At 38.5% G+C, this 72,089-nt stretch overlaps 1 protein-coding gene across 1 annotated transcript; it reads right to left on the bottom strand.

The window, feature by feature from the left end:
* Positions 1 to 32,222: 32,222 nt before the first annotated feature.
* Positions 32,223 to 71,677, bottom strand: IL17REL (interleukin 17 receptor E like). Its single transcript, XM_064656216.1, has 17 exons — positions 71,499 to 71,677; positions 55,622 to 55,649; positions 50,858 to 51,007; positions 50,170 to 50,279; positions 49,304 to 49,418; positions 47,774 to 47,818; positions 46,827 to 46,966; positions 46,588 to 46,659; positions 44,393 to 44,447; positions 43,567 to 43,730; positions 41,184 to 41,231; positions 40,453 to 40,510; positions 39,977 to 40,122; positions 37,337 to 37,396; positions 36,228 to 36,285; positions 33,714 to 33,768; positions 32,223 to 32,772 (listed from the first exon to the last, which is right to left on the bottom strand). The coding sequence occupies exons 1-17, from the start codon at positions 71,598 to 71,600 to the stop codon at positions 32,745 to 32,747; spliced, it is 1,434 nt and encodes a 477-aa protein (XP_064512286.1). The 5' UTR covers positions 71,601 to 71,677; the 3' UTR covers positions 32,223 to 32,744.
* Between the last annotated feature and the right edge of the window lie 412 nt (positions 71,678 to 72,089).

Raw genomic sequence — 72,089 nt, 5'->3', positions numbered from 1 at the left:
CTGTTTTATCCCTGTTTTCCAAGATGGGACTTAGACTTATTTTTGACAAGTGAGCTTTTCACAGCTGTGTTATTTAAAATATTGTCATCAGAGGAAACCAGCGCCTTGTGATAGCCCTGTATCAGATTTATATTTACTAGATTGCAGGTTTGCAACCTGAAATCATTAACAGCCTATACATTAATATCTTTTAGGCCTGTACAAACCACGTCAAATAGACATGGTTTGGCGATTGTGAATGTATATCTTTCAAAGAACTAAAATTGTAGTTACTGTGAATTACTATATGGAGTTGACTTCTCAAACAGCAGACTTTCTAAAAGATAAAGAAAACAAAGAGACATACAGAAAAATCTTATTGAAATTTTCACAATGGAAATATTTCCATCTAAAACAATTACAATTGTTCTTGCTTGGCTTTATTGACATGATTATCTATCTGTTTTGATTGTCTGAACTGCAAAAGAGTATTTAAAAAATATGGTTTATCTCTTGACTGCCCATTATCACAATAATGTTACTTAGTTTTTAAAATATTATTAAATAAGGAAAAGAATATATTATTTTTGTCAGTCAATCCAAAGCAGGACATTTTTGTTCAGCAGGAAAAGATATCTATGTTATTATCTTGGCTGATTTGTTCTCTGCCTTATGTTTTGAAAGGAAGGCTTGCAAACAGGCAGGGATTTAGTAAAAGCCATTTTCTAAATAAATAAAAGTTATTTATTTCTCTGTGGTAACAACCCTGGAGAATTTTACTCAATGAATCCTACCTAGTTCGATGCTTCTTTTTACATGATAAATGATGACCACCTGTCCAAGCAAGGATCAGCAGCACAGCTTTTCTTACAAAGTAAGGCAAGGTCAGAAGTTTATGCATCTATGTTTATGAGTCTGAGATGGCAAACAGCACCCTCAATGTAGTACAAGTGCATAAGTTTGCATTCCTGACCCACACTGAAAAATTTGATGCATTACTATTTAAAGTAGACTTTCAACATTGCCAACTTGTAAAAATATGAACTATTAATTTAATCAGCAAAGAATTTAAGTATTGCCCTTCTGAAGACTCCTTTGACAGATATGGCTAACTAACCAACAAATAATGATCCTTACTATTTAATAATCCCTAAAACAAGCAGCTGGCAAACAGAGGAACTGGACAGAAAAACAGAGTTTGGTGGTTGAGTAAGAGACAGACATAAAGTGACAGCCTCAGGATTAAAAGGAGTTAGAGGACCAGTCCAGGCACATGTTATTCATTCAGAAAGGGAAACAGAATGAGGAAAGGAATTTCCCATCAACCTCCCTAATCTTCCTTTCTTTGTCTGTTTTTGCATTATCATAGCAGAAAAGAGGAGATAGGGGTTAGAAGAAAAGCTAAACAGAAGAGAAAGGGGAGAATGTGTTTTTAATTTCTTCCTATCCATGACAGGCAATACCACAGGAACAGTAATTAAAACAGCAGGTGCAAAGGATCAAAGCAGTCTAGAAGGACCAAGAGGGAGGTGTCAAGGGGATATGAGGGATCACCAGATCCCTCATTATTGATAGGCCTTCAGAACTCCACAGCAATGCAGTCTGATATTAACATAGGCTCATACAGGACAATAACAGCAGCTTCACCACTTCTGCTTACTCCAGGAAATCCTAAAAGCATAGGGATTTTTTTTTTTTTTACACATAATTGGGAGTATTTTTCCCACAGCAAATTAACTTATGGTTTTCTAAACTTGCTATGTGTCTGTGGTCAGAGAAAGATGTCTTACATAATTTGGGTCAAATTCTCAACAGAAAAAAATAAAACCTGATCTTTGCTTTTAATATAGATGTAATGTTACCACCTTATGTTTTGGATCGAGTTTAAACCATTTTATTGATAAGGGCTTGAAATTATGTTTTTCTGTGCCAGAGCTGTCCATTGGTCTGATTTACCAACGTAAATCTTCACAGCAACTCTGCTGCCTCCTTGTATACTCTCTTTCCCACCATCCAAACTCCAACTCACTGTCATTACTAGATATGTTGAAGGCAGCTGGCATGTCCCCACAGAGAAAATAATTCTTTCCACCATGTTTCACCCATATCTTAAGCTCAATATTTCTATATTTCATAACTGGGCTATGGTGATCACAGCTGGAGCAGAGGGAACCAAGAGGATCTGAAAAACTATTGCTCTGCTTCTAAACAGCACTGTTCATAAAGCTCTGAACCACCAGGGTTTTGGTCTGAGCTCTCCTTGTTTTTAGTTACCACATCACATAAACAAGCATCTCTTGTCCAAGATTACTGCACAAACCTACAGCAGAAGATTAAAATGGAAGAGTCTGCCCTACACTATTTACATTCCTGACATCTAGCAAAGGTTTCTACAGAGCACTTACTCTCTATTAACTCTATCTAGATACAACTGCTATGCTACTGTACAGGAGATGTGCGAAATGCACAGCAAGCAGAAGATAATGGAATGGTCACATTAAATTTAATAACAAAAGCACCTCCTAATTATAAAGCAATAGCCTTTATCTTCAACATAATTTTATCTCTATTAAAAATAACGATCAGTCTGTGTAATCCTTATATGAGCAGTGCTGCAGATGAAGTCACACAAAGGGCTATTTTTTTCTGTATCTTAAGTAATTTATTTTGCCTACATCTAACATTTCTAGTATATTAACTTGCCAACATCTCCTGTGGTTTTGTCATCTAAAGAAATTCATGCCACCCTAGTCACCTCACCACGGAAAACATAACACAGAGAAACTGAGGGAGAAAATTCAAGGAAAATGTGACAAGAAAGAGTAGGGATATTGATAGAAATCATAAAAATATGAGGATTATTTTCCTTAGGAAGCAGGTGAATAAGAGGCTGTGGGATTAAAAAAAATACCAAGAACAAGACTGAGAGATTCATTTTCTCTGTGTCAAACCAGAGAAGTAAGGATATTCAATCAAAACAGAATATCATCTCACATAATATTTACTCAAACTCTGGAACTGCATTTCCAGATGTCACAAGCATCAGGACATCAGCAAGCTTGAGAAGAAGACTACATGTTCAGAGGTAGCAGCAGATAATACGGAACAGAGCTAACAGATTTTCAGAGGAGATTAATCTTCACGTTTCAGGGTGTAGTGAAAAAGTGTCTTAACTTTTCTGAGGTTTCTGAGCTGGCCACTTTCATAGTAAGACTGAACAGCTGATAGGACCACCTAACTAGACTGCCAGGTTAGATTGCTCCCCAGATTAGTCCTCACCTGCAAAGTAGAAATGTTTAGACTGATATAAATTGTCTTTTTCCTGTAGAAATCTAGGCAAAACCTACAAATACATTCATTTTTCCATCCCACTGTTATATCTGCCCACTCTCCAAACAGTGAGATTGCATTTTCCTTCCATTTGAATGGAACAAAAATGATTCGACAGATCAAAATCACATGTGTACACATAGGGAAGGAAGATACCTACTGTCACCTCCTAAAACTGCATTCGTAACTTTGTAGAAACCGAAGAAGAGCTACATATGCAAGATATGGGACATAAAATACAGTGCTCTTCATCTTAGATCCATTTGGTCTGAGTAAAGCAGCCCCGTGTTATCATCACAAAGAGCTGGAGGGACATCTAGTGGGCTTGTTGACAATTAGGAAGGCCTTTGTGCTATCACTTTACTGCACTGCTCCACATTTGAAGTGTTAATGTTGGTCTTCCCACTAAATGAGTATATGAAATATCAGAACAGTACTAAAATCCCTGTCATGCAAAACAGGCAGCCAGCTATAAAACTGGCTATAAAACTATATACTGTCATCAACTCTAGATCTGTAGTCCGATTCTCATATCCAAACCAAGATACAATTCAAGGCAAATCTACAACTTGTTGGCACTATAAGATCAGAAGTACTCATTTAAAATACAGATCTGAGGCATTTTAAATATAAATATGTGTAATGCACATTGCTCCAACCTTCAAAAGGGGTATGTGTTTTAACACCTACAAAAATTCCTTCACAGGCTGCAAGCAAGAGATAATTCTATTTTTTAATCTTTTTTAAGAGGGAACTATCTTCCAGCTTTACCCTAATCCTATTGGCTTCAAGAGTAATGCATTTTGGAAAGCAGAATGAGACATTCAGCAACATGTATTTTATAGAAACTTTATTCTTATTGAAGGTATGAATATTTACTTCCACTGGCCTTGCTCAATAATACACCCAAATATTTCCAATCTTCTTGGGAATGGAGTTACAAGTGTACATACATATTTAGGGAATTGGACAGAGCAGAGTTGTGGAATGCTCTGATTCTGGGGAATAATCCTACCAATTTCAAGTATTTTTGAAAAAATCCAGGAGAGGGACTATATCTGAGAGTCTAAACATTTTTGGTACCCAAGTCCAACAGATGTGTTCCAAAATAGTTCATGAGTCTGACATCTGTATGTTTAAGAATATCGTTAGACAATTTTGTAATTCCCACAAATTCTAATTTAAGCTTCTTGACCTGCAAATGTGTTTCAGACATGTGCAATCAACTTTCTGTTTAAACAAACTCTTAAAGCATTTTAGTTTAAGAAGCAACTTAGGGAGAATCAGGCAAAAGCCATTTTCACCTTTTCTCTACCTGAGTCTCAGCTCTTCTCTCCCTAGGTTTCCTTCTACAGTTCCCTACAGTTGAAAATACAGAAAAGTCAGACAAACAGTGAATTTCAGTAACATTTTCAGCTTTTTAAATTTGTAGTTATTTCATTCTATGGTCTGTTTGATTTATGGTAAGTGGTCCAATACAAAACTAGGCAAACTAAAAAAAAAAAAAAAAAAAATTGAACAGAAATTAGTTCTGTTGAAGAATCTAATAGCTGAAGGAAAAGGCCAAATTCTCTCAGACATAAAGGTCTTAATTTATTGAGCCTTCCCAATATGCAAAGTTGGACTAAAACACAGCTCCTGAAAAGCATTAAAGTCTCAGGGCAATGGAAAAAAAAAGATCATGAATAAATAAATATTTTATATATAGGGGAAGAAGAAATCTTTATTTAAAAAGCTAAAATTTAAAAAAAAAAAAATCCAAACCACATGTGTCTTTCTTATGATTTTTCTAGAACTTATCAGATGGCTCTTCAGTCAGTCCCTGACAATGAAAATCCTACAGGTGCAACCAGGAACTGTCTGGAAACCAAGTTGTCATTCATTTGAGTTCTCAGATCATATGTTTCCATCTGCAAGTTTTGTGCGGGCAGCCTGTGAGGACTTCAGGAATCTGAGTCAAATTCATGATCATTCCATTGCAACTGAACAGCTGAAACATAGTCACTCTGACAAAGATGGGATTCAGTAGATCCTACTTTTTCATGCACTTCATGCCAGTTGGTATGCCTCAGATTTGTTGTGAATGGTTTGCTCAACATCCACACCCATATTTCAGTCTGGATGATGAGATAGAAATATAGCAATCCTACACTGAATAATAAAGAGCTCTAAAAGGGCCTGCCTAAATTACAGTCCCTGTTGGGATTCATTCTTTTCTTCCAGTTCTCACAGATATAACTCTAGTGTCTCACTGCCTGCATCCAGTGATCAAAGATATTATTCTGGTCCTGGTCCTGGTCTGAGCATAAAATTCACGTCACATAGGTGAACTTCCAGCTGGCTGTCTGAACTCCGTGCTAGGAAACAAAGTTAAAAGGTTGGAGGGCCATAGAGCCTGAGCAGTCTCCAATCAGTGTCTAAAGAGACAGCATATCCTGTCATAACAGCATTATGCCACAAGAAAGAACAGATTATCTTTATCTGAATAATGGTATTTTTTCATCAAATTTGTGCAAATACAATGAAAAGTGCTACTTCTAGGAAAAAAATTATTTCTTAAACACCTGCACTTTTCACTCCACTTGTGGTCCAAAGTTCTCAGTGTTGGCTTTGTAAAAAAAAATCACTAAGTTTTCTCTCAGAAGTTTCGGATCTCACAAGGCAATTTTCTCATTTTCTAGAATCATATATTTTGTCTACAAAGTGATAAGTGAATAAAAGCAATATGACAGAAGGTAGACATGCAAACAGGAAAATCACACTTGGAAATTTTGCTACGTTGTTGGTTGTTACATGCAGAATAAATATTTTGTACCACAACATTAGTGTGCTACAAGAATAAAAATTCTGAATTCATTGCACACAAATAGGAGACTGGGAGCAATCTAATCTTCAAGCAATTGTGAATTCACATGTGAAAGAAGTTACTTGCCTTGAAGAAAGTGCACTTTTTCTGTTTGAATATGTCCCTTATGAAAAATGATAATTTCAGGTTGTTTTGCCCTACATTAATTCACCTAATACTCTTCACATCCCTTGGTTGATTCAACTTCAGGTGAACTTTCACTTTTCCTCATTTCCTGCACACCTAGGCAGTGTCTTTGCTCCTCCAAGGTTTAGAGGAATGGCCTGGCCCTCCTACCTCTTCTATGTTCCTTTATTATGTTTTTCAGCCAGGAGGCCTCATCTACTACTTCTTCCCGTCTGTAGCAGATCCCATCGTAACACTCATGTTGGTCGCCTACTCATAAGCAATCAGCTGGCTCATCATGCATCCCAGGGCAAAGTTCATCTTCAGTATGTAAACTGTCCAAGAAGACAGCAAAACCTTCAGAAGACTGGCTTTCTAAAACACAAGTCTGCACAACCCAGAAAAGAAGTATATGCTTCCTGTTGCACTGACACAGGAACATTGCAACTTCTACTGCAATGGTCTAATATGGGCCAACATTTTACAGACTACGAGAGGGTAAAAAGTATGGTTTCCTAAGTAGACAGCATCAGTCCACAGCAACTTCTGAGATGCAAACACAGATTGTTGAGCAAGACACTTTCTTTCACTGACATTTTGACTAAATTTTCCTTCGGGTTCCTAGATTTGCTTGAATCCAAATATGAAAGTAAAGGTTATGAAGTGTTTTCATGGTTAGACATAGGAATGGGGAGTAACATCAGGATTTGGCCAATGCATTTCCTAAGTAAATCATATAGACCATATATATTACAGATCATATATATGTCTTTCAGGACTTCTCCTGAAAGATAGACAGGATCAAAAGTCAAGCCTGTAGCTAGTATTTACTAGCTACACAGTACTTATGGAAAAGTTATGATGAGGATTAACAGTTACCCAAAACCTGAAGCTGAGGTTTTTCTTGGATAAGGATCTTATGCTGTGTAGTTTGACAGAGAGAGGCTGATTGCTATATTACCGTTAACTTCAGGGAGCATCCATTTAGACATTTGGACTACAGAAGCAAATTGCTGCACTCTTTATTGCTAGATGTTCTAAATCCAAGTCCATACCTACAGTTTAAGACTTAGTTTTCATTTCTGTGGCCATGAAAATACATAGTTAAATTTCTAAAAGGTTGCAGTGAACAAGCCCACACATACTATTTCAATGGTGAAGGTGGCTTATACCTGCCTGAAGATGACAAATAAAACTATTGCTAATCTCCCTGCTGAAAAAGGCAGCCAGCCAAAACACAAGGTTATTCCCAACGGATTTATAGGCCAGCAAAAAAAAAAAAAAGCCCCATTTGAGGCTTGCAATCCTTTTGACTGAGTAATAATAGAAGTATTATGTTTACCAATGCCCTTCCCATACAACTTCATGTTTTCACCTAACTCAATTCAACAACAAAAGGGAAAAAAAAAACCACCATCTTATTTGTTTCAGTCTTTAGGATCCAGGGAGCAAGGAAAATCTTCTCATCTCCCGCTATCTTTTTCTTCTTTACATTTATTTTAAAAAGAGGCTGGCAGTGACCTCTGGAGACCATGCAGTCTAACCTCTCTGCCTAAAGAACGGTCTCCTAGAGCAGGTTCCTGTGGATGGTGTCCAGCTGGGTTTTGAACATCTGCAAGGACAGAGACTTTTCAGACTGTCCCAGCAGCATGTACCTGTGTTTGACCACCCTCACAGTAGAAAAGTTTTCCTTATGTTTGAATGGGATTTCTCAATTTCAGTTTGTGCCAATTCCCTCTTGTTCTTTCACTGGATTCCACTTAGCAGAGTCTGGGTCCATCCTATTTACTGTCACCGATCAGATATTTGAACACAGTGATAATAGCCCCTTGAGCTTTCTCTTCTGCGGTCTAAACAATCCCATGTCTCTCAGCTTCTACTTGCACATCTCTAATCCTTTAATCTTCTCATCTCAGTGATCCTTTGCAGGACTCACTAGAGTATGTCCATGCCCTTCTTGCCCTGCGGAGCCCTGGCCTGGACAGAGCACTCCAGCTGTGGTCTCACCAGGGTTGAGTCAAGGAGGGGAAGAAGGATCACCTCCCTCAATCTGCCGGTGCTGCTGCCCCATGGAGTCTGGGATGTTGTGGCCCACCCTTGCAAAAGGGTCTCTATTTAATAATTTTTGTTGTATCCCAGGTCCTGTTGGCAGCACTGCCATCCAGCCTGTCAGCCCCTGGCTGTCCAAGTGCAGGGACCTGCCTGGCTCACAGTGCAGACAAAAATTCCACCACCAAAGTTTTCTCCCTCTGTCTGTCCAGGGCTTCACAAGTGTGCTCACATTGCCCTTCCTTATCACCACTGAGGCAGCCTGCTGTGGCTGATAGTTATTGGAAAGCCTAGCATGGAAACTACTTGTTTTTCTCAGGAGTCAGGCCCTGTCGTGACAGACCTCAGGGGCAGCCCCTGGGCACTGTCAGCCTGTTCTGCAGTGTTCGAACGTGCAGGGAACGCTGCCACAGTCCTTTCACACAGCTCCACTCCGTTTAACAACCCCTAGGAAGCGTAAATCCCAGCTGAACACCGAGAGACTTAGGGATACTTTCTGTTCGATCTTCTTGCCTAGTTGATGGTATAGCCGGGGAGGGAGGACACACGTTCAGCCATGCCCCATTGATGGTATGGCCTGGGAGGGAGGACACACGTTCAGTCATGCCCCATTGATGGTATGGCCTGGGAGGGAGGACACACGTTCGGCCATGCCCCATTGATGGTATGGCCTGGGAGGGAGGGCACACGTTCAGCCATGCCTCCTCGCCCCCCGCAGCTGTTCACAGGCAGGGACACAGCGGGGTGGCGACGGGGCCCGCCCGGTGCCCCGAGCGCGGCGCTGCCCCGGGCCGGGAGCAGGGGCCCCACCGGGGCGGCCGCCGCCGCCTCCCCGCAGGGGGCGGCCGAGGGCCGCGGCTCGGCAAGGCCGGGGGGCTGAGGCGGTTCCCGGCCGCGGTTCCCGGTCTCACAAACAGGCCGTTTCCTGGCTGGTTTGGTTTCCGTAACGGGAGCGGCGTCACTGGGGAAAGGGGTTGCTGTGGCTGCGCTGAGCTGCGGTGACAGCCAGAGCCCCAGTCTTTCCACAGAAAGCAGCGGCTGGCGCGCGGAGGCGGGCAGAGCAGCGAGACTTCTCGGTATCGGGACCTGCTGTTCCTTCCTAGGCGAGAGCAGCTGGAATCCCAGAAATGACATTCCACCATTGCCAAACGATGCTGAGCAAATTGAAATGAGGTAGAGAGTTGCAGGAGTCAAGGGTTGTCTCCGGGACAAAACCCCGCACGAGTTTGTGCGTTTGGGCACACGGAGTTTCTGTGGTTTGGAGGCGCGGGGGTGGGTGGCTTTGGGGAACCAGCTGGAGAGGGCATTCCACGTGAAACACGACCTCCAGGAGTGCCCTGGGTCGGGAAACTGCACTAATCATCATTTGCATAAGGGTGTGGCTTGTTTTTAAATTCCTTGGTGTACAAGCAATAAGTGAATAACAATTTGGTTTTATTTGTACACGAGGTAACAAGCAGAAGGGTTGAGTGTCCCATTCCAGACCATAAACTAAGTCATGGGCAAAGCACAGGCCAGAATTCAGATTCTGTGAAGTTCAGCCCACCTTCCTGTCGACACCAAATGCTAGTACCATATTTCTGCAGTGATTCACACCCTTCCATGTCACACAGTTTGATGCTTCTCATTGTACAACTCTAGCACGCAGCTTTCATTTCATAGCAACTCTGAAAAGCTATTAACCCTACCTTACATTGGCAGAAAGGAACCATTATTAGCTTGGGATATTAACTCTTATTTGCAATCTTAACAAATTTCCACAAATAGAGGTAGTACTATGGTTTCACTAAAGCCAATTCCTGCCATTTCAGAGGGGGCAGGAATTCTCTTTCTGAAATGCTAAGAGCATTAAAGCAGTTAGTTCAGTACCACTGGGACTAGATCTTAGTGCAGGGATTAAACCCTCTAAAGCCAGGGTTAAATTTAAACAATGGTGAAAGAGATATGGTCTCTAAAAGAGGTGTTCTCCTTGCTATCTCTACCTCTCTATCCATGAAACCCTAGTCCATCTCTAACCAAGCAGAAGACCTTTTTTTTTCTGGGTCAGTTTTCTGCCAAGTAAGGAAGCTAAATCATCTCAGAGTCTGACAAGGGCAAATTGGGGCAACATAAAGAGGGAAATAACACAACTGCGATCAAGGGGAGACAAATGTAGGATGAAGGAACTCCCTCCTTTAGCTGTGATGACTGGTCCAAGCAACCTTAAGCCATCAACTTCACCAGTAGCTGAGCATTTTTGTCCTATACCTTCACACACCTAAAGATCTTCTGCTTGCTAGAGCAGACACAATAAGCATTTATTTCATTAGAATCACATCTTGATTTTATTAAACATCCTTTGTATTGCACTTATAATTTCCATATTCCTGGCAGCATGGGCTTTGATGTGTAAATTCTTCAGACAGGTTCTTGGAATAAACAACACAGTTTTCTGAAGCCAAAAATAGCTTCAGAATAGTTCTTAGCAGAGCCCCAGAATACATGTGAGAGGCTGGGAGAAGTGTGGGAGGCAGCTCAGACTGGCCTCCAGTCAGGGATTCCCAAACCATATGTGGTGCACAAGACATTTCAAAATCTCCCCTATGCAGGAAAGTGCAGAGAGAAACTGTCACCAAAATGCAAAAGAGGAACTCCCAAGCCTACATCTGTCTAGGTTCATTATGAAGTCTGCCAGGTAATTTCTAGTCACCATGTAAACTTAAAACTCTAAAGGAGAGTTCCACTATGACTAAAATTCCTGTATGAGAACTAAGATTACCACAGTTTAAGTTAATTCCATGTTCCTGGGAACCCAAAAAAGATGTCCCATTCTGTTATCAGTCCCACTGGACAGATAACACAGCAATACTACAAAGCCTTTGCCATGGAAAAATTGCTGGTTAATAGCTCCTATGAAGGAGTGTATCTTTTCTCATTTGCAGTGGAAAAAGTTAGGTTGGGGAGATGGTTCATGCATTGAATGTATCTTTTTGCTCTTCTCATTGCATTATTTTCTTCCAAAGTCTTTGTCATATAAAATATTAATAATTTATGAAGTTACTTGCCTTCCATTCAGGTGTCATGTCACCCATCACAGCTACAGGTGAGGATGGCTTTCCTTATCCACTGGCAACTAGCTGAGAGAAAAAGAATTTCAGGCAGTTCTCCAAGAAGATTTAGACCATCATTTTCAGTCACGACCTGAAAAACAAGCTTCAAGAGCACAAAAGGACACAAGGTGATGTCTGTTGTGGTTGTCTGAGGTGAGCCACTATGTCCTGCTTCCACTCTCACAAGGGAAAAACTTGGATTTTTCCTGGCAGTGGTATATTCTGGGGTAGTAGTTTGCCTCTGGGGATAATTATGATGTATTATTTTGTTTCTTTCCCCCCGTGTTCCCTTTGTTTACACCCGTTTGTACAATGCATTGCTTATGACTGAAGGAAAACCATTTCTTCAAAGCCTAGAGAGCTTGGTTTCATTTTCTCAATTTAATATTCCCACAGTTCTGCATGCAGTGCAAAACAGTGTGTGCCTCTGCTTATTTATTAGGGACACCAGGGCCCTAGCTTGGCCCAGTGGCTGAATTGTGCCATTTTGCCAGTCAGTCCTTGGCAGAAAAGTTACCTAAGTGAAGATACCAGAGCTACCATCACCCTGGGCTGCAAGACAGCAATGTGATTGTGAGAGGAAAGCAGGTTTAGAAGTGAGAAGTCATTTTAGCTGTGAGTGTGTGGAACTGTGCAAGAGCTCTTGGCATATGCATGGCACACTCATACCTGGCCTTGCAGTCTCTTTGCTGTGTATATGTGAGACAACAGTGCGAATATTTAACTATCTATACATGCCTATAATGATACATAGTGGGCATGCATTCTGTGGGGGTTCATGCAGCACAGTGGGGTCACAAAGGACAGCCTGTGCATGTAACATAGCAGTTCCCTTGCTGAGGAAAACAAGGCAGATAAGAGTAGGCAGCACAGTCTGAAAAATTCCAGCTACTGTAACAGAAGTTACCTTGAGAAAATCCCTCAAAAGGGAAGCCCTTTGAGGGATTTTCTGGTGTGGGCAATGCCAAACTCATAATATGCAGAAGTGAAGGAGAACGGTTAAGTATGGGAGTGCTTTGCCAACTGTTCAATCCAGAGGCTTCTGTAAATTTATATGTCATCAGAGATTTAGGTTTGCTGTTTCAAATATCTTTTTTTCACTTACACTGCTGAGACATCTCTGATGCCCTGTTTTGTTGCATATGAAAAAAAGTGTAAATAGCATAAAATCAACAGAAAGTGGACCATTAAAAATGCCAGAAATACTCTTAGATTCACAACTAAGTCCATCTTGACCATCTTATAAGAGCTTTTTGTGCAACCTACCATCATTTTGGAGAGTTCCTAAATGGCTGGAAATTAGCATTGAAGCTTGGAATACCCTCCACCTGCACTAGGTCCATAGCAACACTCATGAAGACAGCCAAAATATATCATCCAAAAGTCAAAGCATGGGATACATAATTTTATGCCACTATACCTGTATGGGATTTGTGAGCTCTGGGGAAAAACATAATTGAATTTTTTTAGGTTAGCAAAGATTCTCCATTCACTTTCAACAAAGTGAATTTTTAAGAAATATCTTGTCCAGGTAGTCAGGATTTGCTATCATAGCATGATGAAATTTAGGAACAGGCTGCTTCAGTGCTTCTTATATCTCTAGACAGTAGTTGGAGGTGGAGTTACAATATGTCACACAGTGTTAGATGTCTTTCAGACATAAAAAGCTCTTCATAAATATGGGTAGTTCTGCCTTTCAAGGTTTTACTGATGGCAATTAAGGTAGAAAAGATTAGTAGGAAGGGATTTTCACTTATCATAGCAACCACCTAGCTTTAGGCTGAGACGTGATGGGATGCTTTTCCTCCCACCTCTGTTCTGTGACAGCAGAATGGGGTACAGAAAGTTTGGGTTGGGTGGAGTCGTGGGTTTACCCTCTGATTTTCGAAAGACCTGTAGCAGTCAGGAGCTGAGAGCAAGCTTACAGAAGTTCCTTCACTGTCCAGGAGACACCAGCAAGGCATTCTTAACTCTTCAGAAATGGAAACATTCACATTTCTTTTTGGTTAGTCCCACAGACAAGTCAAACCTACATCAAGTACAAAGAAAATTCTAGTTGTTCAGAATCTATGACTGTTCACTTGTGGTGTTTAAAGATGTGCCTGATTAAGTTTTTCACCAGACTGTTCTAATAAATGCAGCACGGAGTGATCTGATGCCAGATACATGAGTTCAAAAGCTTGATTACCCCCTGGCATTCAGAAAAGCTCTTACTGCTTTTCACTTCATTGTCATTGGCTGTCATTACTGACACGGATTATCCTGAGATATGCTACAGAGATCATGCTTTCTGGGCTGCTTCAGATTCCAGTGGTGGAGGAGTTTTGCAGAGAATCTCTTGGGCAATATGGGCAGTAAAATACCTGACAGAAATTTACTCAACTATGAAAAAACAGAAAATGCATGCCTCTAGGTCTTTTCTGTCTGGCTCTGAAGTTAATACTGGCAAAAGATTTCACTCCAAAAGGCCTGTTTCTACTCATTAAAATTACCTAGAATTAGATCATTAGCTCAATCTGTGTGGTTAAGTTACATTCAGAAACTGAAGCTTGTTCACTTTACAAAGAGTGCCTGTTTCTTTCCAGTGACTCTAATAAGAGAGCAGACAACCAGCTCAGCAGTAGATGTCTACACCTGATCAGATGAAACCCATGATCAGCAAAATTGTTGCCTCAGTGATTAGATTAGAGGTTCTCAATCCCTACATTTTTCATTGTCAATACATGTTTTCTTTTGATCGCTCTGCATAATCATACTACTTCATTATGCTGGGTATATGATGGGAAGTGAAGACCTGAAAATGAATCATTTAGGCTCACTTCAGTAAAACAAAGTGAATTTTTTTGATTGTGGTCCATGATAACATTTCATTTATATTTTAAAAACATCAGGAACATCTGTTCTCTAGAGAACCATATGCTCACGTTTTTTCTTCATGTGTAATAAACCCAATGTCGAAATGTTGAAACTTTGCTTGGGATTAAAACTGGACTCTGTTTAACAGCACTAAAAACATACTGAATTCAGCCAATTAGGTCACCAAGTTACAAAAGGATATTACAATGAAGAAGAACCTACCATATTTTAAACAGCTTTGTAGTGTTTTCCTTTCACATTTGCTACACAAACTATAATGCTGATTAAGATGGTCACATCTGTATCAGTAAGCTGGATGACTGGGGTATGTTTTCTGATTGTGCAAATGAATGGGACAGCCTGACTTGCTTAGAGCAGCACAGATAGATCTTTTCCACAGCATGGTCTTCACCATGTCAGGTATCGCAACCAGCCCCTGGCCTCGTGTTATCCCTCAAGTCAGTCCTGGCCATCTTCTGAGGGAATGCCAGTTAAAAGGTCATGTGGCAAAACTGAGCCAGGCAGAGAGTTGGTAAGCACCAAACAGCACAACTGATAAATGCTGCTTCTCAAGCCAATGCCTTGGCCCTGTTCAGCTTGTTTGCGGTTTGCTGTTAGTTTACTACTGCTCAGTAAAAGTCCCTAAGTAGCACAGACTGGCCCATGGCCACACCACTAAAGCTGCCTTCAGAGCAGATCTCCTCATGCCTCAGTGGTATCCTGGTGGTTTAAGATATGTTATTATTCAGTCTGTTGCTTTCAGTTCAAAGTGTTTAAAATAAGGTAAGAGGTGTTTTGCAGGGTGTTCTAACAGCCAGCGATGTAGGGTGTGTATTCCATGCCCAGGGATACACTGTAGCAAAAGCGGAGAGCACTCTGTGCTTGGACTGCAAAAGATGCAGATATATTATGGAAGACTGTAGAGAAGAGAGACAAAGCCACGATAGTCCTGTACTTATTACCTTTCAGAAAAAGAGCCTCGAGTGGACTGTCCCCAGAACTATGCCTGGGCTTTGTCCTTTGTAAAGCAGATACGAGAGAGACAAATCAGAGCCAGAGAGTGAAACTACAACTAAACAGACTGACTGATCAAAGTCTCTCTCCTTTGCCCTTGCACATTTAGCAGCAATAGCATCTTCAATGGACCAGTATTGGCTTTGGGAACTCCCCGTGGACTGGAGAACTGTAATCTAGTCAAACCATGCTTAGCTCATAGGTTTTCTAAAACCAAAACTTTCCAATGTCAGAATTGCACTTTTCATTTTTGGACAACTGTCCAAGAATATCCAAGTTCTGCACAAAGGATAACATAAACCTTTGCTGATCCAGTGCATTTTTGTATATGGAGCATTTTTTTATATGGTTTGTGGCCAGGCTTTGAAACAACACTGTTGCCTGCTAACAGTCAAAGTGACACTATCATCTGTTTTGCGGAGATATGATTTTATTACAGTGGTGCCCAGTGAAGAATCCCCTTTAATAAAAGACTCATAAATGTCTTTTTTCAAAAGACCTTATCTGAACAATAAAATCTGTCTTCAGGCATGAGTTATAAAATAAGGCCATGGCACTGAAGATGATTTTGTATTTTGGCAGCAATGCAGACAGTGCTTTTAAATTTGAGCTGGTTTGCCCTGATTCAGTCTTTTTTTGGTAACTTCAGAGATATCACCAAATGTAACACTGTTTTATAGTGTTAGGGTTTTTTTAACAGATTTCATAAAAAAAAACCAAAAGAAGGCTGGTTTTATGCCTGCAATTTTTATGGACCAATAAATCTAACAAGCACTGGGTTTCACAGCCAAATTCCAGCTTTGTGCATGTTATTTTCATTGTCTTTGTAGAAACACTAATTACTATAACTAAGACTCTGTACAAAATCTTGTAGTTACAGGTTTGTCGTCTACTGGTAAACACTCTGAGAAATCACACGGGTTTTGGGAGTTTTTTTACACACTTTTATACGGCGGATTGAGGGGGATTGGGGAGACCTCCAGGCCTTATGCTGCTTGCCCCATTACCTGCGAGGTGAATGCCCTTCCCCCCACCCCTGCACGTGGCCCGGTGACCCCGCAAGGAGCACACACAGACCACCTGGGAGGGACGGACGAAAGAGAGAGTTTATTGTGGGGTTGGGGTTTATAAGGCTTTTAGGAGAGTCAAAGGGAGCCAATCACAAGTTCAGGGTCACACAAAAGAAACCATCAGGTAAGGGGTCAACAGCCAATAGGAAGGGGTTAACAAAAGGACCAATGGGACACCTCAGGACACCTTTCCCAGGACATTCCTGCATGGGAGATAACAGTTGCTGTGGGGGGTGTTGGGAAGAAGAAACACGTGTTTGCAAAGAGACCACAAAGAGCCAGTTTAAGACATGTTTAAACAAGTTTTCCCATATAATGCAGCTTTAGTGCCACACTTTTATGTTTAAAGCTTAGCCTGACTGACTGGTGACTGCTTGCGGAGAACTATGGTTCAGAGCAATAGCAATAAACAAAGTAATACATGTGAAATCATTTCAGAACTGGGTGATAGCATCTTCGGTCAATTCAAGCCAACTGTATGCCCAGAAAGCCATTTGTATCCTGGGCTGGATCAAAAGCAGTGGGGCCAGCAGGTCAAGGGAAGTGATTCTGTCCATCTACAGATGGACAGGTGAGATCCCACCAAGAGTACTGCATCCAGATCTGGGGTCCCCAGCACAGGACGGATATCAACCTTTGGGAACAAGTCCAGAGGAGGGCTATCAAGATGATTAGAGGGATAGAGTACCTGTCCTAGGAGGAAATGTTGGGAGAATTAGAATAGTTAAGCCTGGAAAAGAGAGTGACCTAACTGCAGCCTTCCAGTACCTGGAGGGGCCTACAAGAAAGATGGGGAGGGACTTTTTACAAGAGCATACAGTGATAGGGCAAGGGGGAATGGCTTCAAACTGAAGGAGAGTAGGTTCAGAATAGATATTAGGAAAGAATTCTTTACTGTGAGGGTGGTGAGGCTCTGGACCAGTTTGCCCAGAGAAGTTGTGGATACTCCATCCCTGGAACTGTTCAGGACCAGGCTGGATGTAGCTCTGAGCAACCTGGTCTAGTGAAAGGTGTCCTCCCCCCTGGCAGTGGGGTTGGAACTAGATGAGTTCCCTTCCAACCCAAGCCATTCTATGATTCTATGAAGAGTCCTTTTTTTCATGCACAGTGGGACCTAGCCTGGTTTCCTGGGCTGGGAGGTGATGGGGCAGGGCCTCTACCTGCCTGGCCAGACACAGGTAGATGTTCACATCCAGGAACACCTGTGTTTCCCCAGACTGCTTCAATACCCAACAGCTGCACATGCAGCCTACCTCCAAAATTCCCTGTGTACTAGTGCATCACCCAAAAAACCTATTAATCCTGGGCCCTCCTATCACCAGCTCCACTCAGCACCACAGGCAGTGCCTCCCACCTGTTGTCAGCTGTTTCAATGCCTAGTCCCATGTAGTCCTTCACTGCAAATCCCTTACCTGCTGACAGGTCCATGGTGCTTGTCTGCAAAGCCATATGATTGCCAGCTACAGAGCCACAGGGCTGCAGAGCCATGAGCAGCTGTGCAGCAAGGCACAGCCAGGACAAGGCCAGGACACCCACTGGCTGTGTGTTGGCCACGGTTGCTACAGTCTGTAGGTTGAGGTCTCCTTTTCAGTTGGTGTGGTGAAGCGAGCGACCCCCAGATCATCGCCACTACTGAGAAGGAATTACATCTAGGCATTTTTAAAAAGCTCGTAAGAAAGGAAAGCGACTGATTTGAATGTAGCTCTGCTGGCATGGGAACAACCATGAGCTGCAGAAAACCAAATATGAGAGGCATATGGCTAAAAACAAGTTGTAATATTTGTTCTTTATATTGTATAGGTGACAAGCATGCTGACAAATTACTTGTCTTCACTTCTCCCTCATCCCCATAATCTGCATACAGGCAAACATAATAGCGATCCCACAAGACTGTGTGTCTGTAATTCAGTTTTATCACCCCTGAGTCCACATTAGAAAAAAAATTACAATTCTTTGGTCTTGCCAGATGGCAAAAATTAACCATCTTTCATAGAATCATAGATTCAAGATTGGAAAAAACCTGTAAGATCATCGTGTCCAACTGTTAACCCAACATTGCCATGTTACCACTAAATCATGTCTGTGGAAGGGAAAGGAGTATAAGTAAACAAGGAAGTGGATATATTGGGCTCCTGAGAGAGAAGGAGGAATTTCTATAAATAACTGTGTCATGTTGTAAGAAGATGCCAGCTGCAGGAGGTTGCTCCTTACTGGAATTAGCTACAGAAAGAGAGAGAGGAACAGGGCTCACATATACAGTGTGCCAAAAAAGTGAGCGGCTGCCTGAGGCTACCCCTTAAAAAAGCATTTGGACAGCTTCCGGTGTTGCCAGAAGGGAATGTTCCCAGGGTGACAGACAGGTCATACCCACACTCCAATTCCCAAGCCTGTCCCTGAACTATAATCCTGCGTGCTTCAACGGCACTTCTATCGATATTACAATACCATCACGTTGTATGTAGAATTTAAAGATCCTGATAACTTGTATGAATATGGCCTTATCCTCTACTTTTATTTCACAGTCCCCTGAGGACTTTTCACTGCCTGTATTACAACAGAAGTTGTAAAGTTTCTTCTGCTGCTGAGTTGTGTTTGCTCCTGCTTGAAAAAGCAGCTCACAAGACACTTACTCCTTCCTACATAACACTGTATAACAAATTAAGAGTCACAGTCGTTTATCAAAATACCTACTAGAAATCTTTTTGGTTTAAAGTACTCTTAACCAAAAAACTGACCAGAAAATACACCCCAAATGACTTTTTAGATAGGAAAAAGATCAATTTTCCCATTCCATACCAGATTTGAAATGTATGTTGTAACCATGATCAACAGTATCATGATTTAAAAGCTGGAAATAAATTACTGTCCTTTCCTGTTTAGCATAAATTTGTCACTGATATTTCAGGTAGATCTAATCAGAGTTGATTTAGTCATAGGTAATTATTTTCCCAAAAAGTCATTACACGGTACATTAGCCAAGGAACAACATTTTAATGCCTGCAACTGCATAATTAATTCAGCCTACACGTGAAAGCTGAGAAGTTCACCCAGAAGAGGAGGTAGACATTTCTTATCACCTTTGATTTGCTTACATTCCTGTGGCTTACTGCATATCAGCAATAAATTCCTGCTAAGTATTTCCATAATTCAGATCGCTGTGTCATCACCCAAAAACCTGGCAGGAGCTAGCCTGCAAAAGAGCAAACGTCTACAGCAAACGGAGCACATCCAGTCTGTGATTGATCGCTCTCTCAACTTGCATACTTAATATGCCTCATTAAAAGTGAAAATGCTGGTTCATTCCCTCAACACAAAGTGGAAAAGACTGATAATAAACCACACAGCTTGGAGTATGTTCATCATGAGTGTCCTCAGCTGCCCAGATCTCTGAGAGTCGCTGGAGTTCTATGGAAAATGAAAGTCTTACAGTATCTTCTGACTGCTGCAGCTTTAGAGGAGGAATTCCATATGTGATCCCCTGGCAAACTCCAAGTTTCTATTTCAAAATCCCACCAGTGTAAAACGCGAGTAGGTAGCCATCAGCTGAACCACTACAAAGCCTTCCACCTACCTTCTGCAGAAAGCAGGGGTAGTTTTCAACAACAAAATATAGTCTAGATGATACTACACTTAAAGCCTCCTCCTCTCCTTACAGATGTCCCAAATATCCAGGGAGTTGGTGTACCATATCCTTGTTCTCCTCCAGAAGTTCCTTATCTTGCTCCCTTCATGAGATAGCATTAAGAAAAATAAAATCTGTAGAGGTCCTTAATGTTTGGAGGTTTGCCAGCGGCTAACTGCCTGAGAACATGATTGGTTAGCATGGCAAAAAACAGTGACTTAGACCTTCCCAACTGACCTCTGTCCCCCACAGAAGCAGTTCTACAACAAACTTCTTAAGATCATTCAAAGGAGCACAACCTGAGCAGTGCAGTCCCTCAGGGAGCCCAGAAAGATCCCAGCCTGCAAAGGCCAGGGTTTGCTTGGCGTTATCTATGCAAATTCCAAGGGGTTTTCTCATCTGAAAGAACCCGGGCAAAGAAGAGGAAGTCACACTTCCTCGCACACCCACATGAAAGATGATTGACAATAAAGGCATTTGCTGCATTGCAGTAGTTTCTCCCTTTGTCACTCAGTGTTGCTCTGTAGTTCTGTCAGGGGTTCCCAGCACTGGCTGGCTTGGTCTTATCGTGATAGCCTTACTGGAAACTTGTTCCTGTTGTTATTCTTCTCAGGATTCATCATTCATTATTTTTGCACCAGTTTTCAGAAGTGCTTCTCAAGTGGAAATTCCCAACTCTGAATTTAAGCAGATTACTTGTCTAGTTACCTTATAGGAAACCAGGAACAGGTTGTGCTTTTAGAATTATCTGGTTTACCTACCTGAGTTACTTTCCTTTGAAAATGAAAAAAGGCTGTGTTGTAACTGGAAAGGATAACCAGTTTTATAATGGGTTGTGTGTCAGATGATAACCTTGGTTATTATTGTTTCTGCACCAAGGCTCAGCTCTCCAATATAAGATGCAGCTGTCAGAGCCAAGGAAGTAACCTAATCACCTGGACACAGCAATCAGCTGTTCCCTGCAGTGGCACAGCCACCATGGCACAGGCATTCTATGATTCTATGATTCAATGAATTTTCCCTCTGAATTCTCTGACATAATTCTATTGCTCATATAACTTGCTTGAAGGAGCACCTGGAATTCACCCTAAAGCATCCTCTTGTGCAATTGGCTAAAGATAAAAATAAAATTCTGGAATGAGAATTTACATTGAAATGGTTTTCATTTATGGTGGAGCTTCAATTAAAAATCAGTCCATGAATTCAGCCTGAAAACAACACAATTTGAGGACTGGGACAATTTTCAGGGAGGTCTAGAAAAAAAAATGAGGAAGGAGACAGTGAAAGAGATAAAAAAAGATGACTGATTTCAGCTTTTAGGTTCCTGCCTGATAGTGAAGCGATTCTGAAAGACAACTTTGAATAAATTAAAACTCACCTGAAAGACAAACACTGGTACTATGCCCTTTTTCCTACACAATGACAGATTATGTCTTTCCACATAAACAGTTGGAGGATGCAAATGACTGAAGCAAAAAGGATAACAAATTATTAAAATAAAGGAGATAACTGATAAGAAGAAAATACTGAAACTACTTCTGAAGCCATTTTCTCAGCAATAGGAATATGTAGGGCAAAAAAAACATTTTAATATCTCTGGCAAAATAAAGTGGGAAAGAGAGTGTGTCCTCATGATGCAATAGAGCTATATTATGTCTATGGGCTTTTTTTATTTTTTCTAAATGAAAATTAAGAGGAAAGAAGGGCTAGAAAAGATGTGGAGATGGAAGTCAATCTTTGGTCTGCATGACTGGTTCCAAGGATGCTATTAACAGACGGAGATAATTCTTTGTGCAATAGTAGGAGAAGTATTAATAAAAACTAATAAGTAATAATTCTAATTAGGAGTCAGGAGTCACAATCAAGCAATTCCCTCTCCTTAGAAACTACCCCTTCTTATGTGCATGTGTGGTCCCCGAAGACTTGCCTCTGCAATTCATATCTCAGTCATTACCTCATAAGAAGGGATAATTTGACAGCATATATATGCTTTGTATTTTGTTTCAAATGGGACCACATTAGTCATAGGTTGCACACTCCTCTTATGCACATTCCTCTCTTTTATATTTCATTTTAACATTCTTTTTTTGTTCCCCTTGCATCTAATTGGAATTGAGATTTTTGTACGGGAAAAAAAAGCATTTGAAACTTGCATTCACTTCCCATTCCTGCCTTTGCAAAGTGGAAGGACCTCCTGCAAGGTCTGATGTTGTCACATTAATAAACAAAGTTAGTCAGAAATTAAGAGTTAGAGATCAGTGAGGTAAAAATGGCAGTACTTTCTATTTTAACTGCAGTTACTCGTTCAGCTTGGAAGAATGTTTTAGGAGCTCTGGAGCTGAAACAGAAGCATCATGAAAAGGAATTCTGAGTGTAGATAGAGGTTGGGTAGGAAGTGAGTGTCTGATAAGAGTTGAGAAATAAAAAGGATCTGAAAAAGTTACTTAGATACCTTGTCAGAAAAAAAAAAAGGGAACTGTGGATTTCAAACTTTGAAAAAACTTTTATGGCCCTGTGCCCATTTTTACCTCTGAAAGCTATATGTGAAGTAACTCTAGGGAAATCAGAAGAGCCGTATCTCTGGAAAGTGTCACCAAGCCCTGCAGCCATCATGGCAAAGTCACCGTTGGTTTTCATGAAGAAAATAATTCTCAGTAACAAATATCATGAAGCAATACAATATAATGGATTAATCTGTAATTGGCTTTCATTTGCTTTTATGAATCCACATTTCTTTCCCTGTGAAGCAGCAGGGAAGTAACTCCCAGAGTAATCCCTTCACCTCAGGATGAACAGCTCTTCTCTGGAATGAGCAGCAGCCAAAAAAGCCTCACCTAAGCCTGCTTCCTGTACCTAATCTGTTAATCGACATTGCATGTGCATGTGTTTACTTTATGAAATGCATGTTAGAACAGGAAGGTAGAGCATTTCATGTACCTATTATATATTCTTTTTACCAAATAAATGCTTTGGAGATGTTTTCCTGGCACGCAGTTGGTTCTTTCAGTCTACAAGCTGGCCCAGACACCAAGTTTTGATGTCTATTTTCAACACAGTCAGCCATAATGTTGCACTCCCCACCTGCCCCAGAGTCACTGCCACCAAAGCTGCAGTGCTGCCTTTGCAGGTATCGTAGCACAGCCATATGCTCCAGGGCCAGTTTTTGGGCTCTGACCAAGGAATCCCGCCTCTTCCCACGAGTTACTGAGATTCCAGACAAAGGCAGCTCAGAGACACAGCAGTGTCAGGGTGTTGGTCATCACAAGTTTGCATTAAATTTCAGTCTCACCAGTCCCCTGATGGAGGACTTCGTTTTCCTCAGTGTATCTCAACCTCCTGCTTTGCATTTATTAGTGCACAGATGGATAGGAGTCCCTCCTCCCCTTCCTCTTTTCTCTCAGACCCAAAAGGTGATTTGTGCAATTTCCAAATTATGGATACTGGGCAATACAAAAAGCCAGTATCAGAACTCATACGCACATGGCGTTAGCAGTCCCCTGGCTTCACCTCCTTCTGCATAAGCTACCAGATAAAATAACTTCCAAACCATCATACTGTAGCCTTCAGTGTTCCATCAAGAGAGGGAAGGCCTCCATTTCTTCTTCTCTTTGTCCTTCTTAAGAGAAAAGATAAGCTACGTTGCTGCCGAGGAGTCCTTCTGAGCTTTGATAAATGGTGTCCAGAAAGTTTTCCAGATGATCTGTCTTGAAAATCAATGAGATATCAAGGATGCCAAGGAATGAATAAACAAATTAATGGAAAAACAAACTAGCAGATAACTAAGTGTCCTGCCTATTGCATGGAGATTTTTGTGGTGCAGTTTCAGAGAAATCATGCAATTGTGGAAGTACGTTTCAACACAGGTTGAAATTCCCTCATCAGACTCCCAAATTCTGCAAGACTTGATTCTAGGCCCAACAGGTAGTCTATTATTTCCCTGCCAGTCATTATGGTTTGAAAGCTGTGTTCACTTTTTTACAATTAATCAAATGAATGCTAAACCTACATAGATGTTAAGAAACTCTTCATAAAAATCACAGCTGAGAAGGTGAAGGAGAATGACTAATCCAAAGCAAACACTACTTTGCATAAATTAAGAAATAAATATAGGGAGACATATCATTCACTGCAGAGCACTTCCCTTTGGAGAACTCCATGGCTAATTGCAAGTCAATGCAATGCCATTCCACAGGTTTCAGTTTTGGCCCCAACTCTGCTATTAACAATCTGTCTGAAGACAATGGTGTCTCAAGTGAGAAAAAAAATGAGCATGAGATAGAAGGCATGGAAAAAGTATTTAACAATTAAAGAAGAAATATTGATGTAAATTTTTGCTGCTGTAGAGGGAGCACATGTTGGTTTCTCAACTGTTCAACATGCTCATAAATTATCCATCTACTAATATAAAACATACACCAATGCACCTGTTGTATTCAAGCTGAATACGACAAATTACAAATGGATTTTGCAACCGTGAGCAGCTGATGGTAAAATGGTAGGTGATACTCAGTGGTCATAAATAATGTGTGGGGGAAAAAACAATCCTAACTTCACAGCTAAGGAAAGCACCATTGACACCACCATCAGCATCACTGCTCCTACCATGAAGCTTAACTACATGCAGAGTATACTGTCTCTCAGTGCCTTGGCAGACTCCTGGGAAAAAAGGCTACCATAATGAGTAGGTTGCAAAACATTTCTAAAGCTACTGATCTTGCAGAAAAATATTATAGTCCATATATGATACAGACAGGTACAGCCTGCACTAGAGAGAAGTGATTTAGACTAGAGGATGAGGACTCTTTTCCCTTAAAACTGACTATGTAAAGACTGCGTGGCTGCCACCATATATATACCAAGCCACTTACTGTACAAACAGCTCAGTAAAGAGAGAACATCCTTTGTCTGGGTCTACCCTGCAGATTGGCATAGAGGCATATTAATATTCATGTGTTACCAAAAACTGTCTAATACAAAGGAAAGTGCCAGCAGTTGTCTTTTTCTTTCTTCTGATTTTGCTTAGTTGAAGGTGTATCAGTGAAGCATCTGTCACTTCTGTCCAGGCTACAAGAAGCAGGGTCTGCACGGAGCATAATGCTGCATTTTTTGTGGTAATATAGTGCTAAAATTTTATTTAGCCATAACAATTAAGGTTTGAGATCTCAGATTTCTAACAGTTCCGTGTTGTCAACAGTTCAGTGCTTAGTAGTACTGGTTAAAAACAGACATGTAGTTGTCAGCAGTATTAGGTAAGGAAGAAAGAACATCACTATGCCAACTATACAAATTCATGAAGCACTCGTATTTTGAATACTGCATACAGTTCAAGTGATTTCCATAGAAAGAAAGATTAAATAGACCTGAATTCCTCAAACTGACCAACAGATCAAGAGGAGATAACGTAGAAGTTGATAAAGCATAAGGAATGTGAGAAAATAACTACAGAGGAACTGTTCATTGTCCCTTTTGGCATAAGAGCTAGAGGACAGCTAGAGCTCACTGAATAGCATAGTGGCTGGTGACAGGTTTAAAGCAGAGACAGATATTTCACATTTCACCTGCTTAAACTGTGGAGTCCCTTGCTACAATGAATAGAAAATTTGAGAAGTTTACATGAGCTCAAAAAAATACTTAGGTAAATTTGTATAAGAAAAACCCTTCCAGAGACACTAAACACAAAAATAATTCATTCATCTGGTTCTTAAGAAATGCAGATGTACCTGTTGAAGATAGAGTACAAACTAGATGAAACTTTGATTTGACTCAGCAGAAACTCTGATATGTCCTTACATAAAGTAGAGAAGACTGTTGTGACTGGACAGAAATGTGAAAAAGGTAATGAATGGTTCAGAGAAGCTCTGCTCCTGGCTAACTCATCAAGACTGGTTTTAGAGTGCTCTGCAACAGGTAAGGACAAATGGGATTTACAGAGGAAAAGATTTAACTTTTCCTACCTGTCTGTTATTCCCTACATTTCCTAGATAGTACTTTTTGTTTCTTCCATCTCCTCACTCCCAGTTTTCCCAGATGCCAACCCGCTGGGCTCCAACAAGCGGAGAGATAATGCAGTGTTGTATGGCTAAAGGGGAATGTGTGCCTCTAGCTCCAGCCTCACAATCCTCCCCAGGATGGATTTGATTTGGAAATGGTATAAAGGGAAGCAGCTTGTCTCATCATGTGATGCAACGTGGTTGAAGCAGAAGTATCTTTGTCACAGGACACAGTCCTGGCAACTGTGAAAAAGTAGCTACCTCCAAAAATATAAGGACAGCATTCTGATCTGACTTGTATCAGTGGAGAAATAAAGTTAAATCTTTAGGGAAACAAGCAAGGATGACAGCAAAAGCAAGGATGCTTATAATGTCCTGACCCAGAGTCCATCAATATTTGCTAATGAGGACTTTGATTTGTCATATATATGATTTGGACTCTCTGAACTAAACCTATAATTACCCACATTTCAAAAGCTGTTCCATATGCCTCGCAGTCTAAAAACTTGTTTTCCAGTTACCTGGAAATGAATCACTGGACTTCACAGAAGAATTAAGAGCTTTTGTGCTTCTGGGAAATGAAACTCAGTATTGTGCACATATTGCCAAGCAAAAATAGCACAGAAGAAAAATGGAATCCATATTTGACTCAGATTTACTACTAATTACTACTGATGACTTGCAGATCAGAGGCATACTTCCTTGGGAGGGACAAAGTCTGTTTTCTTCGTGACAATACTAAGTGGGCGGGCAGTGAATAATGTTGTTTCTGGCAGGCATAGAGATTGTTGCTGTCAAACGGAGGTTCACAGGGCAGATGATATGCAAGAGAAAGTTCCTTGCAATGTTCATTCTTTGTCTCCATTTTTCTCACATTTCACACACATGAACAGCACACACCCTTCACAAAAATTCACAACTGTCAGATTAGACACAGGGAATTGTGGTTGTGAACTGTATTACAATGAACATTCTTTATGTGACACTCCCACTTTGCTGGAGTTTTCTGTAAATTTGCCTATTATATTTAAAGGCAATTTCTTTAGAGATCTTAAAATTTAGGTAAGAGCTGCTACCATGTATGCTGAGTTGTACACAAATTGTCTACAGGAAAGACTTGATACAATGGTTCTTCATTTCTGTTAACTGGAATGAAAATATTGGAGTATTTTATGGAGAAAGAGAATGAAACCTTGTGAGAATCTAAACCAAATTATCTTGTAGTGTTTGAGCCTTATAAAATAGCAGAAACGTAGTTGGTGTTTTACATTCTTCAAACACAGTTACTACTTTGCTCGTGTATTCACGACAGAGAATTGCACAATTAGAAGCTGAGCTGTAAGATGACTTGCTGAGGACCCGACAAACTGTGAAATCCCACAGGTAAGAAACCCAAAGGCACACTGTAAAGGACTCACTGTGATACAAGGAGTTTCTGGGTCAGTTTGCCTCCCACTTACATGACACTGTGCCCCCTGAAGAAGGGAACAAGATAGCATACAACAGGGATGAAGGTGAGAAGCAACCAGGTACTCACGTTCCCATTTTACCTGGAGGTTCTGAGTGAGAAATAGGTCTGAGCCAGCAATGTGAATCACACCCAGGTTGGCCGACTTCACCTCCACCTTCCCTCGCCTGCATCACAGTCTTTGACCATCCAGTCCATCTCCTCTGCCCCACCTCCATTCATCCCTGCCTCCACTTCTGCATATCCATGTCATCCTTCACCCTTTACAGGCTCCCTTCTGCAGTCTCCAAAATACACTGTTTTCTCCTGAGTCCATCTCCCTACCTGCCCCCATAGTTGACTCAAAGCACATTGTCCCCATCTTTTATTTAGTCATCCTATCTCTGGGCATTCTTTTGGCTTTCTTCTTCCAGACATATCCCAGCAAACACTCTCATGCCAAACACAAACCCAGCTCCATAATGCATATCAGTAATGTAAGCAAAGCTTGAAAATCTCTGCAGTGTGTGGTCAGCCACTGAGCATGTACTAGAAGCTGTGAAATATATGAGAATAATGGCCATTGGCTCAAAGTCAAGAGTTTTTTGATTCTATTGGCTACAATATGAAAAGGTGTAAAACCTTACAGCACTCACATAGAGACAGCAATGGGGAACATGACCCCCCCCCCAAGCTGATTTTGAAAATTGACCATTAGAAGTTATATAGGAATTTACACAGCTTTAAAAGGAGGTGGTTTAGATTTAATTTGTTAGAATGTAGTCAATGGCAGGAAATATATCTGACAAATTCCACCTGTTGAAAGAAGCAGTCTAGAGAAATTATCTGCTTTTCAGTAGATAAGTTGTCCTGGTTTTATTGTATCAGCTATATATTAAGGAGTCATTTAGTCTTATATAATATGGAGAGTAGATTAGATCTGTCTGATGGTTCCTAAGAAATCATAATTTCTAAGGTAGTTGTGAATCCAATGTAGGAACTGACCCTTGCTCATTTATTTAAAGCTTTTCAAAAGTGGCACTTAGTGGAACTTAGGGGAATTGAGATATAAAGTCACAATTTTTTGAGGCCAGCTGTTACAGGATATGAGCAAGGGGAATTTACTCATTGCAACTTTTCACAGTAAATTGAAGCAAGTTTTTTTTTTCCCTTTGTTAAGCACAGGTATGTGGACAAGTTGCAGCATCACAGGACAATTCAGTCGATTGCTAGCTAAGGAACTAACAGAAGCAGAACTGTTTCCACTCCCCTAGAGCTGGGCTGCTTCCCTTCTGCTGGCTCATATAGGCCTGACTTTGTAGTCCAGGAAGCAAAGTCAGCAGTAAACTAAACCTACAAAAGTAGTCATTATTTCTCTTCCCATTTATTTCTTTGGAGTTGTTTATCAGAAGTCCAGAAGAGAGATGGGTCAGGAACACAGAACACTGGACTAGATCTGCTGTGGCTGTTGTTACGGCTTGGTGAATACACAGTTACTCTAGTGAGGGATGTGGGAATTCAAGCATGGCACTGTAACTTGCTATTAAGGAAATGTATCCACTACTGCAAATAAAGACATCTAAAATACTGCAGCAACACCAGACTGGTTTCCCTCACCAGACTCCATGTAGGCATGGCAAGAAAATAAGTCCCTAAGTAAGTGGAGCAAAACTGCTTTAATTTATGTGTTAACTTTAAATGTTAGTTTCAGGTTTGTGCAATGCATTATTCATAACTAAAAGTCTTTAAAAGAGATTACTACAAAGCATCTCTCAGTGCTTTTGCTATACCTCAATGATATTCTGATACATGCTAATATTTCTCAAGAACTGGGACATTGATGCTCTGTGATAATAGTAAGAATGTACATATGAAATGAAAAACAAATAACTGCAGGTTGTCTCAAAATAGGGTGATTGAACTAGGTCCACAATAAGCAAGAAGGGAATTTCCTTCATCCAAAGATTGGAGGCTCTAGAGAATTAGTCAAATCTAGAGGCAACACACAGGGGATTTTTGCAACTGTTGTTACAACACGTTTACTTGTGCTTTGGTCAATATTGCAAAACCATTGCATAGTTTGGGTGAGAAAAAGAAAACATTTCAGTGGTCAGCAGAGTGAAATTAATAGTTGGGAAAGGTTCTCATACCTTCTTCCTTCAGGATTGACCTACCAATGTTTAAAATGTCTTATGAAAAAAAAGATTAAAAAATACCTTTACTTTTGCAGCTGTAATATCACAAGGACAGTATTGTCTGTAACTTCTCTAGAAAATATAGTACCCAAGTGGAACTCCTTCTGAATATGTTGCATATTTGGGAGAGCAGGAAGAGCTGGTCTCAGGGGGAGTAGGAATTCTGTAATTGGAAAAGACAGTGTTTGCCTGAAGTAGAGTATTAGAAAAGGACTCTTACAGATCTGCTTGAGAGTCAAACACAAAAGCTACTAGCAATTTTCTCACCACACAAATGCAAACAAGCAGACCTGAGCCAAAGTATGGAAATACTGTTACGGATTATTTGCAAACATTGCCATAAGCACAAATATTGTAATGGTAAGCATCTAGGTTAAAATCCCTTTAAAACAAGTATTCAAGCAGAATGAAATATGCCTGAAAACTACCTGTCTCTGCAGTGGCCACTGTGGGAGGCTAGACTAGTACCTTTGAATGAACACTTTACCTTCACATAGTTAATTTAAGTGACATGTCTGCTATGCCCACCATCCAAGCTTTCCTGTAAAACAGCACCAAAATGATCAGGACTGTCAGTGTAGAGTCATGACGGTCGATAAAGACAGAGTCTAGTTGTGTGCAGAAAAGATGTCTCACTTTATTTTCTCATCTGCCTTTTTAAATTCCTTGCTAGCAGCAAGCGGTAACCTTATTTTAAGTAAACAAGCAACAGCATTTTCATTGGCTAGGATCTATTGGTGATGCATTTGGCAAAGCTCGAGGCCTTATTACAGTTCCCACATCCTATGCCTACCAACTTTACAGTCTGCATTTGTTTCTTCATTAGGGCTGTGTACTGACTTCCTTATCATCAATGATACACCCAAAAGCTTGCCCAGTCAATATCTTCATCCTGGGAGCTAACAGACCCACTATTAACCCCTTCACAGGACAATGCCTGGTCACATTCTCTTTGGTATTTCCATTGCTGCAGCCAAAGAGAGAAGATATACTGCAAGAGTTTCAGTGTCTGTGTAGCTGAAACAGGACCTTCTCATTGAAAGCACCCATCATATTACAGCTACTGTTACCTCATATGACCTTGTCATTGGAGGTGGTGTTTTGCCTTAGCCCTAGATACACCTGTATCATTTTAATTCATTTTCAGTCCGAGGACATATTCAAAAAGTTGATCTTAAGACATTGCTGCAATAAAAATTCCACTGTATAAATCAACCTTTCTTGCAGAAAAGACTTTTCCATTGGAGGAAACTGAAGAGAGTAATATTATTATGCTCTCTCAGTTGAATGGGCGAGTGTCTTGTTTCTGGCTGCAGTCTGGAAGGTATTAAATGAAAAGCAGGTGTCTGGATAGATCAGTGCTTCAACTTCACAGCCAAAGAAAGTAACTAAGTCCTTTAGGAAAGCTGTCCTGCCACCTCTGCTGTATTGTGTCTGGCTGAGCTGGAGTTCATTTCCCCATAGAAGCCCTCACAGTGCTGTGCTCTGCACTGGCAGCTAGAAGGGTGTTGATAACTCACCCATGTTTTGGCTACGGCTGAGCACAACATCAGCACTGTAACATTCCTTTCTCACTCAAGGGCAAGATCCTGGGAGGGGACCCAAGTAGGCCAGCTGACCCAAACTGACCAAAGGGATATTCCATGCCATATGATGTCATCTCAGATATAAAAGCTGAGGCAAGGAGCAGGAAGGCAGGCATTCCTTGTCTCCAAGGGCTGCCTGCTGAGGAAGCATTACACGTACCAAAGCCCTGCTTCTCGGGCATGGCCGACCATTGCTGCTGATGGGAAGTAGAGAATAAACCCTGCTATCTTCCGCTTCGCTTTTGCTTTAAATAAACTGCCTTATCCCAACCCACAAGGTGTTTGTCCACGTTACTCTCTCCCCTGTCCAGCTGGGAAGGGGAGTGATAGAGTGGGTGGGTGGACACCTGGCATCCAGCCAAGGTCAACCCACCACATCTGCTTATGGAGCTGTAGCACTGCTTGGAGTAAGAATATATCTAATAGATTTGCAGTTCAAACAATGAAGCTTTGATATCAAAGGAGCCAAGCAGAACTTGTTCTCTCCAAGGCACCTCAAAAAGTCTTGTGTCTCAACACAGTGGATATGTCTCTTATATTATACTCCTGTAAAGCACTCTTTGAAGGTCTCGAACCAAAACAAAACACAATAAAACACATTCAGATGGAAAATATTTTTTATTGATCAACTTCTTGTTCCAGGCCCTCACTCCCCACCCATTCCTGATCTCACATCATCAATTCCACATGATTTCAAGATATGCTATTAATCATTTTTTTGTTGACTTTATTCCCTTGTTTCACAACAGGAAATAAGAATGTTTGACAGGACTATTCAGTGAAACAAAGGCCAAATGTTTGATAATCAGTGTTTAATATTATTCTGAACAATTTAATATAATTACTCATATAATGGGAGAAAAATATTCCAATTCTTTCCATTGGACTATTTCCTTCTAGGCTGAATTTCCACAAGACAATTTTAAATAAGATGTCTTGGTACAAACCAAAGACATGTACCATCTCAGACAAATATGAAGGTTATCTCCAAGTCAAACACAAATACAAGCACAGAAAGCAGCTGTTAGATATATATAAACAATATAATCTGTCGTGGTGAGTTCATCAAAATGGCATCAGAAAACGAAGGAAATTACAAAGAAAAATAATGTAACTAAGCTGAGAAAACTTCCTCCATTCTTCATTTCTCAAAAACTTTTGCATATGGTTAAAAAATTAAGGTTACAAATAAGAAAATCTTGAATACTTGTTCTATAGGTACACAAAGTACTATGAAAGTACTCATTTATAGCATATTTTATATGAAATGCTACTTTAGATGGGAAGTGTAAACTTGATTCTCTAAGCGATCTAAGACATTCTTTGTTTTGAAATACTGGGAAATAAGGAATCATAATCTAGCTTCTTTTGGTCATCTTAAAATAGGCTCAACTTGTTAAATTCTTCATTCATGAGAATAATCTCACAGTAACTAGCAGAAACTGCTAACATGACAGATGACCAGTTAGATAAGACTTGCAAGTTGCTCCAAAATACAACTTGACGTTAAGAAGATACTGATGACCTTGAAAACATGTTGTTAAATTCAGTGCAAGGACTGCACACTCTTCATCCTAGGGGAAAAACAGAAAAGGAAAGAAGATTGTTTGGGGGGGTTTTCTCAAAAGTGTGAAAAAGTTCACTGCATTCATATTTAGTTGGATTAAATAACAAATCTAATCATTTTTCTACAGCTTGTGGACTTGACTGTCACATTTCAAACAGTGCTCAGATGAACAAATGAACAAAACCAAGCTACTTTATTCTTAATGCTATCTTCTGACAAGGGAATAGCCAAAGACTGGCTCAAAGCAAGGACAGTAGCCCCTTCTCAACCACACGATTTGCACAGATTTTGCAAGGCTGCATCTTTTCCCCATGTTTGTACAAGGGTTTTTCAGAGCATCTCTGCTCTCTCTGGATTTCAAGTTTGCTCCCACTCTTCTAGGTTGGCTCTGAAAGGATGTGCACGGGCTGCATTAATTACTGATTTGTCTATAGCTTAGGATAGGTGTTTTGCAAAGGGCTGTGGGAATGACAAGAGGCATTGGAACAGCTGAGCAGACATGTCTAATGAGTGAGAGCATGGAGGGAACAGATCTGCCTGAAAACATCAGTGAGAAAGCAGGGGACAGGTGCTAATAATGTTCATGATATGCTCAGCAAATCTGAGCTTGTTCCAGAACTCTTGAAGGTTGTCTTGTTAGTTTACAAACTTCTCACTTCCACTGGTTATTTGTCTCCCTTTATCCTCTCTTTCACAGCAAGGCATCTACCTCTAATGCCAAACTACACTGCAATCGAGAGAGAGAAAGAGGAGAGAGTCACAGGAGCAAGGAATGTTTTCAGTGGGGACAAGGAAAAGGGAGAGATAAGAACCTGATGTTCTTTCTAGCTAATACAAAGTTCACTCAGATATTGCTTCTGTTCCTATAGAGAGGCCAATGATATTGTTTCAAGATTAACAACTCTATCCACTCTCACAGATGTTTTAAACTATACATTGGATGGATACCTGTGTGTCATGGCCTTTGCTGGATTTCCATCACCATAAGACTGATTGTGAAAACCTGAAGAAACAAATTCAAATGTAGCTTACCCTTTTGTTTTCATTATGATTCATATATTTATTCTCACAGGAACTGATCTGGGTTATTGTTTCATTCAGAATAGATAAGGGTTGTGTTTTGGCTTTTTTTAATAGGTGAAATACTGTCTCAAAATGCTCTATTAAACAGAGTCCAGAAAAGTGGTCAAAGGAAACATAACATTTAAAAAGGACACAAAGTTTTGTCTCTACATCATTATTAAATGCAAAACAAACAAAAAAACTCATTATTTTCCCATTTTCATCCATTGCAGAGCAAATAAGAGTAAGTCATTCTAATTCCCAACGTACAGCTACATATATATAAAAATGCAATCCATGCAGAATAATGCATTCTACATGCCAGAAAGCTCTCCTTGAAGCTGGGAAGAGAGCACTCTTCACGATGGTTAGCTACACTGACCATTTTTTATAATAGATACTATTATCACTGCAATCTTTGTTTTCAATAACAAAATACATTTTAATAACAACATGCCTCTTTTGGACACACTGACACTGCTTAGTATCTCTAACAGTAATACTTAGCAATGTACATTTCTATTTTACAGAGATGTATGCAGTAAATATTTTCAGTATTTCACTATGACGTTATAAGATTATTTGTCATTTGCCTTGACATTTTGTATAACCCATATTGTCACAGATTATGGACAGATCTTAATTTTAATATTCTCTTCACCTTTATGTGAATGGTTTTTCTTAACATTTTAGGTCCAAATGCAACAGCATCCCAGTGTAACAATTATCACCCTCAGTGATGTCTTTAAGAAAATTTCATCTCTTGGTTTTAACAGGCTAGTGCTTAAGAAATAACTTTACTACAGAAAGTAAGCATTTTAAGAATACAAAGGTCCTTACTAGTAATGCTGTTACTGTTACATTAAAAATCTTACATCTGACAAGCAGATGATGACTTCTGATAAGTCTTTAAGAATGTAGTAATTACAGCAGTGAGACAGACTGACCTACTACAGTGACCCTACCCCTGACACTGACTTATACCATCTGCCTTAGAGAGAAGTTTTGGGAACCCTGGTCAGCTGATAGAGATAGATTTATCCACTGACTAATGTGGACCATGTTCTCCCAAAACCAAATTATGGTAGAATCCATGAACTATGAGGTTTATGTACAATAAACATAGTGATCACATATTACATTTCTGATATTCTTGGTAAGTGCAGTTTCTTATATACTTTTTCTGAATCTCCACAAACTGTTCATCAGGAAAAAAAACTTGTAATAAAAAGTTCAACATTTAAATCAAACACTGTGTCCAAAAAGTTTTTTAGTCAGTTTTCAGTATTCCACTACTTTCATTTACTATGCAGACCCAGTCTCTCCTACTATAAGGTGTAGGGGAATTCCCAGACTGCCATCTCTGGAGTCTTTTTACATGTTTTTGTCATACTCTTTGCATTTGTTAAATGGAAAATATGAATAATGAAAATGAGTTCAGACTACATGAACCACAACACTGATTATTTAATTGATTCACCTTGAGTGGGCTGGTTATGAGTTTTTCAGTGGAGAAGAAACTTGAACTAACATTATACAAATGTTTACACAGGGAACTACAGTTAGACTACAAAGTTAAGCCTGCTCCTTTTTAGTATCAGGCTTCCAAATCTGAAACTGTAGTTAACTGACAATTGCTTTTAGACAACGGAGAAAATCTGTCATAGGAATTACTGTGTTTACAATGAACTAGGAAGGGAGGTTGGCTGTTCGTGTGGGTTTGGGGAGAGGTGTTTTTGGCAATGCTCAGACTGAGCCTTCTCTCTGCTTGACTCCTTTCAGACTTTTTAGTTCTAAACTAGTCAATCCACTCCTGCGCTCCTCACTGTGAACCCCGCAGCCTTAGTTTGCTCTGAACTCACTAACTTCTACAATGCCTTACTTTCAGGGCTTGGAGATTTTGGAATATTCTGACTCCATAGGTGTATCTGAGTGTACCTCAAATCATAATAATATACTCAGGGTACTTCTGCAAGGAGGCAAGTGCTACTGTCCCATTTGCAGAGGTGGGGAACTCACAAGTAGGGCTGTGCTGCAATCACTGCAATGCCAGCACTGTGTGCCTACTTGCCAAAGAGTGTTTTTAACTAGTTACCTCATGTACTGACAGCAAGGTAAATATAGGTGTGGCACGTAGAACTTGGCATAGGATGGAAAATTCTCCCAGGAAGCAGAGACAGTAACCAGCCACACAAGTTGCCCTTGCAGTAGCTAATTAAAGATAGTTGAGGTGTATGAGTCCATTGTCTATAAAGCTGAGCATATCTAGCTCTCAGGCAGACATCTGCATTTAGTCAAGTGAATCCTACCTCAGTTTCCCAGTGAAAACACACTTCACTTGAGATATTCTCTTCTACAGAATCAAGACCTAATGCTTCTTGTGTTATCATGCATACTTACCACAGTAGGTATCACAGATTTGCAGTGGCACTGAATAATCTACATCTGTTCTCCAGCCCTTTTAAAAGAAAGAATTGAGGCTTTATTCCCCCTTCAGCAGAACTGTTACTAAGCACTTGTGCTGACAAAATGAGATTGCTTTATTAGTTTACTCAAGTGACTGCATTTTTAATCTGGTTTTAAATAAACACATATGGATATTGCTGGTCTAGTGTATATTAAGAGAGTTGCAATCATTTTTACGTCTGTAAATGAAAGAACTAATCTTTTTTTTTTTTTGAGGGGGGAGAACTGTATGCTGACAGATGTCTGATTTACAAAATAAATAATTTATGGAGGAAAATATCAGTCTTACTACCAAATTTGATTTCTCACTAGGGAAAGAAGAACAACATCTCTCATTACTCAGAAGGCTCTTGCCAGTCTCGCTTTCATCTTGCCTCTTTCTTCTTAGCAAAAGAAAGTGAAGCTGACAAGGGCCTTCCAGGGCAGCTGCTGGAACCTCGCAGCTCCAGCTGTCAGTCTCTTTTCTCTTGGTGTCTGCTGAGAACCAGAACTCCAGAGAGGAATAAACCTATCAGCTTCATGCTCATCTTCTATTAATGTTTTCTGACTAAAGTTCAGCTATAGAAATAGTGTGCAAAAATGTCAGAAATAATTTGCTCAGCTCTGCTTTCAGGAGTGCTAATTCTAGCACACTGTGCACTTGCTGTGCTGTTTGCTATATGCCTCACCTTTTCTAGTTAATGTCAATTTTTGAAAAATTCATCTATGGTTTACTTGGATCTTTTGGTAGCTTGGAATTTTTTATTACAAAGAAACGTATAAAGAGAGAATTAGCAATATCCTGATGATATCCCTTTATCTGCCACTGACAAAGGAGCAAGATCATGGAGAGCAACTTCTCTGTTAATGTCATCTCAATGAGAGGTGGTGGCAGCACATCAAGCTATAAATAATGCTCTTTGCCAACTCCATTTGCACAGTAATCAGATTTGGCTGGAAGGAGAAAGCAGAGAGAGTACCTGCTGGTTTTCTTTTCTTTTCTTTTTTAGATTTGTTTTTTTGTTTATTTTGTACAGAGTACCTGGAAAAATCAAGACACTTACCTGAATACAAATTGTTGACCCATACATTTCCTGTGGCATAGTTATTGATACAGGATCTCCCTAATGAAGAAAAAAAGAAATTGAAAAATACAATTTTCCATACCATGAAAATATATTGTGTCTCTCCAGCTATTTGCTTTGTTTGTCAATAATGCTACATGTTCTACTGTGACACAAAAATTAATGAAATATTATTTATTTTCAGACATAGCCCCAGATCTCAGTGACCATAAGCAGCTAGTGTAGTTTTGCCAAGCACAGTGTGGGAGCACAGGGAGAAAGCTAATGTTCCTACATTTCATGGAGCATCATAAGGTGGACACCCTCCCTGCCGTGGCTGCTCATGCCGTGTTCACTTCACACCATCTTCACTTCTTTTCTCTGGTGTACATGAGTTAAAGGAACGACCCTTTCTTTACAGTTCTTCTGTACTTCCCGTCCCATTGTATGCAGAGAACAAGTTGAGCCTTAGGGTAAAAGTGTCCTAAGTTAACTGGTCTGACACTTCATATTTGATTGATTATGGTTTGTCCTCAAAATAATGTTAGTTACTCCACCAATAGTTATGAATCCTACACTACTCTCTTCAGTGTGGCAAACTCCTAAATTAATTGGGGAGAAATTAGGTGAATATGTTCTTTTTTGAGTATGACTGAAAAAGGATTACTAGATAGAGAATGAACATTGGTTTCTGGGAACACAGAGATAGGTCTTGATGAAAACTTTGTATATACTGCTCATGGTGTTGAGATAGGAACAGTATGCAATTTATGTGGGGTCCCTTTCTGTCACAGTAGCAGAGGACATAACAGCTTTGTGCCAGAGGGAAGAAAACAGTATTTTTAAATCACAGAATCAAAGAATATGCTGAGCTGGAAGGGACATCAGTGCCCTTCATGAAACACACAATTCAATACCTAACTGTGATTTATTGGTGCTCCATCATTACCCCCTCACTTAGCAATTCACATAGGGAAGTATAAACTCCACAGATTTAATGTGAAATAAGACAGTTGAAGGAAAGTGCTGCTATGTGTTCCCTGAACATAGTGTTGACAACTCTTTTACTGTCCAGATCACCATCTCTACCAGTAATACATAATTTCCCAAGATACCTTTTCCCATTAGGACAGACTCTTGATATCACCACTGATACCCTCTCTGGTCTGTGTTGATTAGGATAGCTGATTTTTCCCAGGCCTTTCCCCATGATTATTCAGTTCTGGGATCTCCTAGAGGAGCAAGTTGTCATCTTCCACTTTAGCATGTCCTAAGCTTGAACAGCAAAGCTGAGTTGGAAAACTCTCTTTTAACAGCTGCTCTGTTACATTCAGCACTGGAGGTGCAATAAAGACCTAAACTGATTCATTAGAAAATAAATTCACCATTCAGTGTCCAACTCTTCGAGTCTAAGTCTTTATTCACAGATGCCTAGTTCTCAGCTAACCCCTGGTATGTGCACCCTGCTCACTAAAAGCATCAGAAGCACTTGAAAAAGGCACAGTTGCAGTGTGTCCCTGCATATAGTGGCAAAGAAATACCGCTGGAATATATCTTAAAGAGAGGACAGGTGTAGGAGCTATGGCATGCTTGTGTTTTCTAAAGCACATCCCCCTATAGTGGAGTGAAGTCAATGGGCACAGTCAGGAGGAACAATTGAAATCGCAACATCTGGATTTCTCAAATTTCTCAAAATCCATTATATGACATCTCATATACCTGGTCAGGGGAGCAGACAGCAGGAGTACACATTTAGGGGTGGACATAAGACTGCTGAGGAGCTGGCTGCTGAACCAGCAGGATGTCTTTCAGCATGGTAGCCCTAGTAGCTACTAGGATCTATCCTGCTAATATTCTCCTATTTGAAAAATAATGCTATGGCTGCCCTTCTGCTCTTTGACCTCACTTTCCAGATGTGTCTCTCAGTAGATCACAGGTCAGGCCAACAAGGTAACTGGCAGGCAGGGTTGAAGGCCAAGGACAAGCCACAGTGCTGCACTGAAAATGTGTGAGATATAGGTTTAGTTGCAAGAGAGGAATGAGGCTCTCATTTCATGACTGGCTGCTGCCTTAATCAGAAATCTTACCCTCCCATAATCTCTTCCCGCTCTGTCCCAGCTGTTGGAAGAACCAGTGTAGTCACACAGTCAGTTGGCTCAAAAAGATAATTTGGCTGAAAACTTAGCTTTTTTGTGTGTTCGGTTTGTTTTGGCAGCTGTGAGATTTGGAGTGGCTCAAGTTCATCATAGATTGATGCCTCAAGTCTTACATTTCATGATGTGACATTTGCCAGGTCAGCTGTATCAGTGACCCATACATGAAATACTAAACAGTAACATTTGCTATATGCAAAATACAAATACCACACTACAAAAATGACATTAAAAGAATATGAAGGTTCCACTTAATAGTCACATCCTTTGATGTGACTCATTTAACTCCAGGATCTTTATTTCTTGTTTCAGTGTGAGATGAGAATTAGAACTATATGCTTCTAAAATGTTCCAGTAATTGTTCCAATATGTACATGCATGGGTTTATTAATGCATTCAAGTTACAGAATGATAAATGGAATAATAAATGAATGCAGTTAGATATGTTTAGAAGTCTTACAATGTTTAAGAAATAATATATACAAACCACAGAGACTGAATGGTGCATCCCAAGAGATTCACATGAGGCCATCTGCGTCCTGTTACACACAAGCACTGAGAACTGTGCTTTGGTTTGGGATGTGAAGAAAACTTGTATTTGCTCTGCAACTGCAGCAGTTCTCATTTTCCAAGCTGATATTAGGGGAAAAGACTTGCTTTTAGATATACAAGGACCGTATATTATATTCTAAATTTTTACATCTATAATAAAAGCCTTTTGTATTAGTTAAGTGCTATCAAATGATATGCAGGTAATTAGTTTGATTCCCACAAGTTACTTTTTATACTGATAAACACTTGATCTACTGGGCATACTTAGAAGTAGCAAGCTTTCAAATCTCTGACTTAATTTACAACTTACAGTGTTATGAACACATCTCAACAGAGAAGGCTCACATCTAGTGACTGATTAAAATATTTTCCACAATATAATATTATGTAATTTTTAAAATATATGTTTACCTGGAAATTCTCCATGAGCAAATGGACATTTAATCCAAGTTCCTTTTTTGGTTGTAAACTGAAAGCAGAGAAATGTGTTAGAAAAACCAAATTTTCCATTTCAATCTGTGGCAAAATATTCAACTAATGATGATCAGGGCATTCCAGAAAGTTGCAGAAGATTAATTCACAACATTCCTGCCCTATGATATCTTCTAACCCTTGACTTAAACTAGGTCCCCTAATTCTTCAGGTATTGATAGACACATATATTTTACAGAAACTTCTGGTTCCACCAACTTAAAAGTAATCTAAAAGCAAACAATAATATGCCTGTATTAACCTTATGTGGCATTTTTTTCTCAACTAGAATAGTAAAAGATACTCCAGTAAATGTACTGATAATTTTGTGTTGATAATTTTATTTTCAAATATTTAATATGGAAAACTTTATACATTAATTTGAGTGCATTCTTCAGAATTTGCACTGACCAAGAACATTTTTTTCCTGCTTTTCTTAAGCAGAAAAAACAGAGGGCACAATCTGACCTGTGTCCTATCTAACCTTGCTGCTGCACTTCCAAACAATCACCTTCTAATCTAATCTTTCACATTTCCTTCATTCTTAGTTGCCATTCATGAGAGCTAAAAAACAAAATATTGATCCTAAAGGACATCAACAGTTTGGGGTTTTTTTCAGAGCTGACAGAAAGAAGGCAGTTAATATATGTTTTACAAATAAATCCCTTTACCTTCATGCAAAGTCTCGGGTGAGTGTCCACACGAGAATATTTAACCTGCTTGAAGACAGAGCACTCCGCATTAGCTAGTTTCATTAACTAGTTTCACAAAAGCCATTATTCAAAATTTTCATGGTTTGATTACTGTGAAAGGAACTGGTTTGTTTACTTTATAAACATCCCAGGAAATTAATCACATAAAATAGTTAGAAACAACCATTACTACGGATTAGTGAATCATTTCCTTTTTATCTGTAACATGTACCATTTTTTACAATCAGCCTGACCCATTAGAGCTCAATTAATTGATTCCATGGGGGCTCCTGTGCAAAATTCTTATTACACAGTCATTTTATTTCAGTCCCTTATTTGCCACTCATCAACAACTCAGCAGAACATTTAAACATACACTCAAAAATGTTCCACCATCAGTTCAGAAATCTTTCCATTTTCCATATCCTTATTCCAGAACAGTTAAATGAATTTAGATATCCACTTAAGCCATCCACAAAATGTTGTTTTCGTGATTAACAACTCTTTATCCACCAAGGGCTTCACCATAAAAAGCCTTGTCTCATTTAAACAATAACTACATATATAAGTGATTCTCCTTAAAGAAACACTGTTGCTTAAGTGACTGAGCACAACACACAGCATCATGGCCAAATGCTTCTTTCCTCTAACTTTTTTTGAGAACATAATATATGTCCTGAGGCACATCTATAACAGGGTCACAGAAGATAGTTCTGTAGGAGTCTACTCAGACCTGGAGACAGCATAGTCATCAACAGAGAAAGGCCCACCCTCATTAGAGAGAGGAGTGATGTAGCTTTGGGGCCTAAGTCAGTACATGTGCACAGTATTAGAGTGTGTGGCCGTGTGTGGATTGACTGGGGGAGCTGGCCCTAGCTGAGGAGTCTGCAACAGTCTCCAGGACACTACAGAGATTGTTTTCAGGGCTACAGTACAATAAATGGACCAAATTCAATATCAAACTTTTTAGAATTAATTTTAAAATAGGGGAATTCATTCTGTATGTGAATGTTGATGATCCTTGTGGGTCCCTCACAACTCAGGATAATCTACTATTCTATGATTAATATTAATATTCATCCATTAAATTCAATGAGTAAATACAGAAAAACACTCATTCTCTGTAATAAACTAACCTTGGATTCTGATCTGGGTTACAGATATAACCATTACCAGCCAAACCTCATTGTTTTTGCTTTTTTTCTCTTTCTGTCCTGCAAGCAATGAGTTGTGCTTGCTGTCAGCAGATGACTAATCCCCCAGGGATCACTCAGATGTGTAAAATTCAATTAATTTGTTTTTTCAAGATCAAAGCTTTGTTGAAACTCATAAAATCGTGAATCTGAACAATCACTGAACACTTGGCCAGGAGTTCCTAATTAAAAAAGCATTCAACAGTCTTGAGCCAGCCCCAGCCCCCTTCCCAGTTACGTCATCATAGTAATAATAATCCAAAAGTTTCAAAAATTAAGAACTTGTATTTGATTTTATTTGCCTTTTCAGTTGTTACTTCAAGTTTACTGCCTTCTCTCCACAATCAGGAAAGCTTGAAAGCTACTTTTCAAGATGAAAGCCAGAATTCTAATGAACGTCATAAACGCAGAACATTCAGCATCATGAGACTTCAGACTGAAGTATTAAGCCATTCAAGACACATGCATTTGAAAACCCTTTTCAACTTGAGAGAAGAAGTGCTGGAAGAACTAAGGGACTTAATATTTCAGCACCCACAATTTCCAGACATTTGACCAGCTTTAGGAAGGCACTTAAAAGACACCTTAGGTACAAAATAGTTGTGCCCTACCAAAGTGTCCAGAAAGATTTAAAAGAGATTTAGCTTCATCTAATTTACATTTTAGGTGTCTAAATATTCAAATCTAGTTTAATCACAATAGACTTTGTGGTAGTAAAAAGAAAGAGGTACCTTCAGAGAAAAATCTCTCCGTCCTATTATGCCTATCTACAGATGAGAAGAGTTGTTCTCCCAATGTGTTTGTCTCCCTTAAACAGAATCTGACATGAATAGTGTAGACTTGAACACCTATCTTTTAGAGTGCAAAGTCAGTATAGATGAATTATGTCTCTACAATAAATGAAAAGGAGATCCTATTTACCCCAAAGAATTTAGCAAACATTACTAGCTGCCCAGTCATCTCCACTTTTATTTCTTAATAGTGAGTCAGTGACCATTTTGAATAAATCATGTGATTAGCATACAAGAACAGACTGTGACTATGAATAAAGTATCAGAGAAGAAGAGAGGAATTTGCAACTGTTCTTACTCCAAAGTCTATCTCTTCACATTATGCCTTTGGTGATGGCATTCAATCTCACAGTTTGAATTAGTCTGCATAGCTCTTACTTTCTCGGTAGAATTTTTGGAAGAGTTTTCTATATCTTCACAGTCGTGGTTCAACTTTGTGAATCTGCATAGGTTAACCATGACAAGCACAGGACAGGCTGGCTCCCAAGCTAGGGTTTGTGTCGATGGGTTATAAACAATATTATCCCATAGCGTCTTCGTATCTGTGCACAAAGAGGGGAACGTTATTCAAGATGTATAGACATGAATCAAAACTGTTTGTAAGTCTGATACCTCTACATGTGCTTTAAACCAAAAGGTTGGACTTAACACAATAAAACACTTTCTCAGGTTGTGCTTTTTTCTATTTATCTGGTAAAACTTTCACTTTCATACGTATGTAATATGACTACTTTCAGCTGTCATCTCAGACCAAATTCTGAGACTGCTGGAACATTTTGTGTGAATAATTTCCCATTAAGCATGGGAACTCCCACATGCAGTTAACTGTCTTTTTCACCTCCCTGCTCTATCCTTTAATTTAGGTGTCAGACACCTTCTTCAAATGTCTCCTTGAAGCCTCTTCTCATATCAGCATTTCACAGCTGACCCCAGTGGCTTTTCTTTCTTCTGGCCAGTTTGTGAATGACTTAGAAAATGTGGAAAATTACTAGAAAGTTACTTGGTGTTTACATTGGCATAAACTTGGTGAACTGTTTGGTCTCAAAGTACGTTATTTAGTCTAACCACAGCAAAATAAACCAATATGATGATTTCCTTGAAGTTTTGCAATATATGATTTTCACTTTAGATTAATTTTAAATTGTGGCATACTACTGGAGCTGTTGAAAATTACTTCTGTAAAGACTAATCACACAGTACTTGCCATTTGCAAAGGGGCAAAGTTGTATCCTCCTTGCATCTGGAATAGCCAGCCAACCCTAAAATCCAAAAAGTGGCCATTAGTTAGAGATTCTCAGACACATTTTTAACATTTGAGGCAGAATGTGACAGAAAACCTTTCCACCAAAGACAAGGATGCTATGTTTGTTAGGAAGCTTTGAAAGTAGTTTCTTAAAGAAATTTTGCACTAAATTTTTATGTTATTGTTCATCATTGAACTAAGGTGATCCCTTCTAACACTATATTCCTACTATTTCTGTGCCTATATTTAGCCCAGTTTCATTTAGAAAGTCTTCCAGTTTGATTTTCATTAAGTTTCTTTCAGTTTCATTACTTTCTAGGGGTATCAAAAGACATTCAATAATAATAATATTATATCTTCTGGCTTTTGTAATGATAAAGAATACATCCTTAAAATCTGAGGAGTAACACTTAACCCAATCTGCAGGTATATGTTCATGGTTGCTACTATACCCTAATTATTTCAATTCATGTGCAGATGTTTCTGTTACTTACAGTTCTCATCTGTTTGCTCAGCAATCCTATTGTGGAATTCTCTGTATATACACTGAGAGGAATGATACCTTTCTAGTGACCTCATATCTTCAGAGTGGAATGAAAAAAATCCCTAGTCTTGGAAGAGACTTTGTGGTTCAGCTCATATATTTAGGTATGTGATTTTAGGTCCCTACAATGTACATATCTGAGTGTGACTAAAGTTCACAAACTACTATTACAGTAAATATAAAAATCTATCCAATGCAGACAGTGGAATCTACAGTGCAGTTCAGCACATCCCAAAAGAGTCACCTATATTTGGTCAGTTAAGCACCTGACTGCACTAACTAGATCTCCACTGACTTTAAGAATTTAGATACCTAATTTGAGTGCTGATACCTGTCTTTGAACATCTACATTTAGATATCTTAATCCACAAGGTAAATCCTACCCCAAAATTCACTGAGGAACTAGGTTCACATAGTATCTTTCTATCTTATCAAGATCATTTTAAACTGGTTTGTTAATTTTATTCCTTTGTATATAGAATATTCAAAATTGTCACTTCTCAGGTTATCAGAAAAAAAATCTGTAACTGTTCTGAATATATTCACATAATGAAGTTTATCTCCCTTCATCCTTGGAGCAAGAATGGCTTTAGCTTAAAAATTCTTATTTTTCCTTGTAAGCAACATTTACTAGGCTAATGGAAACATGTTCTTTGAATCTCCTTTGTAAGACAGTCTCTTCAGTCCCCAACCATTCCAGATTTTTTATGTACATCTTCCATTTGAATTAATCTCTTTTGGATATGGATACAAGAATTGCTTACAGTATTTCAAAGAAGACCTTGCCCATGGTTTCCTGTTAGCTAAGAATAATCTAATTCACTAGACTTTTGTTCATGTTTACATCATGGGAGTATGTTAGTTTAATCATCCTGTGATGAACCATCACACCCACATCATTTTTCCTCCACTGTTATTTCTAAATGAGGACTCACATTTTACAGTTAGAATTCTTTTTTATTAGAGCAGTGCATGAACTTGGACTTCATACTTGACACTTCATTGTCCTTTGGTTATGTCACATATGAAGATTCCACAATTACCCTGACCCTGTGGTCCATTTTGACTACACCTCCAAAGTGTAACCTCATTACATGTTCCCACCCAATTGTGCCCATATCATTGATGAAAACATTTATATTAGAATGGCTATAAGTGTGATCCTTAAATAATCTCCCTACCAGCACAGTCACATTCAAGAGGAGTTGTTGAGTTAGCCCTGCGGCCAGGTATTATCTACCAAACTTATCTTGTTCTCGCTCTCAGCTTCCTCAGTTTCTCTTTTAGTTTCTTATGCAATACTGTATCAAATGATATGCTGATATTCAGTCAGATTAAATTTTCTTTTTTTCATTACTTATAAAAAATCAGTCAAAATAGTCTTACACAACACATTCCATAAATTAATGTAAATTGTATCCCATTTTTTTTCTGATCACCATTTTAATTAGCATTTCCTAAAAAATCACTTCTACATTTTCAAAATCATAAGCTGAAACAAGCCTGTCAAAAACTTGGGTTGAGAGACTTTTCCTCATTTCTTAGCACAAATACCTGATAAAATTTCTTTAATCAGAAATGCAAGTATGTACCAAGTTCCAGACTGTATTACCTCAATACAAAGACACGGGAGTAGCTGAGAATATTTCAGAGAAACTGATTTAAAAGATTCCTTTCCTTTTATCTGAAATGAAAAAGATGGTCATTAATCCAGGACTGTAAATTACGTTTAATAAAGTTAAATGATATAGATGTAGAAGGCCATTTCCTATAACTATGACCTTAATGAGCATTGCCACCTACAAGTCACCCTCTCAACAGTTCAACAAACTGCTATGAGCTTTAACTCACCACAGCAAATGCCCCTGCATCTTCACAGGTAAACCATTTGTAGCACAGGCGAACATAATAATCTTGTTCTCGGGGAAAGTTGGATACATTCACTGTTATAAGTTTCCTTGCCCTGTCTACATTATAATCAAACTTTCCAGCTGAAAAATAAAATTCAAGCATGAAATTATCACATCTGTTTCTTTATTAATTTATTGTTTCTATTTTTTATTTATTTATAAAAGGTACAAAATGTATTTCATAACTTCATGGAGATGAAATTCAACATCTATAAATTCTTACCTAGGATGTTTGAAATTATTATTTTTATATCCTGATATTCCTCAAGTTATTCTTATTTTATGAGATACAATAATTTTCCTTCAATATTACTTAGTTTTAAAATAGCACTTGCAATACTGACAGGCCAAGACACCTACGTATTTTACTTCAAATTTAATAATTGTAATCTTACAAATACATGAAATATACACACTAATACTACTATAAAAGCTGACTAACCAAAGATTGTAATTTCATTACATAGAAAATATGTGCAACTGTGTTAGACAAATGCAGTATGTGGGGGGATATTTTATTTTTTTATTATATTCATGGGTATGCCAAAATCAGGATAGCAGTTTGGCAAATTAATTTCAATCTATTTATGAGATATTTCTATAGACAAAACATAAAACCAGCAATCCAAAGTACACAGAAAGGACACAAATCTATTTCCAAAAGTTTAAGTAGTAAATAGGTTGTAAATATCTTTATCTGCTACCTAGCATTTCCAAGTCAACACAGAGAAAATAATTTTCCAGGACAGGACCTATCAACTACATGGTAATTAGAAGTAGTGATAGTTGGAAATACATTTTTCGCCTGCTTATTCATGTATGAAAAAATATCATGGTGTGGGTCATCAGAAATATCTCACAGCTCTACGTTGTATAGAATCAGCTCACCCAAACAAGCTGGAATATATTTTCCCACATCACTGTTTCTGCAATCTGCAAAATAAAAGCCAGAATTTTATTAAGTGCTGCTTAATTCATATAACTCTGTAAATAAACTCTCAAATTATCCAACAGCTTCTCATTAGGAAACTTATCTCTTATCCCCCTTTTTAAAGGCAGATTTACATCTGCTTCTAGATAAACAGCAAAAAAGAAAAGTACTCTTCCCACACACAGAGATTGTATCACAATATGCCTTAAGGAACTATCTCCCCAGTGTGGAGTTTCTACTGGAATGTTTAAGGCATCAGTCTAAGATATAACACTGCACCTCTTCACCTAGTACCTTACAACTGTGCATTTTTGCCATTCTGATTCCAAGCTTAGAAAGAAACACCTTATCTAGCTCGCAGGGAACTTACCAGAATTAGAATCCAGGCAACGCTTTCAGAACTAACATCTGATATTTGTATCTCCAAAACTTAACTCTATTTAAGAACACTGAATCAACTTTTGTTGTATTGCCTACTGTTTTCACTTCTCCTTGCATAACTCAGTATTAGAGCAAGTCCTTTGCTCCCCACAAAATGCTTTTTCACAGAGAAATATTTCCTATTTTCATTTGTTGACTCACCATTGTAAAATGTCTTAAAACTGGGCTGTATAAAACTTTATTTTCCCTCCTCTTTATTCACAAAGTACATATATGCTTCAATAGTGAACCAGGATTTATCAAGAAAATGAAAGGCTTTTCAAGCACAAAAAGGCTTTACTTCAATGAAAGTGTGAAACTGTATGTAAGGGATGACATTTTACCAAGGGGCAAGGGCAAGAGTCCCCCCACTCATGTGCTCTGGAGACGAGAAGGCAGGACAAACTCAGGCACTGGATCAAACAAGGGTTCTCATGTCATTTTTTGCACTTACCTCCACTGGCCACACTGTATCTTGGTTGGACCACAGTGCTGAATATATTTTTGTATGCACATGGCATAATTTGTAAAAAATTTGTAGGCACTTTACCCCAAAAACATGGAAATTTGCTACCTTATTTCCAGTAATGTGTCAACGGGCAATAGAACAACTAGTTAATGAAAGTAAAAGTCAATTTCTATAGGCTTTCCTATTAAGCTTTCCTTGTCCTCTGAAACCACCCAAGGTCTAACCATGCAGAGAAGCGGAGGCTCCACCTTAGGATAGAGAGCACACAGGGCCGAACCCAAGGGCAGAGAAAGAGCGTGTGTCCATCACAAGGAGGCCAGCTGAGACAAATGCGTAGCGTTGTTCAGTTTTCCATATACTTTTAGATATAAACTCTGTGTTTCATAGCAAGTTGAGACCTTTCCTTGCACACAAAAAGAAAATCACTGAAATGTAGACTAAGACTGGTCCTGGCATACATGTTCTACCATCAGTTATGTCGGTGTATCCCAGAACTGTGGTTTGGACTTCCTTTTGCCTTTGTGTTTTTTGGTTCGTTTCGGTTTTTTCTTTGACAAGATGTTTCTTGAAAAACATCTGGTTTAAGATGTTTTCCTACCTTCAACATAGTATTCCTGACTCAGCTTGACTTCACAGTAATTTGGTACAGTTTTCATGGTCACATAGATGTGTTGTGCTACATTGACTTCAACACAATTGAATTGTACCTGTACCTGTTTAAAACATTTATAAAATCAAGTTCATGATGACTTCCAGATACATAAAAAACATTGGTTAACAAGAGTTAAGCAAGCAATATTCTTTCTTCAGATTATTCATATTTACAAGCAACATTAAGCAGTCTCAGATATTGTAGCATTAAGAATGCAAAAGAAGCAGATACAGTTCAACAAAAGGATTTCAGAGTATCATCATTTCTAATCCAAGATGTTGCTATCTTCTTCACTTTTAGAAATCAAAATATCTACAAGATATCAAATAATACTAAAAGCATAGAAATACAGGTATTTAATGCTAACTGAACTTCAAAAGCAAAAAAATCTTTCATACTACCAAAAGCCCCAGCCTAGGCATTTTACAAGCACAAACACTTGTAGAATGGGGGAAAAATGTCTGTTTAAATATTTAATGACAACTTCAGCAAATTTATTCACTCCAATAACAGTTTGTGAGACAGAAAGTAATTTAGATTTTCATGTTGGATATACTCTAAAATTAGGCTTTGCATAGCCAGCTTCCTTTGCCAAAACGAAGAAGTACAAAAATGGTATGGAATTTAATTTATAGGATAAAAAAGGTCATTTTATTTTGGAGTTTCATTTGGCAATGCTGAAGTACACAGTTCATTGCATTTTTCCACAAAGTCAATAAGAGAAGAAAATAAGAGAGATACAATGTATACTTCTTTCCAAAGGCCTGTAAACATTTAAATTAAAAACAACCCCTTAAAAAAAAGTCATCTACCTTCTTTCCATTAAGCATCTTGCTTTTTTTCCTAGTGAATCTCACACTTGTGCACTGAGACTGTTGTGTGTCCAGTGAAAGAGAACATATTTCCAGTCCACGGATATTTTCTGAAATGAGTTAGGAACAGATTTCAAAAATATAATTTAAGCATCTCTAAGAAATACAAAAAAATAAATTAAAATATACCATATCGTAAGCTTTCCTTTGAAGTGAAAGGCACACATTTTTTATATCTGTTAAAACAGGGACATTATAGATAACACACACATGAGGGTAGGAGCAGTGATTTGACACTGGTTGCTTTAAATTAAAGCTTTAATTATGCAAATTTTAAAAATGAACCCATTAGCTCTGAGTGAAGCAACCAGGAAATATCTAAACAGTAACACAAGCATATGAATGGCAGGGTGTTAGGAAAAATAGACTATGCACAAAAAGTTTGTGTGCTTTCATTTTATTTTGGTGCAGAACTGTAACTTCAGATGTATAACCTGTTTCTCCGTCTGTTGGGGCAGTAACCCATGTCTGAGTTACCAAAGCAGACCAAATTAGTGTGTGTATGCATTCAGAGCAAGAAAGAAAAGGGCATCAGTATGCTTGGGGCACTAGTAGAGGACAAGTTATGTGTATTATATTGGAAGTTAAAATTCATTTGTCACGGCTCAATAGGAAAGCTGATTCCTACCATCCAGACTCAGAGTTCCTTTAATGTTTAAATAAAGAGAGCATGGGCTTCCTTGGACACATTTCATCACTGTTGATATCTTCATGCTTCTCAGTACCATAGAAGATAAAGATGCAGGAGCATCACGGCAGAAGCTGTTAAAAATGCCACCTGCAAATGCAAGCATAAGAACAGAGAAACCTCATTGCACACAGGATATCTGGGTGAGACAAAGAACCACAGGTGGAGCTCCAGCTCTCCTGGAATCAGTAGGGGAGCCACCACTTTGCAAAAGCCAATACTTTACCTAAGACTTTCACATGGCTAACTTAGCTAGTTGGCTTCACTAGCAATGCAGGGGGTTGGAAAGAACTACAGTACAGATGAGGTTTGATAATAAATTTCTGGGCTTAAGGAAGTGTTAACCCACAAGAGGCAGCAATCAGACTTCTAACAGTTAAGTTAAGCAGAACACATCTAGACTAATACTGCTTTTAAATAATCAGATCTGCTGGATCATGGCTAAACTAATAGTTTATTTAAACTTTTTTCAAAACCATTACCTGTATATTGCGAGCACTCTCATATCTTTTAGGGTTTAATTTTAGGATTTTCTGATGGTCCCAATTGCTGTTAAAATATCACTTTCACGCAAGAGGGCACCATTGCATTCCTAGTCATGGAAAAATCCCTTACACCTACAGGATTTCCTTCTGCTTTAGACTAAAACAGCAAGAGCAGAATTAATATTATCCAGGACTTCTTCAAGGGACAGAACATAGTAATCAGTAGGCACAAAACACAGCTATGTCTCATCTTATTTCCCTATGGAAATTTAGTCATTCCAAAGCCTTAGAACATCAGTTTGCAGAGCCACCACCTTTTTCTGTGTAAAAGAAAAAGGCCCCAAGAAGAACACTGCACAGCAGCCAGATGTGAATACTATATTCCATGTTCCAAGAATAGGCCGTGTAATAATCCTGAAGGTATCTCAGGATGGAAAGTTATTGTACAACACCAAATCAATCCATCCACAATTAATTGGGAGGTTATTATATTGCAGAACTACCTGATAACTGTTACTAATAATGGGATAGGTGAGGATTAGTTTTAGCTCTGTCTCTTTGCTCAAAAAGATATTTTCTTGACTGAATCGTAAGACATGCAGTTGTAGATACCCAGTGGTATGCAGGAGCAACAGTCTCTGCTTAATTCCTTGGTCGCTGGTGTAAATTTCTTGATCCAGGCCTATAATCTTGCCCATTCCTATGTTTGTGTAGAAATGATTTAAGGGAAAAGCATTGTACATGTTTGTGTGTGTACATATGTATATGTATATATATATATATATATATGTGTATATGTATATGCATATATATATTTATATACAGTCAAAGCTGAGAGTTGTTTACAAAGTATTCTTTTTGGGTGCATTTGACCACATTATTTGACCCTATTATTTTTGGGGGAGACTGTCATGACTTAATTGAATTTGGTCCATAGTTATTACTGCCTGAGGCATGGTATCATCAGATGTCACAGGGTTGGTAATATCTCAGGAGAATTCCAAGTCAACCTAGGTGCATTGCTGACATGGGATCAGCACCCTTAGATGCACAAACACAGATTTAGGGACTACAGTCCTTCTGTCAGCAGACACACTATTCTCCGTGATCACAGTTTCTATCTTCAAACTGAGAACAAATATGTAATACACTGAATGAAATGAAATTACGTTTCCACTTTCGATTTTTCCCATTCATTTCATGATACATTTTGAGAATTGCAAAAAATTCTGCAAAACCCATTAATAATAATTTAAATGGATCATATCATGCATGAGGATATTAGCTTTGGATCAAAATAAATATGTGATTTAAGAAGACCTGACACAAAATTATTTTCATTGTATAAATCATCACAGCATGAGACTCATTTCTGACTAATTCTTCAGAAAACTCTTACTTTATCATCTTTTAATCCCCCCTTAAGATATCTTTTTCTGGAACACATCCCATTTTCCTTTTTGCAGAAGTAGCTTTATCTATACCCCAGAAGACATAAAGATACATTTTGCTACATAAACCATCTGCTGAGTAAATCTTGCCTAAATTTTGTGTTTATGAATGATAGCTGTAATTAGCCCTACATGAGAGAGGGATTGTTGCTTAATAAAAGGTTCCTTAATTATGAGCACACATAAGCCCAGGCATAAAGAAACCAAGGCTTATTATTCATCATGTAGACACTTTCCTTGTATTTTTGCCATCAGCTCAACCACAGGAGATTTTTTTTTTAATCTGATGATGCAGCAATCAACCCAGAACTGTCATGACAGCAAATCACACCTTATGTACAGCTGGATAATAGAAGCCAGAGCTGAGCAATGAATACGCAATAGAAATTATTAGATGGATAATTTGAAGCCTCAGGCAAGAAGATGAAATTTGAGAGCAGGTTAAAAAAAAAAAGTAGAGAAAACCTATTAATAACAAGCCTGGGCCAACACCCAATGGAAAATCCTAACTGTTTTTTTGTCTTATATGTCTTACAAGAATTATAAGAATCTGAACTACTTATGATACTGACAGTGCTAAATCTATGAGCATATCTAAAGCACACTAGAATTGCTTCACTGGCATATCATTCCATGACTATAAATTACAGTAGTATTTCAAACCTATTTGCATATGATTTATCATAGTATCTGCTGCATCTGTTCATTAGGATTATTCAACACAATTCATAAACAAAGTAGATATGTTCCATGATAACCACATGGTGCACTTCAGTTAATAAATACCAAAATTTGCTACTTGAAAGTACTTGTGGTAATTATGAAATTGATTAAATTTTGACTGACAGCCTCTCTTTCACAATGGATTGCAATGCACAGTAAATTAAAGGGGTTTCACAGTTGTATGTTCAGAAAATATTTCAGACTTTCAAGGATATTGAATAACCTGCTGATATACTGTGCCAAATATATTCTCTAAAAATATAAGGCCTTTTTAAAATTATCAATATTTTTGTAGCAATGTCAGGATATACTACAGTGAATTTCAAATACTACAGTAGCTCTTATGTACTACCAATAATCTAGAAGATCACGAGGAAGAAGGCAGTCAAAGCTATGTTGCCAAATACTACTGGGCTGGCGGTTGCAAATTCTGGGAAATAAAGTCACCTTTTTGTTGCAGCTAAAAGAAATGACTACTGCAAAGGTCCTCTACTATACATCTAAGGTCTTTCAAGGTAATTTTACCTTGAATAATAAATAATAAAAAGAATTTATAATAAATAGAAAAGGAAGCAGGGAAAGGACTATACACCCACTGTTGCACAAGTGAATTAGAATGAAGACAAAAAAATGTTTTTTCACCACCCCTGTAAGGCTGAGTCATCCTACATGTTACTTGTGTTAAAGACAACTGATAAGTCATTTTCAGGTAACACTGAAAAACCTACAACCAGCTGCATGCACATCATCTTGAAGGATAAGCATCTTTAGTTTACAAACCCTTCAGTGCCCAAAATCTATATCCAATTAAGAGAGAAACATCTCGCTTATGCTTACGTGCTTCATCTGCATGTCCCTGCATTAGGGGTTGGACCAGATGACCTCCAGAGGTCCCTTCCAAACTCAACCAAACTGTGACTGTGACTTGAGCAATTCTCGCAGTCAACAGAGAGGGACAATCCCGCTCACCTCCCTCCCAGCACATAAATCACCTTGTCCTAAAAAGGACGGAATGAATCATCACCTCATGGTACCTATGAGTCTCCACTATCTAGATCTGCATTTGTGTAATATCCAACATAGATTTTAACTCATAACCAACAGATTTACAGGTGTCCTTCCCTTTGAGACCAGGGTTGGAGGGTTCGGTATCCTCAGACTATACTGCTCAAGGACATTAAGGCATGCTTCGGCTAGCAGAGCAAGGCTCAACACCCCTGTTTCTTCTTCTACCTTCCGCGTAGTTTGTGTAACTCTAGCTCAGATGCCTAATCCTAACAAGATTCATTCACAATCCTTGAACCAGCCACGAAAGGTTCACTCTGCTCAGCAGTAGAAGACTAAAGACTTTTTCAGGTGGAACTTTTAACTGCATCCCTTCCATACACATGTTCTTCCTGTCCACCTCAACACAGGTCTCATAAATGCCATGTGTTCAGAATAAGGACTCATGACAACTGACATTCAACTCATGCACCATGCAATAGCATCAGCATCTCACATGCCTGTGGCTCAGCATCACATCTTCTCCCTGTCTATGCTCTCTGCCACATGGATTCAGGAAAGGCACTGTGGAGACAGGCAGTGCTCAGAGTTGTGCCTCCAGCTAGGACTGTCCTCTCAGGGAGAACTATGGCTGTCCTCTCAAGGGGGACTGCCTGCAAGGCAGCTGCCTCATACTTCCCTGCAAATGACTGTGTGCACTGGAGAAGTGATTGCTGGAGGCTTCAGAGTTCAGGTAGTTCAAGACCCTGTATTATTATTGTAGGCAATAATAGTAATAATAAGTAGAAGCAATAAAAACATGTAGAATGACTAAACAAACTCTCTCAATGACCATTTGTGGTAAGGCAAATTATAAAACTAATCATTACTAATCTATTGTTTATCAAAACCTACCGATTTTCAATGTTTTGTACAAGAAAACTGGTGGTAAATACCCTGTCATGACAGTGATGTTATGTCACTACAATGGTGGGTTTATTATCTTTAATAAATTATCTTTAAAAAAAAAAATAATAAAAATGTGAATGGCATATACTCACCGGAAGGTTTGCTTTTACAATGAATCCCCTGTAAACAGAAACAAAATATTGTAAAAGCTAGTAATAAAAATAAATATTGCTTAACCATTGCACACAAATAGAAACATATCTTAAACAGGTAATCATATTCATATTTCACAATAGAAATAATTTTCAAGGTTAAAAAAAGGTTTTCAAATACAGTGAAAATGCATATCACTACTGCATATGGCAGCCTTATATGTATGGGGACACAAGATCAGCATTTTCCTCATTTTCATGTATTCCTACTGAGGTGTGTAATTGTTCTAACAAGTATAACAGTTCTATCAAATACAGACAGCATTTTATCAGGTACTCTCATTCCCACCGACCAATAGCTTATGTATTGTTTCATTAAACTTTACAATGGATTGATTCATACCAGAGCAAAGGAACTCTGCAATTTTTTGATGGAAGATATTTAGAACATTATTGAATATTATGTGATTTCTAGAAGATCTCACTAGAAAGAAATTATTATGGTAATTGCAAATGAAGTTTAGAAATAAGACTTGCCTTTTTGTTTCTGAAATCTGGCTCAGAAGCCTGAAAATAAAATTACTCAGGCACAGTACTTATCGTGCTCAAGTGGGAAAGTGTCTTTGTAAGAGGCCAAGTGAACCCAGCACTGAGATTTTAACAAGCTTCCAGCTATCTTTGGGACAGACTACATTCATTTTCCCAGTAAAATAAACATTTAACCACACAGTAAAATTCTGTACAAAAATAACAAATCTTATTTTGACTGCTATGCATGACATTCTAAAGAAAGGCTATTGCTTAGCCAGAAAATACTGTCTCCTGCTGTTCTGGCATTCAAGTTTCTGGCATAGCCCTTATACCAGTATTCTTTTGGATACAGAATATATGTTCCCATTTTCTTTCCTTTAAAAGCAGTGTCCTATTGACACAGACACTTTCATCACACTCACAAAAGGAGCAGGCACCACCTTGTCTCCTCTGCTCTCAAACACAACAGCAGCTCTCAGTCCTTTTAAAGCATTTTAAGATCTTTTTGACTAGCCAACAATCTGTAAGTTTTAGAGCCAGCAAAAGTCTTCTGGTGGACACTTTTAGAAGTTCTCAAATTGTATACAAACACAGAGGCTGCAGCCTGGGTAAGCATTAGCACATCACAAAAATGACTATTGCTTTGTTTTCCATGAGGCTTTCATCCACAGGGAATTCTGTCCTCCTCAGAAACACAGCTGTAGAGCAAAGCCTTATTACTGCTGCAGGTGAGAAATGGCAGCATGTTAGTTCCCCTGTGGAGCTGCCTAGGGTACCTGAGAAGTTTGTGTTCTGTCCTTCATCGCTGCTTTTAATTGGAGCTAGATAAGCTCCTTTTTAAAGGTGGCCTTTAGAAAACCAGTTCCACTAACCTGTATTAATTCACATTCCTCTGTCCTTTTGGCTCTTTTATTTTTTGATAATCACTTCTAGAGGTAAATTGTCATCTTTTACAATTGGCAGTTTGTCACTATGACTCACAAAAGTGCAAATGCATAAAAGGTGGTATTTTAAACCACATTTTATAATAAGACAGACATGGTCATATACTTTCACAGACTGAAGATTTTAAAAGTTACTCGTGACATTGTTAAAGATATTGCTTTGGCTGCTTCTACAGTATAATATATTGACACTCATAGAAGTAGGGTCTGTTGCAATAGGACAAGGGATAATGGTTTTAAAGTGAAAGAGTGTAAATGTAGATTGGACATAAGGAAGAAAAATTTTACAATGAGGGTGGCGAAACACTGGCACAGGCTGTCCAGAGAGGGGGTGGATGATCCATCCCTGGAAATATTCAAGATCAGGTTGGATACAGCTCGGAGTAACCTGATCTAGTCGAAGATGTCCCTGCTCTTTGCTGAGGGGCTTGATTACACGACTTTTAAAGGTCCCTTCCAACCCAAATAATTCTATGATTCTATAAAAGAAACCGAACTTGTTCTAAAACTGGGACACTTCTATTTCAATGATTTTTAAATTTCCTCAAATCCCCCTGAAGAACTAAAAACTGTAACTGGTAAGACATAATTTCTGCTCTAACATATCATAGAAATATTTGTTATTTATTGATTGCTCCTGCCCACCATCCCACTCCTCCCCCCACCGAAAAAAAAGCTTCATTGGTAGTTTGCTGATTCTCCCTCTGCACATTCATTGATAAAAAGAAGACTATAGCTTTCTGAATTATTCAGTGCAACACTAAACCAATAGAAGTGGAACATGCCAGCTCATACAAAACTACTGTAATTTTAACTGCTGTTTTAAAATCATAATTTTGAATTATTTCTCATCAAATCTTGCTGAAGTATGCTGAAGAAAAATTTGAATTCAGTCTCTTTACTTGAGGCTTTCCGTGGCCCTAGGGAATGGAATAGACAAATACACGAAATGACTACAAAAAATCAAGTGAGTGAGTTAGGGAGCTCACTTTCTTGGTGAGAAAACCTAACTGTTGGATCAACTAATTACTCAGCCATTACTTACTGAAAGAAATTAATCCCTAATGAGGCCAATAATTTAGCAAATTACTTCCGTATTTTTAACTTCCCATTTGGCAGCCAGACTATTGAAAATATTTTGGTTAAGTGGCTTGACAGACTTTCCAAGTGATAGTCAAAATTTCTAGAGCAACACCTTTAAAGTAACTTCTCTAACCATTCTAACAATTATAGGGCAAAAAAATCCATAAAAAAAATTAAGATATCATTGAAGTAAATAACAAAAATCTCACAAAACTCAGAAGATTCAGCCTTTTACCTAAATAAGGTCAGTGCTTTGGGGTCCCTGTTATGACACCTGAAAAATGGACATTATATGTAAAAGTTACAAACATGGGGGGGGAAAAAACAGAACACCCACTTCTTTGGGGCTGTGGGATGATGCAGAAATCTTTTTATAACCTCTAGTTTATCCTAATTAATTACTGATTCTCAGTATTGCTCAGAGGAATCCTATCATCTGAACTTTCGCATGTATTTTCTCATCTTTTTCACAGGAAAAAAAGAAACACATGCTTCAGTGACTTTCGTCCTGGTAGGTAGATATTTTGTCATTCTTGGACACTTGGTTTTGTTCTGGGTGAGGAGTTGTTGGGAATGTTTACATAAATAATCAAATATTTGCACAAACACTTGCCAGTTACAGCAACATTTGGTCACAGCCCAATTCCTTATTTTTTTATAAATGTTTCTTTTTATTGTACAATACCAGGGAGGTAGGGGTGGTATTTTCTTTTACAATCATTTTGCAAAATAGTCCAAAGAGACCATTTGTGTGAAAGAAGAACTCAAATGAATTAGCCAAGTTCCTCTCCCACTTTCTATATCTTTTGTTTTCAGGAATTTTCAGTGATGAGTACAATAGAAAAACATAACACACTAAAACCAGAATGGAAATTTTCTTCCCCTTTCACAAATCCCAAGGGCATCTTTTATGCAAAAATAAGATCCTGAACATGACAGTACACTTTACTCCTATACAGAGAGCATCTTTGATTCATATCTTCTTTGGCAAAGAGCCTAAGCAAAATATACTTACACAATGCACAAACAGTTAGGGATTTTCCTATTTCTCTAGGGTTTTCCCCATTTGTGGTATTACTCAACTCTAGCTAGAGGTTATCTGAACAGACACCACCAACGTGCAGTATTCTGAATAGAAGGTGTGGTGCCAATTTTTTAGCTAGCACAGCAACTTCTCCTCAGTCTAAGCCAATTGTAATATCCCATTGTTTTGCCTAACAACTATAGAGAAGAAAGTGAGATCAGCGGAGGAAGACTTGGATTAGGGGGCACAGAGAGTGTTTTCATGAATTAATATTACCAAGGAAATGGAAAAAAGATCAGATCTGCTTCCCATCTCCTCTCATATCTCCAGGCACTGAATCAAGTGCAGAATTGTGGAAATTCTTCCCTGGATGTTTTGTCATGCGGGAAAGAATCTGAGAAAAACTTGTTTTCATAGTCTACCTGTTAGCTCTGTTGTACGGCAGCCCTTCCACAACTCTGTAAGGAAGAGTACTATGCCTGAAAATGACTTAAAATGTATTCTTTAATTGGGACTAGGTTGTCAGACACTTAACATTCATTCATTAAGGTACCTACATTAAAGTCAGTGAATGTAGGTGAAGTTTTCCACCCTTTTAAGAGATCCTCAGTGGTAAAGCTATTACCTACATTTCTACTTTAGGTTCAGCTGTCAGAGAGGACAGAGAGAAGGCAACATGACCATATTCTGATGTTTCCATCTATTCCAGCAATTTCTTTTCTTTGACCACCATTAAAAGCAAGAATGTATGCATTCTTACAACACAGGAAAAGAGTGGTTTTGCAATAACTGATGCTCAAATGGTAGCCAAAAGGCTGATAAAGATGATTAATTTAATCACGTAATTTTCTGAATTTCAATTGAGAGGATATGCTCTGCACAAATCCATCTTATTCTGCACACAAATAGGAAGGATGTCCCAGATCACTGAGTCTAGTCCCCAATAACCACAGATACCATATCCTCCAATCCCTTTCAAAAACTGGAGAAGTGTTATTCTAAAATCAGTCAGGCTTTCATGTACACTGCTCTGATAGCCAAGGCTATTCCAGAAGCCCTACTGTCTGCCAGCACCAAATCTTTTAATTTCTAACATGAACACAACAATGGTTAGCTTGTATTGACTTCTGATCGTACTCATTATCTTTTCACTTAAATAGATGCTTTCCACCCTGGAATTTACTTTTCACTTATCTACAACCAGTAATAAACCTTTTCTCCGCCTTTTCTGAGACTGTAAAAGTCAAGCTCTTTTATTCTAATCAACCATGCTTTCCTTCTTACCATCAACCTTCTCAGCAGCTATTTCTACTTTAAAGTATCTGTCCAAATGGAGTGACCAGAACCACACACAGTTTTGAAGAGAAAAGGGTTTATTGGTGCCTCTTAAAGTTGTAATAATCTTTGTCTCAGGTGGGAGCACCCCAAACATGCCATATCAGTACTTATCCTTCAACAGAGAGGGAGCTACTGTGTGTATAATCAATCAAGAGCAGCTTTCTTTTCCCAATTCAGTTCAGGGAGGGAAGGGCCTACAGAATCTGGGCCATTAGAGTCTTCAACGATTTCTCATAGCCTTTAGTGAAAAACCTGACAATGAAAACGTGATCTCAATCACCTCCATAAAGAAAAGGTCTTTGAGCAGTGGACAGCCACAGTGAAAAGTTATATGGATCTACACCTTTTCAGAACTTTGGATGGAAACAGAGAGGATTCAGAGCTGTATCATAAGCTCCACAGACTATAAAAGAATTCCTTTCATAGATACATTCAGCCCCATAAACTACCTAGAGAGAACTTCACAAAGGGAAACGACTGAGTATACTTTAGCTTTTTCCAGAGCTATTTTCACAGGGAAGGACTTAATGGCTTCGCACTTTACACATCATTGATGCTAGTGGGGATTGGAACTTTTCTCATTGTATTCTTAGAAAGCTCACAGCTGTATTTATCTCACCAAATGTAAGAAGAATTCTTGCAGTAAAAGAAAATTTTAGAATTTTCAGATACAGAGTTCTTTACAGTAGAAGAAAGCACAGTGATTCCTGTCCCACTAAATTATGGTCAAGTATTTATACATAAAAAAACCATGTTACTGGGTGAAAAGAAAAACTAATAGATCTCCAGAACACACTCGGCAATTGAATAAAACTGTGGTTATATTTACCGAGAACCAGAGGAATTGCAATGATTAATACACATAATATAAAAATTTAGAACTGTTAAAAATTCATAGTACTGCTAATACAGTGCCCTCAAAAGACCTTTTCTCAAAAGAAGCATCTGTATTAGTTTTGACATCATGTGTAATTACTCTCATTGCCAAGGTGAAACTATCTTACTAATGATACTTTTCTATTCTTGGCAAACCACAAGGTTTTTCTTCAACTTTTGCTGGCAATGTGTGATCAGATGTATGTGAGCAGCGTGCAGTGGGACTAGCTAAACAGTCATAGATGGAAACGTTTGGACTGTTACCCATGCAGAAAGGAAATGGCACCTGAACTTATGGCAAAGCATTATTTTGAACTACTTTGAACTACTGTTTCTACAAAAGCACCTGAATGTTGCTAGATTTTTTTACAAAATGATAAAAGGAAAACATCTGAGTCATGCCTACACATTAGCCAGCTCTAAGACTTTCTCTGTGTGTTCCAAGCTGAACAAAACCCATCCCATCACATTAATACAGTGCTGAACCTGAGAGGATAATTACTAGTGAGAAGTGGGATATCAACCTCAGGCTCAGTACAGTGCTAACAAGGTCAAGCACTTTTTGGATGAGAGCTGGCTTGTGTCCAGCAGAGCAAGGTAATATCTGTCTGTGTTCCAGTCGGTATGTATTTCCTCCTGTACTGTATTGCTGCAGAGGAATCCTGTTCCTGTATTTTGACTGCATTGTCCATTATGTTATCAGGACTGCATGTGGCATATAACGTCTTCTGGCCATTGCAGTGGCTGCATGGCTGGATCCCTTCTAAAGAGCAGTATTGCTTTGAAGCTTTTCAACTGCATAGAATATTCCCCCTTCCACTCTTTTTAAATTAATTTTATTTTATAATAATGTGATACAAAAAGGACCTACATATAAACCACTTGATTTTAAATTTATTGGACCAAAGGGAGCTATGACAGTCTGAGCTAAAAGCTGCCTGTTCTATTGTATGCTTCAGCTCCAGGACTAGAAGCAGAATTTGCTTGAAGCTACTGCATGCACTAACGTCTTTCTTTTAGAAATAAAAAGAACCAAACAGAAAAAAAACCGCAACCAAAATTTGTCAATCCTTTTTGATGTCATGTTTCCCAAAATATTAATACAAGTTGTTAAAAAACATAGTAGTGTACAATAGACACAGTAAAATTAAAATGTACTTTAAATGCCATACCCTCAGCTGGTATAAATCAGCACCATTTCATACACAGAGTGTCAAAAATTTCAGATCACTCAGCTGCTTGAAAGGAGAACTAATCTGCCAAATCAGCACTTCTAATCTAACAATGAGATGTGGACACTCTGACACAGCATTAATTATTTCAAGGACTGACTGGAGATCTCATACAGGGGATGACAAAATGGAATCAAAGAAATTTAGGGTGAAAGGGGTCTCTGGAGGTAGCCAAGTCCAGCCTCCTGCTAGAATCAGTACTAACACCAACATCAGATCAAGTCAGCCATTATTTTGGCTGTTTCTTGAAAAACTGGAGGATGCAGATTCCACAAGCTCTCAAGACAACCATGAATATCCCATGCTTTGAAGTTAGGATGGAATGATGATCTTTATAGCACAGAAGAGGCTACAGGAAAAACTATCCCTCAACAACACTGACAGCACTGAGACTTGCAGTCTCAGAAGTGACTGGAATCAGTGGGCAGCAAGATTGCCACAGAAAAGAAAAAAAGAGGGGGGGGGGAGGGAAAGGGCAAGAATTTAAGTGAAGATTATGAGAAGAGACCCTCCAGCACAGAACTGCTCCTTTGCTGCTGAAGGCAGTGGTTATTTCTTTTGGAAATGTATATGTTTATTTTGAAGATGTTTTTCTATTCCAGTTACTGTCTTCTCATATGACCTAACACTATTGCTCAGCAAAAAGAGGAAATACATTGCAGGCCTGGTTTTCCAGCTCTCTGGCATACACAGAAAAGTCCTCACTGTTTTGCTCTAGGCAAGTATTCTTTTTATAAATGTTTAGAGTCAGTCCCAGGAGCAGAACAGTGCTCAGCTTTACACATGACATTTATAAATGAAAAATGCCATGCTGCTCACATTCAGAAATTGTGGAAGACACTTTCCACTGATTTGAATGAACTTTTAATCAGATGCAAATGGGGATAAATTTTTTTGCCTATTGTGGTGGGTTCACCCTGGTGAGACACCAGGTGTCCACCAAAGGTCCTCTGTCACTGCCCTCCACAACTAGACAGGGGAGAGAAAATATAACAAAAGGCTCCTGGGTTGAGACAAGAAGAGATCACTCAGCAGTTACCATCATGGGCAAAACAGAGTCAGATTGGGGAAATTAGTTTCATTTATTGCCAATTAAAATCTAAGATAATGAGAAAATAGAAACCAAATCTTAAAACACCTTCCCCCTCCCTCCTTTCTCCATGGGCCCAACTTCACTCCCAGTTTGTCTACCTACTTCCCCTCAGTAGTACAGGATAGCAAGGAATGGAGGCTGTGGTCAGTTCATCATACGTTGTCTCTTCTGCTCCTTCCTCCTCAGAGGGAGGACTCTTCATACTCTTCCTCCTTCCCCTGCTCCAGAATGGGGTCTCTCATACAGGAGACAAAACTCCATGAACTTCTCCAAGGTGAGTCCTTCCCACAGGCTGCAGTTTTTCCTTAACTGTTCCAGTGTGGGTCCCTTTTTTTTTAAGGGGGTCAGTTTCTCAGGAACAAACTGCTCTAGTGTGGGTCCCCCAGAGGGTCACAAGTCCTGCCAGCAAACCTGCTCCAGCAGGGGCTCCTCTGTCTATGGGTCCATGGGTCGTGCCAGAAGCCTGCCCCAAACAAAATTCCCACAGGGTCCCAACTTACTTTAGGCATCCACCTGCTTCATCAGGTGATAACAGAAATCTATTATTTCAGAGGCACTATTAATGATCCTTGTGGGTCCCTTCCAATTTAGTATATTCTGTGATCACTGATGGTCTTGACCTTGGCCAGTGGTGGGTCTGGCAGCTTCTCACAGAAGCTATCCCCCACCCCTGCTACCAAAACTTTGCAAACCCATCACACCTATACAAACTTCAGCTTTGCCATAAGAAAAGGGTCACATAATTTCCAAGTAAGGAAATTTCTCTGTGAGGATTTTGCATTTTTACTGGTAGTGAAATAAAGCCAAAGTTTGCAGCCATTTTCAAAATGATTAAGTCAGCCAAATCTAAAAAAGAACTTAGGTACCTGGAACATAATTTAAGAAAACTGTGGTAATCTCAGCCGAGTACCATGATCTACAATATCCAACCAATTGCTACCCAACACTAGAGGCACCTAAGCTTATTAGATACCTCCCTTTCTGAACTCAAAGATCCCTGGATGCAAGTAGAACCAGAAACTGGAACTGTGAAAGAGTGGCTCTCAGTAGCTGCTCTACAGAGAGAACATCGAATTCCGGCTCATAACTCAGATGCCTGGGTTCTAGAGAGTGGAGATCAGACTAACCCAATGCTTAACTTTTTCCCTTGTCTTAACTTGAGGCAGCACCATGCTGAGCATGCAGGTTTCTCATACTGCCCTGACAAGTCGCTAATGTTTTCTCATGATCTCCACTGAATCTGTATTTAATAACCTGCAACCATAAGAATGAAGCAGCATCACAAAATGGGTGAGTGTTGCAGACACTATCCTGACATGCTGGGGGCGTAGGGACTTAAAAATGAACTTGCTAAGCCCAACTCTGCCACAAACTCATACTAAAATTTAGAATACCATAGCACACTTGACAATAATTTCTTATAACAATTTCAAGACTTCAGAGACCACATGTCAGGGTTGAGACTCCCTTCAAAGCAGGAGCATGTCTCTGGTTTTTGTAGCTCCCATTAAAATTATATTTTTCCCTCTTCTCCTTAAATAGAGGAAAATTTTAATCTAAATAATCCTGGAACTACCCCTGATTATAGCTCTTCCTGATGAGAAATATTTTTAAATATTGACTTTGGTTTTATTCTATCCTTAGCTTGTTATGTTGTTGTGTAGGGGTGTAAGGCCATACAAATGATCCTGCAGGACATGCTAGAAGCCATGGAAGAGTGGTCTTAGATGGCAGTCCTGGGAGGCTACTGTATTCCTGCCTGGTGCCACTGTATCAGTTAAGGATCTGCTTCCATTAAACACAATGCTAAAGATGCCTGACTGGCTCTAATAGTGTTTCTTGAGTTACAGAAATATTCTAGCCACAGGAAATGAGGAAAATCTTAGTACATGAAGGTTTTTACAGCTATACTTAAAATACATAGTGCATCTACTTGAAAATTTTTGAGAGAGAGGATTATTTCTTAACTATTCGTACTTGCATTATTGTGTCTGAAAGTCTGGATCCTTCATCAGAAACCTTATACCAGAATCCCTGCATACATGCCTTTCCTCTCCTATCAAGAGCAACAAAAGCCAAAAACACCTTTCCCTGAAAGAACTAGCAGTGTGAATACATGAAAAATTAAAAAACGCTCAAAATTTGCTGTGTAGACAAGCCCTACTGAAAATACCTATAGTGGGTATTCTAGGTGAAACATTTTCAGTTTGAGATAATTGACAGAGAAGCTAGTTATGACTAAATTTGGAAATTTTAAGGAGAAATAAGTAATATATAATACAAAACAAAAAATAATTACTTGAAAAGTCATTACATAATCTATTTCTCCAAATTTTTACTGTTAATAGTAATTTTGTGGGGGGAAAGGGGAACAAACTATGTAATAATCATATAGTTTGGTTTTATATAATGTATCTTCCTCGTACTGTAGTTGCTAAATTTAGCATAATCCTATTAAAGGAGGCAGAGGTCCAAGAGAAAGGCTTCCAAAGAGGCAGGATCCTACCAACTTTACAACAGCACCATTGTTTCGCCTGACCCTCCTGATCATGCTTTTGTCCCTAGAAGCAGCAGTAATTAGTGGGCACAGCCTCAGTTTAATAAATCCATCAGTGTTCAGTAACTTCATTTTTGCTTCACACTATGTCTCATTTTTAATGATAGCACTTAGTCACTGAAAATCACCTATGCCACACATTTGCCTAAAAAGCATATGTGCTTTTTGACCTCTAAGTGGAAGAGAAAATAAGCTACAAAGGCAGACTGAATGGTAACACAGGTGTGACCATGCACTAAAAATTATTCTATTGTATCATACATAAATAGAATATATTGAAAATGAGGGAGAAGAAAATCAAAAGAACGCATACTACTGACCAAAACTAATCATGAAGCATCACAATATAATGAGAATTATAAAAATAAATTAAAAACCCACAAACTATGACAAATTATAACATAAAGATATCAAAATTTGAAAAGTAACGGAGAAAACTCATTGCAGTTACAGAAGGACGAACAGCAGGTCAGAGAGATGAGGAAGTGGGGAAAAAGATTATGGAAGTTTGCCTATGTAGGGATGAAAGGGAAAAACAAAACTGGAGACAGTGAAAAATCTTAACTGCAATAAATTCTATTTCCTCAGATTCTTTTTCCAAGAAAAGACAATGAATGCACATCTAGTACTGTACAGTGTTGTTTATGTGATTCACACTCTCTGAAAATATGCAGACAAGTAGAGGCAATTTCAAGACAGTCAGTTTTCCAGAAATGATTGAAATTTACCACACTTATTCAAAGCAACTATGTTGAAACACTTCCTTGCAAAAGAAAGACCTACAGGTAAGTTGCAAAGTAAAACTAAAACTCTCTTCATTTTTGCATAGACATCTCCTGAATGAGATTGCATGTCCCATACAGTTTTCATGGCAAGTCCCATATTTTGCATGCTGCAAGGACAGGACACACTATGAGCAAAACAGGGCTTTAGCTCTGCTGACTGTTACAAAGCAATATGTGAAATACAATTTGAAAGACCATCTATAGATTCCACAAAAGAGAAAAGGATGAATGAATGAATGAAAGCAGAAGTATTTATCTTTGAAAAAACCTTAAGATGTCATCTACTCTACATTTCTGTCTTGGGAAGAATGACCTTTATCTGAGATGTATGTGAGCTATATTAGACATATCTGGGCTATATTTTCTTACTGTGTGCAGAGATCTGTATAAGTTCCACAGGCAATTTATTCCAGTACTCAGCATCACTAGTTAGGGTGACTTTCCAGTTTACTCATGACCTCAGAAAATTCTGGCCCAGCAAATTCCTACAGTTGTGAATGCAGGGGTAGTGCTGGGATGCGTCTGTATCACATCTGAATATATGTGAATTTACTGGTTCTGAGATCATTCCTAGCCAAGTAGTTTAGAGCTGGTCTGGAACTTCCTCAGCAACACACTGCAGTTTTAGGCATATTTTCTCATTTGTTTTTTTAAGATGGCAAATAATGTTCTGATTTCCAAAAAATAGCCAATAAATGCTAACAAAATCAGAAGGAAAAAAATGGAAAAAAAAAAGTTTTAGAAGGAAATGTATTTTTCTGACAGTGTGAAAACTACTATGAAAAACATCTGTAAATGGGCAGGTATATGAAATCCTCTCATGGATTGTACTGCATCTCAGCAAATATTAGCAGATAATATGTTTTATATTTTTATGCATCTCCTTCAGCCATCAGGTATATCAATGCAGACACAAAAAAGTCTGTGTTGAATCATCTTTCTATGGTGGGACTTTGCAATCTATCTCTCTCATTCACTCTAAGACAGGTCTTTAGTCTCTTTAGACATTTTCCATGTCTAAAATTAGTTTTCAATCAGATTTTAGAGAACAACTGAATTATGTCACCTAGATTATCATGCTCATTTTTTAGAGGCTTGGGATCACTTTTAAAATATGAATTGCTTAATAATGAAAAAAGAATACCAGTGTATGTCAGCTGACTTAGTGGTCTATCACTGCTTTTGCAGTGCGTAGTATTCAGCAAGAATGGACTAATCCATGGCATAAAGATCCAGTAAAGAAACACTACATATTTCAATTATAAATAGCATGAACAAGCAGTAGCTATATCAAGAATTTGCTGCCAATAACTTTTATAATTACAGGGAAATCCTAGATTCGGTTTAGAGTTTCCTTGTTTATCTACAGACTTTGGAAATATTGCTACGTACAGAGGCAGACAATACAAATACTATTTCCCAGTGTTCTGGGGAGTGTTTTTGGATGTAGTGGTCTTGATCTTTACCAGCTGTTCAAATTTGGCATAAGCCTGTTTCTTTGTGTACAGCCTGCAAACAATGTGGATTGTAAAAGGAGTGGAGTACAAACCCAATTTCAATTGCAGGCTGGGATTCCCCGATGCTTTTACAGGGAAACTTGGTTGATAACTGTGTTTGCTATTGGGTGGGGCATGGAGACCATGCCCATATAATTTAACCTCTGAATACTAGAATATCACGCGATCTCTAAAGCCAAGTCATTAAAATATGGAAGGAGAAATAAATCATAATACATAATAAAAGCTTAGTTGTTCCTTTGCCATTACTCAACCCACAACTGTATATTTTCATGCTGTTTAAATTTTCATATAATATTGGCATAAACATCCAATATTCTTTTGGTTTTTCCTTTCCCGTACTGAACAGATGTACAGTTTCTGGTACAGTAATGAAACCTGGATATTGCCTTATGAAAGGCAATGCAAGGGTGTCTTGCTGAATACTTATGGTAAACTAAGAATGTTCATAAACTTGTAATAAGATCCAAAATCCAAGCAGTTTGTTGCAAAGGTTTTTCAAGTCATATACCTCAAAATAGTTGTCACTATTTCCCTCTTAAGTACAACCAGTGCTTTACTTTGTTAAGGAGTACCCAAGGAGATCAAAACTGCTCACAAATATCCAATGGATGCAGCCACCTTAAAATCCAGTCTGCCAGTCCGACTCAACAGTTTCAGTTATTAAACCTGCTCAAAACCAAATCAATTGCTTTTCATCCCCCTATTGCTTTATGGAGAACCACACAGCCTCGAGTTTGTCTGCAGAAGAGAAATTTACTGTACAAACTTTTGGCAAAACTCCATAAAGAAAAAAACTATTTTCTATAACACTTCTAACAATAGCAGCTACTGAAAACTTATCATAGTTTTAAAACTACAAGATCTAAATATCACATTAAGCAAATTGCTGGAAAAAAGTCATCAATTCTCCACTTTGTGATCTCACATGCTATAGGAGAAATCAGTACACACATATTGCACACAAAGACAAATTGTAACCCCTGGTTAGTGGCCCTATAATGATCAATGAGTTATAAATTATGGAGAAGACTGACTGCTTCCTTTTAAAAGGAATGTAGGAATGTGATTGAGCCCACAAATAGTGGTCAGTTATGTAGGAAAACTGAAGTTACTTTCAAAGGAAAAGGAAGAAGTTTTCTCTAACAAGCTAGTCATGAGACTCTAAAGTTCATGTAGCTAAAATGCTTTGCACTAGATTGAAAATGCTATGCTGGCAGTAATTTATCCTGTTGAGATCATTATTGTTCCCACTGAGAAAACATTTTTGTCTTAAAAAGTCATTAACGCATTCAGTATTCTATTGAATACAACTAGCAGAAACAGCACATAGAGAACATGAACTGAATCCTGCCTCTGTCACAAAAGATTGATTGATTGATTGATTCCATTATGCTGGAAACAATATATTTCCTCTGTAAATAAAAAAAAAAATACATAACCTTCGCTATTGGAAAAGGTGTAAGACAGATTCTTGAAGGCAAAGAAAGGCATCCACTCTGCCAAACCTCAGGGCTGTGTCTATATCTTAGGCAACTAGTGAATCAGTCTTTTTAACATACTTACCTAAGATGTGACAAAGATACCCATTAAGGTCCCCAGTGATAAATCCTATCCGCTAGACTAAAACTCACCAAAAATGTTGATATTGATTTTTACATGCTGAGTCTGATAGTCCTACACTCTTTGGAGAGATAAATTAGAATGGAAAATCATTTTAAACTCTCATTGCGGAAGACCAAGGAGCATAAATTATTTAAAATACATGTGTATTTGCATTCATAAGTATAGTACATAAACATTCTTGAAAAGTGTTCAGATACATCTGCAGATTAATCTCTTATGACTGTATTTTATTATTCTAAAAACTTTATCTCAGTGGATAGAGACTGCAGAATTTGAATACAGGAATAATAACTATAATATAGGAATATTTAAATATAGGGAGGGTTTTTTTGCTCAATCTAGTATTTTATAAGCATCTTTATTCCTACTGTTTTCCTAGGATACATGTATAAAATACAGAATAAATTGCTGTAACATGAACTAACTTAATATCTGGGTAGTACAACCACATTTAGACAATCTTTAGAACATCTCACTGCTTGGCCTAAACACTGATATCTTCAAGCAGATGATTGTACAAACAGCCAAATTCTTTCATGCCATCAGTTCCACTTCTCTGTACCAAGTACACAGTTATCAACCTCCACTAAGACTGAAAGTCAGATTCCCTATTATTTAATACTTTTTTAAAAAATTATCTTTCAGTTTACTCTATGCTTACAATTTCAGAATGCCAAGAGGAGCAGAATGTCTCCATACTGCCCCTTTGCGGGGATATTTGGAATTATACAAAATCCAAAGTTAGTAAAGAGATGGTGTGGTTCACACTCCACTTTCATGCACATGCAGAAGTCATTAAATTTAATAGTGAGGTCAATTTATCCCACAAAATGAAAAACAGGTTTTATTTTTTCTCATGCTTAATTCATTTATTCACAGGAAAGTCAGTGTTTCATATATTCCTGACATAATTAGCAATTTCTGAAACCTCCCATTCCTCCCTCCGCATCTTTTTGGCATCACTGCTGTTGTAAAAACCGACTGTGCAAAGTAATGAATATGAACAAAATATTTTTTTTTCAAATACAAGATACAGATTTTAAAAGGTACTAAAAACAGCAGTTGGAAATAATAAAAGATGCATTTTCTTACACTCCCTCAATCATCTTTGCTGCTTTGGACACTTCATTCAGAATGACAGGAGTATAAAGTGAATGTTCAGGACAGCTGAAGTATTTTCCATTTTTGCTTTCTTCCTTTTCCTACAATTATTTTGGCAGCACACAACTACCATATTAATTGATAATGAATTGAAAAAAGTAAGAGATTACCTGAGAACATGAAAGTCCACATTCTTCAATCCTGGGAATAATGTGAGAATCAGCATTCCAAAACAGAATTATTAGAGGAATCTGAACATAAATACTGATCATCTTAAATTGAAACCTCAGAAGAAGCCTTCTACTCTGACAATTCTCCCTCTTGTGCCAAAACTTTAATATGAACTTTAGCCCCTCCCACAGCACCTCTGAGCTCCTCCCTCTAAAACTTTCCAAAGACAGAAAATTGCTAGTTGTGGGAAATATAAACCATGTTCAACTAATTTCTTATGTTCTGAAAATTAGGAAATGTGGACTTCTGACAATCACAGTAAAACCCTCTTTCTTCTGGATCACATCAGCATTAGATCAGTTTTAACCAATTTCCTTTCTGCAAATTCTCTATATAAATGGGAACTTTGTTTCTAGAGTGATGCATCAGGTAGGTTCACTGGAATTCAAATGCATTCTTATGCCTATTTTCCTGGCTTTCTAATGCATTGAATAAAAAGAAAAACAGCTTTGCCAAAGTGAGTGGTTTTGGAAGGCTGTTTTCTTCTTTTTCCTCAGCAGGAAAAACAGATTCTTTTCCCACAGAAATCT

This window comes from Pseudopipra pipra, chromosome 5, assembly GCF_036250125.1.
Source record: "Pseudopipra pipra isolate bDixPip1 chromosome 5, bDixPip1.hap1, whole genome shotgun sequence".
In the NCBI taxonomy this organism is placed as follows: domain Eukaryota; kingdom Metazoa; phylum Chordata; class Aves; order Passeriformes; family Pipridae; genus Pseudopipra; species Pseudopipra pipra.
Note: the sequence above shows the minus strand (reverse complement) of the source record. Positions and strands in the feature narration are given on the sequence as shown.

What these genes read in the sequence shown, in the direction of transcription:
- IL17REL (XM_064656216.1), bottom strand. Translation starts at nt 71,600, where the DNA reads ATGATCAGTATTTATGTTCAGATTCCTCTAATAATTCTGTTTTGGAAT. An exon ending in ATGCAGGGGCATTTGCTGTG is followed by an intron (nt 46,660 to 46,826) that starts GTGAGTTAAAGC and finishes TTTTCATTTCAG; the next exon opens with ATAAAAGGAAAGGAATCTTT. An exon ending in AATCTGTGATACCTACTGTG is followed by an intron (nt 33,769 to 36,227) that starts GTAAGTATGCAT and finishes TTGTTTCTTCAG; the next exon opens with GTTTTCACAATCAGTCTTAT.